General features: G+C 39.8%; 1 long non-coding RNA gene across 2 annotated transcripts; it reads left to right on the plus strand.

Annotated features, from left to right (window-relative positions):
• Window positions 1-20,052: 20,052 nt before the first annotated feature.
• Window positions 20,053-60,124, plus strand: LOC110345384 (uncharacterized). 2 transcript variants are annotated; one of them, XR_002388690.2, is made up of 6 exons: window positions 20,053-24,279; window positions 24,373-24,555; window positions 40,166-40,249; window positions 55,022-55,094; window positions 58,586-58,741; window positions 58,988-60,124. It is a non-coding gene; the product is annotated as an uncharacterized LOC110345384 (long non-coding RNA). The 2 variants fall into 2 exon arrangements; XR_002388689.2 differs by lacking the exons at window positions 20,053-24,279; window positions 24,373-24,555 and having other exon boundaries at window positions 36,543-40,249; window positions 58,988-60,120.
• The last annotated feature ends 824 nt before the right edge of the window (window positions 60,125-60,948 follow it).

Raw genomic sequence — 60,948 nt, forward strand, 5'->3', positions numbered from 1 at the left:
CTCAAAACAAAAAATTTTAAAATGGGGTGGGGGTGAGGCTCAGAGCAAAAGTCCTGGGTTGAATCCCTGGTGCCAGGAAGGGGGGGGGGGAGAGGAGAAGGGAAGGAAGAAAGGAAGGAAGGGAGGGAGGGAGGAAGGAAGGAAGAAAGGAAGGAAGGATGGAAGGAAGGAAGGGGCGAAAGAAAAGGAAAAGAAACATCAAGTAAGAATGTACAGAACAAAGCAAGTTTTCTGTGAAATTGCATGCTCAGGGTACACTGGCCACACCCAGGTAGGGAACTGAGTTCCATTTCCCAAAATCCCACTGACCATGTGACATAGGGAAGCCATTTAACCTTCATCTTACTTTTCCTGCTCATACAATGATCATTAATAAGACACATTTCTGAGCCAAGCCTGCCAATGCTGTTTAGAGAAGATGCCCAGGCTGCTAGCAGAGGCTTGGCCAGTGCTGTGTGACTGAAGCAGGGCAGAGCCTGCAACCACTCCCACATGGGCCAAGTGGTCCATGGGTGAGGAGAGGGCTCACTCATGGGAGAGGGGCTCTATCCTACAGCATCACATCCCCAGATGCAGACAGTCTCAAGAGGTATAGCAAGCATTCACTTGATAGTCTGGCCATTTCAGAGGAAAATGTGACACAATAATTTTGTTATAGAAATTGGAAATGAAATATTAAATGCCACTGCTTTTGCATGGACATTTTTATTAATTTTTATTTTTATTGGTCCATGTTTGCAGCACATAATGATTATATTCCATATGGTGAGTTGTACATGTACATAGCACATCTTAATTCTTTTCTCCTCCCTTCTCCTCTCCTCCCTCTCCTCTTCCATCTCTTGGTCTCCTTCCCCTTTGTAAAAGATCTATCTCCCTGTTTCCTATTATCTATCTTTTATTTTACTCTTTACTTATACTTTGGTTTCTCATATAAGAGAAACCATGTGATACACACACCAGCTTGTGTGTCTGATTTATTTAACTTAGCATTATGGTCTTAAGGTCCATCCATTTTCCTACAAATGATTCATTTATTCTTCTTTATAGCAGAGTAGTACTCCATTGTGTGTAAATACCACATTTTCTTTATCCATTTGCCTATTTATGGACATAATGCTCTTCCAAGATTTAGCTATTACAAATTGTGCTGCTATAAACATGGGTGTGCATGGGTCGTGATATTGTGATGTCTTTAACTCTTTCAAGAAGATACCTAGAAGGGGAATAGGTGAGTCACATGGAATTTCTACTTTTAAATTTTTGAAGAATCTCCACACTAATTTCCATAATAATTGTACTAGTATACATTCCTACCAGCAAGGTGGAAAGGTTTCTTTTTCTCCACTTTCTCTTCAGGATTTTTTATTATTTGATTTCTTGATGGTAACCATTCTTTCTGGAGTAAGATGGCATCTCATGGTTGTTTTACTTTGCATTTCTCTAATGCTCAGTGATGTTGAACATTTCTTCATGTATTTATTGGCTATCTGTATTTCTTCTGAGAAGTGTCTATTCATTTCAGTTGCCCATTTATTGATGGGTCTTTTATTTGGGGGCTAATTTTTTGTATTTTTTTATATATTCTAGATAATAGTCCTCGGTCTGAGGAGTAGCTGGCAAAAAATTTTCCCATTCTATAGGTTATGTCTGTACTCTGTTGGTTGTTTCCTTTGTTGTACAAATTTTTAAATTTGATATGATCCCATTTGTTGATTCTTAGTGCTATTTCATGGGCAACTGGGGTTGTGTTCAGAAAGTTCTTGCCTGTGACTGTCTTCAAGGGTTTTACCTATTTTATCTTTCAGCAAATTATGTGTTTGTGTTTTAACATTTAGATCTTTGATCCATTTTTGTTTTAGTTCAGTACATGGTGAGAGATATGGGTCTAGACTCAATCTTCTGTATGTGGTTAGGCAGTTTTCCCAACACCATTTGCTAAAGAGGATATATTTTCTCCAGTATATATTTTTGGTCCATTTGCCAAAGATGAGATAGCCAAATATGCCTGGGGTTGTTTCTGCATTCTCTATTCTGTTCTGACCCACATGTCTGTTTTTGTGTCAGTACCATGTCGTCTTTATCACTTTACCATTGTAATACAACTTGATATCCAGGATTGTGGTGCCTCCTATTTTGCTCTTATTGCCCAGGATTGCCTTTACTATTCTTGGTCTTTTCCATTCTATATGAATTTTAAGATTATTTTCTGTAGTTCGTCAAGGAATGGTATTGGTATTTTGATTGGGACTGCATTAAATCTGCATATCAGTTTTGCAGTATGGCCATTTTGACTATATCAGTTCTGTCTATCCAGAAACAGGGATATTTTTCCATTTTCTGCTGTCTTCTTTGGTCTCCTCTTTCAGAGTACCATAATGTGAATTGTAGATACCTTTCACTTCCTTATTTAGATTAATTCCTAAGTATTTAATTTTTATTCATGCTATTAGTGAATAGTATTGTTTTCCTAATTTCTTTCTCAGTGAGTTCATTATTGGTATACAGGAACATCACGGATTTTTATGTGTTGATTTTGTATCCTGCTACATTGCTGAATTTGGTTATTAATTCTAGGAGCCTTTTGGTGAAATTTTTTGGGTCTTGTATGTAGAGGATCATGTCACCTGCAAATAATTATAATTTGACTTCTTCCTTTCTTATATATATTTCTTTCATTTTTTTTCTCTGGCCTGATTACTCTGGCTAATGTTTGAAGGACTATGTTGAACATGGGTGGTGATAATGGATATCCTTGTCCTATTCCTGATTTTAGAGAGAAAGGTTTCTGTTTTTCCCCTTGTAATATGATGTTGGCAGAAGGTTGGTCATAAATGACTTTTAACAGATTGAGATAAGAACTCCATACCTATTTTCTTTAAGGACATTATCATAAATGGACATTGGATTTTGTCAAAGATTTTTTTCTGCATTTATTGAGATGACCACATGATTTTTTGTCTTGCTTCTGTTATTCTGATTTACTACATTTAGTGATTTATATATGATGAACCATCCTTGCATCCCTAGGATGAAGCCTACTTGGTCAGGGTGTATGATCTTTTTGATGATTTGTTACATGCTATTTGCTGGTATCATGTTGGGGATTTCTGCATCTATGTTCATTATAAAGACTGGCCTCCATCCCAGCACTGAGGAGGTCAGCCTTCTGGGCCGCCATATCATCACCCTCACCACTAAGAAGCAAAGCCAGCCCCAGAGCCTAGGAAGTGAGACCCTCAGTGCCAGCAGCACACACCCCTCCCCCACCCCCGTTGAAATTAGAAGACACATAAACAAGTCTCAAAACCAGACTTCCAGATCACCTAAAGCAACCCCAAAGGGAAACGTGATGGAACAATCTGATACTCAACTACCTGGACTCTCTGAACTGGCAACAAAAGAGGATCTGGAAAATATGAAATCAGAAATAATTTCTCAGATAACAGCAGAGATTGTGCCCATAGTGCAAGACATGATTAATAAATCCAGAAAGGACAAAGATAAAAAAATAGAGTGGCTGAGGAACATGATGGAATCCCAACATAGGAATCAAATGGAATCCATAAAACAGATGCAAACAGATTTCCAGGAGATTAAAAACTCCATTGAAAGGTTATGCAGCTGAATGAGCCAATGTGAGGACAGAATTTCAGATATAGAAGATAAGACTGCAATTAGTGACCAGGAAAAGAAAAATTTCTTTAAAATAGTATGGGACAATGAGAAATCAATCCAGCAGCTACTAGACAATGCAAAGAAGAATAACATAAGACTGATATGAGTCAATGAAGAAACAGGAAACATAAGACAGATTGGAGTCAATGAAGAAACAGGAGAGAGTGCAGATGACTTAAAAAATATGTTCACAGAAACGATGGCAGAAAACTTCCCAAGGAGGGTAAAAGAAGTTCACATACAGATAAGTGATGCATATAGGACTCCAACTAGCCTTGATCAAAAGAAAACTACACATAGGCATATAATCAACAGTTAAGATTCCTGAAAGCCAACAGAAGAACAAAATTCTATAACAGAGAAAAGAAACAAATCACATGCAAAGGAAAGCCCATCAGAATCACAGCAGACTTCTCAACACAAACTCTCAAGGCAAGAATATCTTGGACTGATTGATTTCAAGCACTAAAGGAAAACAGCCTCCAACCCAGATTGATGTACCCTGCAAAACTGTCTTTCAAAATTGATGGAGAAATAAGATACTTTCATGACAAACAGCACCTGAGGAACTTCATGAATACCAAACCAGCACTCCAAAAAATTTTAGACAATATCCTAGGAAAAGACAATGAGGATTGCAACCCCAGGAAGCTGAGCAGAATGAATCCATTGGGCACAACTAGAAATAAAATGCAAAGGGGGAGAATCCAACAAAAAGAAAAAGTGATGACAATAATAAGTCAATGTGTATCAGTTCTAACCATCAATGTGAATGGTCTCAATTCACCAATCAAAAGAAATAGACTGGCAGAATGGGTCAAGAAGCAAGATCCAACAATATGCTGCATACAAGAAACACACTTCATTCTAAAAGAAACCCATAGATTGAAAGTTAAAGGGTGGAAAACAATACTCAGTGTGACAGGAACCCAAAAAAAGGCAGGAGTAGCTATCCTCTTTGCAGTTCAAGTGGATTTCAAGCCAACATTGATTAAGAGAAACAAAGAAGGACACTACATCCTTGTAAAGGGAACAATCCAACAGGAAGAGATGACAATCATAAATATGTATGCACCAAACACTAGTGCCCCTAACTATATAAAACAAATACTAAAGGACATGAAAAATCAAATAATAACTAATACAATAGTAGTGGGGGACCTCAATACCCCACTGTCACAAATAGATAGATGAACTAGGCAAAAAATAAGCAATAAAATACTAGAACTCAATCAAACTTTGAATAAATGAACTTAACAGAAGTTCACAGAGTGCTCCACCGCAAAAAAATCAAAATACACATTCTTTTCACCTGCAAACAGGTCATTCTCCAAAATAGACCACATACTCACTCATAGAACATGTTTAAATAAGTGCAAAGGAATTGAAGTTATCCCGTGTATTATCAGATCATAGTGTGATGAAATTGGAGATCAACAGCAAAAGAAACCACAAGAATTTCATAAACACATGGAAATTGAACAACACATTTCTGAATAACCAATGGATCACAGAGGAAATTAAAGAAGAAACCAGACAGTTCCTACAATTACATGACAATGCCAATACAACATATCAGAAACTATGGGACACAATGAAAGCAGTCTTATGAGGGAAAATGATGGCAGTGAATACTCATATTAGGAAAACAGAGCAAGCCCCATTAAACAACCTGATGATGAACCTCAAGCTTCCCGAAAGAAGCACAGGACAAACCCAAAGTTCATACAAGGGAAGAAATTATAAAGATAATAGCAGAAATCAATGCAGTGGAGACTAAGAGAATGATACAAAAATCAATGAAGCCAAGAGTTGGTTCTTCGAAAGAATCAACAAAATTGACAAACCCTTAGTCAAACATCACAAAAAGGAAAGAAAAAGCCCAAATCCATGCCATTAGGAATGAAAAGGGTACAATTACAATGGACCCAGCAGAAATCCAGAGGATGATCAATACCTACTTCGAGAACCTATACGCTAATAAGATGGAAGACAAAGAAGAAATGGACAGATTCCTTGATAAGTATGAATTACCAAAGTTGAAAATAGAAGACCTAAAAATTCTTAGCAACTCAATATCAATCAATGAAATTGAAAACTTACCAACTAAGAAAAGCCTGGGCCCTGATGGCTTTACTGCTGAATTCTACAAGACATTTAGTGAGGAACTGCTGCCACTACTGTTTAAACTCTTCAATGAAATTGAAAGGGAAGCAATACTCCCAAATTCATTACTGGAAGCAAGCATCACCTTGATCCCCAAAGCAGAGAAAGACCCAACCAAAAAAGAGAACTATAGGCCAATCTCAGTAATGAACATATATGCAAAAATCCTTAAAAAGATACTGGCAAATAGAATGCAGACAATCATCAAGAAGATCATATACCTTGACCAAATGGGATTCATCCCAAGGATGCAGGGATGGCTCAAAATATCTAAATCAATAAATGTAATATATTATCCAAGGACAAAAACCATATCATTATCTCCATAGATGCAGAAAAAGCATTGGAGAAAATCCAACACACATTTATGATAAAAATACCTACAAAAAATTGAAATAGACAGTTTCTATCTCAAACCAATAAAAGCCATCTAAGAAAAACCAACAGCCAGTATGATTCTAAATGGTCAAAAACTGAAATCCTTCACATTAAAGTCAGGAACAAGACAAGGATATCCACTATCACCACTCCTGTTCAATATAATTTTGCAAACATTAGCCACAGCAATTAGAAAAGAGAAAGAAATAAAAGGAATAAAGATAGGAAATGAAGAAGTCAAATTGTCATTATTTGCAGATGACATGTTACTCTATGTAGAAGACCCCAAGACCTCCACCAAAAGTCTTTTAGACTTAATAACCAAATTCAGTAAAGTAGCTGGATACAAGATCAACACACAAAAATTACTAGCTTACTGAGACTGACTGAGAGAGAAATAGGGCAAACAATTCCTTTCACAATAGCATCCAAAAAACTGAAATACCTAGGAATCAATCTAACAAAAGAAATCAAAGACCTCTTTTCTGAAAACTATAGCACTCTGAAAATAGAGATTGAAGATGATATCAGAAAATGGAAAAATATCCCTTGCTCCTGGGTAGGAAGGATTAATGTAGTGAAAATGGCCATACTTCCAAAACTGCTATATAGATTCAATGCAAGCCGAATTGAAATCCCAGCAGTATGCTTCACGGACTTTGAGAAAAAAATTGAAAAACTCATTTGGAACAAGAAGACATCTAGAGTAGCAAAAGCAATTCTAGGCAACAGAGACATGTCAGGGGGTATCACAATCTCCAACTTGAAACTACGCTATAAAGCTACTGTGATAAAAACAGCACAGTACTGACAAATAAACAGGCCTGAGGACCAGTGAAACAGATTAGAAGATGCAGAAACAACTCCAGACACACTCAGCCACCTCATCTTTGACAAAGGAGCCAAAATCCCTTACTTAAGGAAAGATAGCCTCTTTATAAAATGGTGCTGGAAAAATTGGGTTTCAACTTGCCAAAGATTAAACTTAGACCTATATCTCTCACCATGCACTAAACTGAAATAAAAATGGATTAAAATCTAAATATTAAAGCAGAAATGCTGAATCACCTGAAACAGAGGTCAAGTAGAACTCTTGAAGACATTGGTGTAGGAAAAGATTTTATGGATAAAATCTCAGTTACCCGTGAACTAGCACAAACAATCAACAAGTGGGATCTCTTCTTATTAAAAAGCTTCTGCATAGCAAGAGAAACTACCAACAGTGTGAAGGGACAACCCACAATGTGGGGAAAAATTTTCACCTGCTGTCCCTCAGACAAAGGTCTACTATCTAGAAGCTATAAAGAACTTAAAAATTCAGACCTCTCAAATTTAAAGACCCAATCCAAAAATGGGCATCTGAAATGAACAGACATTTCTCAGACAAAGAAGTAGAAATAGCAAATAAACATGAAAAAATGTTCAACATCACTTATCATTCGAAAGATGCAAATGAAAACAATGCTGAGATTCCACCTCACCCCAGAATGAATGGCTCCTGTCACGAAATCAACCAATAACCAATGCTGACAGGGCTATAGGGAAAGAGGAGCCCTGCTCCACTGCTGGTGGGAGTGTAGACTGGTGCAACCACTGTGGAAATCAGTATGGAGATACCTCAAAGAACTAGGCCTGGAAGTCCCATTTGACCCAGCTATTTCCCTGCTGGGGATCTTCCCCAAAGATTTAAAAGAATCATACCACAGTGATATATGTGCACCCATGTTCAAAGCAGCACAATTTGTAATAGCTAAAACATGGAAGCAGTCCGATTGCACATCAACTGGAGACTGGATAAAGAAAATGTGGATTTTTTAATAAAATGAAGTACTACTCAGCCATAAAAAATGAGAAATTAGAGCCATTTATAGCTAAGTGGATGCACATTGAGGTGATACTCTTAAGTGAAATAAATAGGACACACATGTGTAAATACTGAATAGTTTCTCTAGTATGAGAAACTGAATATGTAAATAAGAACTAAAAGTTGTAATAGATAATGCGAAATAGGAAGAACAGGAGCAAAGTGGAAGGGGAATTGAGAGGGATGGGGACTGGAAAGAAGGGAATGGAATTAATATTGACAAAGTCTTTGTAAATAGGGAGGGATGGAAGGGTTGAAGGGAGGGCAGGAGGATGGGGAAAAATTAAGAACCAAGGAGATTATGTAAAGGTGCAAATTTCTAGTGATGAATGTCATTATATTGTATACCTAAAATGTACCAATAAAATTAATAAAAAAAGAGACTGGCCTCACAGACATCTTATCACATTAATATTCTTTATATTTTAAAAAGTTATATATACACTTCAAAGATTTTATTTAATTTATCCTAAAGTATTTTGACCTCACTGGCATTAGTGGAATATGATAATACCTAATTTGATAGCTAAGATCGGAATAGACTTTAAAATTAAATAATTTTCTAAATCACTATCAACTAATACATGCTACTGTCAATCCAATAGTATGTGTCAGTTTACAAATGGTTTCATTTTGACTATGATATAGAAAAGGCAATTCTTCTGTTATTTAGAAGAAACTAAGCTCCAAATCTTTAATGATTCTCAAATAAATTTTCTTATCTATTCCTTCAGGCTCATATTCTCAAGTTTTATTATGAATAAAGGTCATGGGGGTATCTTAGGAAGAACCAGTAACCTTTGGGCAAACAACTCTTTATGGTTATATTATAGACAGCTGAGTTAGGTAAAAATATTATGGGCAGTTATTTAGGGCTAGGTCCTCAAGAGAATCAGGACAAAAGTGAAGCACATCACAAATGCAGTTAGAGACATATCTATTGGAGACCAGGCCTCAAGGTAAACACAGGCTCACCAGACCTGTATACTTCCTCAAAGGACAAAAACGGGGCCTAATGAAGTCTAGATAGACATCAGCCACCCCCTTGGGTGACCAGAGACCTCTGGACCCACCATTTCCCAGGAGAAGTCTTTCTTCTTTCCATCCACACTTGTTTCATTACTCGTTTCCCAATTGGACCACTATTACGTAAGTGACTACACCTGCAACTTTATTGGATGTTCATGGCTGTGCCCTACATATGAGTTTTCCTCTATAAAACTCCCCTGTAGAGTAGAGACTCCAGATACCTGTTTGGGACCCCCCTGCCTCTCAGGAAGTATTCTTTCAATAAATATCTTCCTACTCTTAATTTCCATTGTTCCTAGAATTTGTTCTTTGATTTTCAGGGAACACAAGCTCAACATATCAGACATCTAACAGGTTGGGAAATATAATATTTCATATTTCTTCTCCAGTATTATTTCCTGTATCATTATAGAAAGTCCCACTGAGATTAATAATTAACAAGAGGTAAGAGTTTGCTTTTATTTCTTGACTGCTGAATTATATTAGGTAACCAAAGTTATCATTTTTGTTTGTTACTGCTCATGCCATTTGTAAATTGTTTTATGTCTTGAGTTCTTACACATTGCCTTTTCATGAAAATGATGGTGATGTTTCTTTAAAGAGATATTTTACTTTTGCAGACAAGGTTTTGTGTTTCTGTTCTATACTGATTGCTTGTTATCGTAGATAGTGCTAAGAAAAAGCAATGTTATATCATCATCTATCAGACATTACCAGTAACTACAAGTAAAAATAGATTTTTATGAAATTTAGTTTATATTTGAGAAATGTACCTGCCTATTAATAAATCACTGGACTCAATTTTCCAATTAAAAGAAGATAGGCTGGTAACTATTCTTTAGACTTGGGGCTGGGCATTTATCTCAGTGGTGCCAGCATCTGCCTTGCAAGTGCAAGATCCCAAGTTCAATCCCCAGTACAAAAAAAAAAAAAAGAAAAGACTTGGAAGACAGCTTTCTCTGAGCAGTCTGACCCAATCTTTATACTCTAGAGAAAATATTGAACCTGCTCTGCCTCAACTTCTTTTCTGGTCTGATTTTCTACTGGTGGGGAGGCAGTCTTAGTTCTTGAGATTCCCCATTCTTGACTGTCCAGACTGCAGGTGATGACTCAAGGGTAAGCTGTCTCAGTAACTCACCATGAGCATGAGAAGACATCCTTTCCTTAGCTCATTTCCAATCTTTCCTGCCACTTTATACTCTCTTTCATAGAAGTGTATAAAATTAGAGAAAGAAGGGTCTCTAAAATGCCCCAACGTTTTCCTCCTAAGGATCTTAAGTCCTTAGAAAATGAGCATTTTGCTAATGCTGAAGGCAGGGAAGTCATTTTGTATAAAGTCAGCTCAGGCTTTTACCTGTCCCTTATAGAATGCTAAAGCCAAACAGTGGTGAGTCTGCCAGCTAATAAATTATCCTTAGGGCAGCTGCCACCTTCTTAAAAGCAGAGAATGAGTTTCTCCAACTATCCTCTGGTGAATCCCCATTCTGGTTGAAACCCATGGTGGATGGAATATTGACTAGATGGGCAACTGGATTCCTTTCTGGAGACAGATCTCTGATTGCATGGAACTCGTGAAAATTAGAGCCAGTATTACTCTCTGGCAGATACCCAAAGGTCCTCCAGTGGAAGTGGGGTCCCCACAGCCCAACTGGGTAATCAGCAGAAAATCTCCACATATCTCTCAAACCTACCTGCACTCCTCAGTGAGGTGATAGGGAACTCTCAGTGATCATCAGGTGTCCCCTCAGAGTGACTTAATGATGCTGATAGGGCCCTTTCTTATGCCTCTGATAAGAGCTGAGCTTCAGGTTTGAACAATTCTCTCTCTGCAAATGAGGTAAACCCTTGGCCAGGCACCCACTGGAATTAACTGTAGAACTCTTTGGCTATTTTATCGCTAGACTGCAGCCCTCTAGGAGGCCTCAGGCAGAAATAGCTTATAAAAAACTCTGCCTTTCACAGACCAGCTAGCAGAGAAACAATTTACATTTGTGCTTTGCTAACTAGGAATAAAAGAAAGATTTCAGCTAGCTTTTCTCTTCTTCCAAGTGCATGTAGAAAACTGATAAGCCTACCTTGTGGTTGGGAGACAATGAATATAAGTTTAATCTGTGAGCTTCAGACTTAGAATGAATTTTAAACAATGTGTACCCTTGTCTTGCTGCTAGAGAAGGTTGCTTAAGTGACCAGGCAGATAACACAGGTGTCTTAGAGGCTTCTGCGTGCATGGGTGAAATTCCTCTGAGCCATTTGTCTGCTTCTGCCTGTCTCTACAGGTGATCTATTTTGCAGGGTAAAAAGTGCTGCTCTTTGATCTATTTGCCTCATTCTCTCTCAAAGAATTAGAAATAAGTGGTTTAGATCTCCTATTTATTTTATATTTTTATTTTTTTTTGTTCAATTCTTTTAGATATACAACACAATTACATTTCTCATTGGGAATTGTACCTTTACATAATGCATCTTGGTTCTTATTTTTTCCCCATTCCTACCCCTCCCTTCACCCCCTCCACCCTTCCCTATTTACAAAGACTTTATTTCCATTTTTTCCATTTCTCAGCATTTTTCCTTTCCCTTCTTTCCTTTCCCCTGCCCCTCCCATTACCCCTACCCCTTTGGACCTTTTCTTCCTATTTTACATTATCGATTATTCACTCTAATCATTGGTACATTTTAGGTATACGATATAATGACATTCATCATTGGAAATTTGCACCTTTACATAGCCTCTCTTGGTTCTTATTTTTCACCCTTGCCCAGCCCTCCCTTCAACCCCTCCAGTCCTCCATATTTACAAAGATTTTGTTCCTAATTTTCCATTTTCTCATATTAATCCCATTCCCTTCTATCCTTTCCCTTAGCCCTCCCACTTCCTTCCCCTTTGGCCCTTTTCTTCCTATTTCACATTACCTATTATACATTTTAGTCCTTATTTACACTTTCAGTTTCTCACACTGAAGAAACTATTCGGTATTTATTCATGTGTGTCCTATTTATTTCACTTAAGAGTATTGCCTCAATGTGCATCCACTTAGCTATAATTTCTCATTCTTTATAGCTGAGTAGTACTCCATTTTATAAAAACTCCACATTTTCTTTATCCAGTCTCCAGTTGATGGGCATTTGGGCTGTTTCCAAGTTTTAGCTATTACAAACTGTGTTGCTATGAACATGGGTGCACTTATATCACTGTGGTATGATTCTTTGAATTCTTTGGGGAAGATCCCCAGCAGGGGAATAGCGGGGTCAAATGGGACTTCCAGGCCTAGTTCTTTGAGGTATCTCCATACTGATTTCCATAGTGGTTGCACCAGTCTACACTCCCAACAGCAGTGGAGCAGGGCTCCTCTTTCCCCACAGCCCCACCAGCATTTGTTATTGGTTGATTTCATGATAGCAGCCATTCTTTCTGGAGTGAGGTGGAATCTCAGCATTGTTTTCATTTGCATCTCTCGAATGACCAGTGATGTTGAACATTTTTTCATGTATTTATTTGCTATTTGTACTTCTTTGTCTGAGAAATGTTTATTCATTTCAGATGCCCATTTTCAGATTGGGTCTTTAAATTTGGGAGGTCTGATCTTTTTAAGTTCTTTATAGATTCAAGATAGTAGACTTTTGTCTGAGGAAGAGCAGTTGAAGATTTTTTCCCACACTGTGGGTTGTCTCTTCACACTGCTAGTGGGTTTCTCTTGCTATGCAGAAGCCTTTTAATAAGAAGAGATCCCACTTGTTGATTGTTTGTGCTAGTTCACGGGCAACTGAGGTTTTGTTCATAAAATCTTTTCCTACACCGATGTCTTCAAGGGTTCTATCTAACCTCTGTTCCAACTGGTTCAGGGTTTCTATTTTAATATTTAGATCTGTAATCCATTTTGATTTTAGTTTAGTGCATGGTGAAAGATATAGGTCTAGTTTTAATCTTTGGCAAGTTGAAGCCCAATTTTTCCAGCACCATTTATTAAAGAGGCTATTTTTCCTCCAGTGAGGGTGTTTGGCTCCTTTATCAAAGATGAGATGGCTGAGTGTGTCTGGTGTTTTTTCTGCATCTTCTAATCTGTTCCACTGGTCCTCAGGCCTGTTTCTTTGCCAGTACCATGCTGTTTTTATCACAGTAGCTTTGTAGTATAGTTGCAGGTTGGGGATTGTGATACCCCCTGCCATGTCTCTGTTACCTAGAATTGCTTTTGCTATTCTGGGTCTCATCTTGTTCCAAATGAATTTTTGGATTGTTTTCTCAAGGTCCATGAAGTATACTGCTGGGATCTCTATTGGAATTGCATTGAATCTATATAGCAGTTTTGGAAGTATGGCCATTTTCACTATATTAATCCTTCCTACCCAGGAGCAGGGGATGTCTGTCCATTTTCTGATATCTTCTTCAATCTCTCTTTTCGGAGTGCTATAGTTTTCAGAGAAGAGGTCTTTGATTTCTTTTGTTAGGTTGATTCCTAGGTATTTCAGTTTTGGGGATGCTATTGTAAAAGAAATTATTTTCCCTATTTCTCTCTCAGTGAGTCTGTCATTTGTGTAGAGGAAAGCTATTGATTTTTGTGTGTTGACCTTGTAACCAGCTACTTGACTGAATTTGGTTATTAAGTCTAGAAGACTTTTGGTGGAGTTCTTGGGGTCTTCTATATAGAGTATCATGTCTTCTGCAAATAATGACAGTTTGACTTCTTCATTTCCTATCTTTATTCCTTTTATTTCTTTCTCTTTTCTAATTGCTGTGGTAATGTTTCCAGATCTATATTGAACAAGAGTGGTGATAGTGGACATCCTTGTTTTGTTTCTGATTTTAGTGTGAGGGATTTCAGTTTTTGACCATTTAGTATGATATTGGCTATTGGTTTTTCATAGATGGCTTCTATCAGTTTGAGGTAGAGACCATCTATTCCAATTTTTTTAGCATTTTTATCATAAATGTATGTTGGATTTTGTCCAATGCTTTTTCTGCATCTATGGAGATAATCATATAGTTTTTGTCCTGGCTTTATCAATATAGTGTATTACATTGTTTGATTTGCATATGTTGAACCATCCCTGCATCCCTGGGATGAATCCCACTTGATCAGGGTGTATGATCTTTCTTGATGATCTTCTGCATTCTATTTGCCATTATCTTATTAAGGATTTTTGCATCTATGTTCATTAGTGAGATTAGCCTATAGTTCTCCTTTTCAGTTGAGTCTTTCTCTGCTTTCGGGATCAAGGTGATGCTTGCTTCCAGGAATGAATTTGGGAGTATTGCTTCCCTTTCAATTTCATTGAAGAGTTTAAACAGTAGTGGCAGCAGTTCCTCTCTAAATGTCTTGTAGAATTCAGCAGTGAAGCCATCAGGGCCTGGGCTTTTCTTAGTTGATAAGTTTTTAATTATGTTTTCAATTTCACTAGTTGATATTGGGTTGTTCAGAATTTTTAGGTCTTCTTCTTTCAACTTTGGTAATTCATATGTATCTAGGAATCTGTCCATTTTCTTCTGTGTTGTCCATCTTATTGGCGTATAGGTTCTGGAAGTAGATATTGATGATCCTCTGGATTTCTGCTGGGTCTGCCCTAATTTCACCCTTTTCATTCCTCATTGCATGGATTTGGGCCTTTTCTTTCCTTTTTCTGATAAGGTTGGCTAAGGGTTTGTCAATTTTGTTGATTCTTTCAAAGAACCAACTCTTGGCTTCATTGATTTTTTGTATCGTTCTCTTAGTCTCCATTGCATTGATTTCTCCTCTGATATTTATAATTTCCTCCCTTATATGAGCTCTGGGGTTGTCCTGCTCTTCTTTTTCTAGAAGCTTGAGGTTCAGCTTCAGGTTGTTTGATTGAGCTCGTTCTGTTTTCCTAATATGCGTATTCACTGCTATGAATTTCCCTTGTAACACTGCTTTCATTGTGTGCCATAGATTCCAATATGTTGTATTGTCATTGTCATTTAATTGAAGGAACTGTCTGATTTCTTCTTTAATTTCCTCTGTGACCCATTGGTTATTCAGAAGTGTGTTGTTCAATTTCCACATATTTATGAAATTTTTTGAGTTTCTTTTGCTATGGATCTCCAATTTCATCGCACTATGGTCTGATAAGATACAGGGGATAACTTCAGTTCCTTTGCACTTACTTAAACATGTTCTATGTGTGAGTATGTGGTCTATTTTGTAGAATGACCCATGTGCAGCTGAGAAGAATGTGTATTCTGATTTTGTGGGGTGGAAGACTCTGTAAACATCTGTTAAGTTTATTTGTTCAAGAGTTTGATTGAGTTCTAGTATTTCATTACTTAGTTTTTGTCTAGTTGATGTATGTATTTATGACAGTGGGGTGTTGAGGTCCACCACTACAATTGTGTTAGTGCATAGATGACTTTTCCTGTCCGTTAGTATTTGTTTTATATAGTTGGGGGCAGTGGTGTTTGGTGCATAGATATTTATGATTGTCATCTCTTCCTCTTGGATTGTTCCCTTTACAAGGATGTAGTGTCCTTCTTCATCTCTCTTAATCAGTGTTGGTTTGAAATCTACTTGATCTGCCAAGAGGATAGCTACTCCTGCTTTTTTTTGGGTTCTCGTAGCATGAAGTATTGTTTCCATCCTTTAACTTTCAGTCTATGAGTTTCATTTTGAATTAAGTGTGTTTCTTGTATGCAGCATATTGTTAGATTTTGCTTCTTGACCCATTCTTCCAGTCTGTTTCTTTTGATTGGTGAATTGAGACCATTAACATTGATGATTATAAGTGAAATGTATTGACTTGTCATTGCCATGACTTTTTCTTTTTGTTGGGTTCTCCCCCTTTACATTTAATTTCTTGTCATGCCAGATGGGTTCATTCTGCTTTGCTTCCTGGGGTTGTGATCCTCAATATCTGTTCCTAGGATATTGTGTAAAATTCTTTGGAGTGCTGGTTTGGTATTCACAAAGTTCCTAAGGTGCTCTTTGTCATGAAAGTATCTTATTTCTCCATGAATTTTGAAAGATAGTTTTGCAGGGTACATCAATCTGGGTTGGAGGCTGTTTTCTTTTAGGGCTTGGAATATGTCACTCCAAGCTCTTCTTGCCTTGATGGTTTGTGTTGAGAAGTCTGCTGTGGTTCTGATGGGCTTTCCTTTGTATGTGATTTGTTTCTTTTCTCTAACTGCTTGCAGAACTTTGTTCTTCTGTTGAGTTTCTGGAATCTTAACAATTATATGACTGTGTGTATTTTTTTGATCAAGGCTATTTAGAGTCCTATATGCCTCACTTATCTGTATGTCAAGCTCTTTTCCCCTGCTTGAGAAGTTTTATACCATTACTTCTGTGAAGAGTTTTTTATGTCATCTGCACTTTCTCCTGTTTCTTCATTGACTCCGATCAGTCTTACGTTATTTTTCTTTGCATTGTCTAGCAGCTGCTGGATTGATTTTTCATGTTCCCTTATAATTTTGAAGCAATTTTTCTTTTCCTGGTCATTAATTGCAATCTTATCTTCTATATCTGAAATTCTGTCCTCACATTGGCTCATTCTGCTGTGTAGACTTCCAGTGGAGTTTTTCATGTCCTGGAAATCTATTTTCATCTGTTTTATGGATTCCATTTGTTTCCTGTGTTGGGATTCCATCATGTTCCTCAGCTCCTCTCTAGATTTATTAATCATGTCTTGCACTAGGAGCACAATTTCTCCTGTTATCTGAGAAATTATTTCTGATTTCATTTTTTCCAGATCCCCTTTTGTTGCCAGTTCAGTGGGTCCAGGTGGTTGAGTATCAGAGTGTTCCATCTCATTTCCCTTTGGGGTTGCTGTAGGTGATCTGGAAGTCTGGTTTTGAGACTTATTTACATGTTTTCTCATTTCGACTGGAGCGGGGGGGTGCTGTTGGTGCCTACACGGATTACCTCCTCTGTGCTGGGAGAGGTGGGACAGGGGCTGGGAGAAGCGGTAGGGATGGTGACCCAAAAGCCCTTTCCTCTGGGCTGGGAGCAGCGGGTTGGATGGTGGCCAGGAAGTCCCTTCCTCTGGACCAGGAGCAGTGGGACAGCAGCTCAGAAGCCCCTACCTCTGGGCCAGGAGCAGCAGGACTCAGTACCATGGTCTGGTGGTCCGGTGTCCTCTGCGTCTTTGTAGTGTGGAACCAGGTGGCTGTACAGAAGAGCGGGGGGGGGGGGTGTCCAGTGGATTGTTGCCGGGGCATGGGCTGATTTGGCGTGTTCCGCGCAACTCACGACCTCGGTAGGGCCTAGATCTCTTGATTATTGGTTAAGCTAGCAATGCTTCCTTCCTTAAAACATGATCATACAGCTAAAACCAGTTGTAATTTGTGCCTTTGAAAATACCTACGTGAGTAAGAACATGAGTTGCTTCAGAAGATAAGATCACTCACCAGTACAAGGGTGGACAGTCTGGCCACATCTTATCCTTCACTTTCTCCCCAGACAGCACCCATCTGTCCTGGAGTGGAATCTACTTGTGGGATGCCTTGAGGGCACAGAAATCAATTAGAAATTAAGTGGGACAACTATTCTTTCTTTTTGTATTTCAGACAATGGGGAACTCAAAAATCAAAACCACTTACTCCTTTGGAATGCATTCTTAAACACTGGCAAAAGTTCGACCCTCACATATTAAGGAAAAGCAGGTTAATATTCTTCTGCACCCATGCATGGCCTGCCTATCCTCTAGAGCCAAAATGGAATGCAGAGAGAAGTAATGATTATGATGCTATTTCACTAGAATCATATTGTAAGAGAGTGAAAATGGTCAGAATTACCTTATGTTCAGATTTTCTTTGCATTAAGAGACAATCTTTATTTGTGTTCAAAATGTAAATGTAAGCTGCAGGAAAACCAGACACCCCTGGCCCTTATCACTGAATCTGAGGTTTCCCACCCTTGCCTTTTGGACCCTGAGGGATGAGGTTTCTATGGCAACCCTAATCAAAGCCCCATGTACTATGAGTTTAAGGTTTTTCCCACTTACCCTTTAGAGTTTGAGGTCCCTCCCCCTTATCCTTTAGAATCTAAAGATGAAGCTTCTAAGATAGCCATAATTAAAGCCTGTGTGGGACTATATCCACCAGTAGCTAATCTTTTTCAAGCCCCTTGAGGACAATATTCCTTACAAGAAGCAAATAGCGAGTTCAGACATGCCCATGTCCATGCCCATGCCCACTTGTCTTTTTCTCTCAGTGACCTCAAACAGATAAAACAAGACCTAGGAAAGTTTTCAGACAACCCTGATAAGTGCATTAATGTTTTTAGGGGACTTACTCAAACCTATGAACTAGACTGGAAAAATGTAAAGTTACTCTTACATCAAACATTGACTGCTAATGAAAAACAAGTGGGATTACACACTGCCACTGCATTTGCAGATGAATATCATGCTGTTCATTTTAAAAGGCCAGAAAACAGGCAGCCTGGGGAGCAACCAGTTCCTACGGGAACACAAGCAGTCTCTATGCAAGATTCCTACTGGTCTACTAACCAGAAGATTGGACTAGAAGGCATTTTCAGATGTGTATTCTTGAAGGTCCAAGAAGGATGAGAATTAAGCCCTTCAATTATTTCAAATCATCAACTATTCAACAGGAGGAGAAAGAAAACTCCTCTGCCTTTTTAGATCACTTCCTGATTCAATTTTTTTTCTTTTTTTTTTGGTACTGGGGAGTGAACTCAGGACCTTGTGCTTGTGAGGCATGGTGCCACTGAGCTAAATCCCTGGCAAGGACAGATCATTCTTAAAGACAAGTTTATTACACAGTCAGACTCAAATATTAGGAGAAAATTTTAAAAGATGGCTTTTGCTCCAGATAGCTTGCTTGATACTTGGGTGAAAATTGCTTCTTCAGTGTTTCATAATCAAGAGAAGGAGGAGACCATGGGAAAGAAATAGAGGAACCAAGAGAAGGTGGCAGCCTTAGCAGCAGGTCTAAAAACAAATAGACTGAATCAGATTCTCAGGACTCCAAGAAGAACTCAATACCTACTAAAGCCACTAGCTACACTGCCAAAAGCCAGACCACCTTAGAAGAGATTGCAATGAGAAGCCACCTAGACCATGCTGTCATTGCAAAGGTGACCATTGGAAGTCCAATTGCCTTCTGAGGTGAAGGTCCCAGAGTTCAGGCCTATCTTACCAGCTAGTTGAACAAGATGGAGGGCCCTGGGGGACTCTTGGTCTTCTCTGTCTGGCTAGACTATCACATCCATGGAGAAGCTTCAAGTAATCATGACTATAGAGGAAAAAGAAATCACCTATTGCTAGACACTGGTGCATGTCTCTTAGTCCTCTTCAACCCTGGCCTTCCTTCCAGCTGCCATACATCAGTAAAAGAAGTCACTGGAGGGGAGGTAACTCAATATTTTCTCAACCCTTAAGCTGTAACTGGGATGGATTTCTCTTAACCCATTTCTTTTTAATTATGCCTGAAAGTCCAGTACCCCTTCTGGGAAGAGACATCTGTCTTGTTAAGTACTATAATCTACACGCACCCAGGTCAGGTACACTGCCTCCTTCTTGTGAAAACAGAAATAAATCCTGAAGTATGGGCAACTAAAGGTAAAATAGGAAGGGAAATGAACACTGCCCCAATATAGATACATCTCAAAGATCCTGTTATTTTTCCTCACTAGAGACAATACCCTCTAAGGCCTGAAGTTTTAAATGTATTATTGCCTGTAATTGACAACTTAAGAGCACAAGGTTTACTTAAAGTTTGTACTAGCCCATGCAACACTCCAATCTTGGAAGCTGAAAACCCCAATTCTGAATGGAGATTGGTACAGGACCTCAGATTGGCAATTGAGGCAGTAGTGTGAATCCGCCCAGTGGTACCTAACCCATACACTCTCCTTTCTCAGACTGTAGATGCTGCTTGGTTTTTGGTGTTAGATATAAAACATGCCTTCTCTTGTATTCTTTTACATTCAGACTCCCAGTTTCTTTTTGCTTTTGAAAATCCTCGTGACCAGGCCACTCACCTGACTTGGACTGTGCTTCCTCAAGGGTTTAGAGATAGCCCTCATCTTTTTGGATGGGTGATTTCCCACAACCTCATGTGTTTTGAATTTTCTCAAGGTCAGTCCTTCAATATGTAAAAGATATACTGTTATGTTTCCCCTCAGAACAGCTCTCTAGCAAAGGCACCCAAGCTCTACTAAATTTTCTAGCAGACATGGTTTAAAAAAATTCTAAATCTAAAACACAATTTTGCAACCTTGAGGTAAAATATTTAGGCCTCATCATGTCTAAGTGAACCTGAAAGCTAGGGGAAGAAAGAATTAAACCAGTACTTTCCTTCCCACAACCCAAGACCTTAGAACAGTTAAGAGAATTCCTAGGAATTACACGCTTTTTCACCTTTGGGTAGGTAGCAGGGTATGGTGAGATTGCATGACTTCTCAACCACCTTATAAAAGAAACCCAAAAGACAAATATCCATATTGTAACCTGGGAACCTGATTCCCAAACTGCATTCAGAAACTTAAACAAGTGCTTCTAAATGCCCTTGCACTGAGCTTACCAATAGGACACCATTTTAGTCTGTATGTTGACAAAAGGTGGGGCATGGCTTTGGAAGTGCTTACACAAGATTGAGGACCCGCTCAACAGATTGTAGGGTATCTAAGTCATAAATTAGACATTGTAGCAAAGGGATAGCCCACATGTCTTAGAGCTATAGCCTCAGTAGCTCTCCCAATACCAGAGATATCCAAGCTGATTTTAGTCAAATATTGTGATAGCCAACCCAGCTCCATTTTGAGCCTCACTCCCAGTTTGTACCTGTGCTTGGACAAAACACCCAAAACCACTGCATCCTATTTGGCAGTGGACTTGCTGCAGTTGCAGGATGTTTTGTAGCTCACCGTGTGTGTGTGTGTGTGTGTGTGTGTGTGTGTGTGTGTGTGTGTAACTTCCTTGTGTCCCCTCACCACCAACCTGGCATGGTTTTGCTTCTGTAAGATTCAGCTTGCTCTCCTCTGAGCCCTCCCCAACTGAAAGCATTATTTAAAAGGAGAAATCAAACCACTTCCCATTGCCAAGAGAACTTCCTGGTCAGCAGCCCCCCTTGGCTGCCAGCTTTAATAAACAGGCTCAAATCTGACACAGAGTGTGGTGCATCTCTGTTGTTCTAACTCACTCATCCATAGAAACTGGAGGCCCCAGCAAGATGGCCACAATGGGTGGACTAGCCTCACTGTGATCCCTCCTGTCTGTGCCAGCAAACTATAGGGGAGGCACCCCCTGAGACATTCCAGGGCCCTGTAGTCTAACTGTTGACCCTGAGGGGACTGCAGAGACACCTGAGATACCCTCCAAGTGTTCTGGAGCCCATCTGGTCTGGTCTCCAGGTAAGGATCCTTCTGGTTCTGGTGGGGAAAAACAGTCCTTGCTGAAGGTGTTCCCTGGGGCCCCTCCTAAAGTCAAGTCACTGACTGAGGTGGCCCTGTGGTCTGGTCTGGTCTGGTCTGGGTGCAAGTTAGCCAATCTGGTAAATGCCCAGGGATGGGTTTGGAATGTCTTTAACCTCTGAATGATTGTTGTATGAATGAATGAATCACTGGTAGTGGACAGTGTAAACAATAGACTGTTCCATCCATATTGCATGACAAAGAGGGGAATTCCTCCCTTGGAGTTACAGAATCTGAATGAGGTCATACAGTGGTTCCATGGACATATCTAAGAAAGGCCAAGTGGGTGCTCTTGTAGTGAGATAAATACAATCTAAAGTCTGGACGGTCCTTAAAGTGGCTGAGAGGCTCATGGCCAGTCAACCAACTGAGTGGTCCTCCCACAGAGGAACACCCTCTTCTTTTGTCTGTGGTGACATCATTCAAGTGTGCACCACATAAACACTAAGGCTTTTTTCTCTATGTCTGGATATCTTCTCTTTTAATCTGTTCTTGCAGCTCCTATTCTTGGGCATCTCCTGCCTGCCCTAAGTCTCTCTACTATGAGGTAGTCATCTTCACAACCTGTTACACCCCAGTCTGCATGCTTAGAAATTTTTCCTCAGGATTTTCTGGTGATTATGTAGTGAAATTGTCAAAGGACAAACTCCACACTTTTTGTGAGCTTGAGAGGCCCTCTTTTGGTATGGGCTGGCCCTCTGAGGGCTCCCTGGACCCTGCCTTTGTTAAAGCAGTTTGGAAGGTTGTTACTGGGTCACCAGGACACCCTGATCAGTTCCCTTACATTGATTCCTGGTTTACTCTAGTGCAGCACCCTCCTCCATGGCTAAAGTCTTGTGCTGCAAAGGCCTATTCAATGTTGCTTGTTTCCAAAAGCTGTTCTCTCCCTCATGGAAAGACTGAAACTGGTTCTGCAGCAGTCAGATGCTGAGGAAGTCCTCCCCCATCCACCTCCATATAATCCTGCTCACCCCCTCCTGTCCATCCTGACCCATCTGCCCCCAACTCCCTTGTTTCTTCCTCTACTTCCCCTGCTACCTCTCTCCCCATATGAGAGCATCTCGGGGCAAGAGGTCACCACCTCAGGAAGACGCAGTCCAGAGATTCTCTTGCCTTTGAGGGAGGCCCCTCCTCCCCATGGAGCAGGACCAGGAACCTGCCTGTTCCTGGTATATGTCCCCTTTTCCACTTCTGACCTCTACAACTGGAAAACCCAGAATCCACCATTCCCTGAGAAGCCCCAGGTTCTGATTTCCCTGATGGAGTCCATCTGTAGGACTCATTTACCGACCTGGGATGACTGTCTGCAGTTGTTATTGACCCTGCTCACGGCTGAGGAGTGGGACGGGATGAGGTTTGAGGCTAGGAAGCTTTTATTTGGAGGTGGTGTCCAGGGGAAGAGGCCCAGGAATTGCTAAAGCAAGGTTTCCTCTCAGAGTGGCCTGAGTGATCCAAATTCTTCAGGGGGGGAACAGGCGTTGATCATTTTTCATCAGAACTTGTTGAATGGGATTCAAGCAGTAGCTCAGAAACCCGCAAATCTGTCAAAAACCACTGAAATAATGCAGGGCCCAGAGGAGTCCCCTGCTTCCTCGAGAGACTCAGAGAGGGCTTCTGGGCTTACACCCCATTTGACTCCTCTGCTCCAAAGAACAATGGAGCTATAAATTTGGCTTCTGTTACTCAGTCTGCACCCAATATTAGGAGTAAATTACAAAAATTGGAGGGATTCCCAGAAATGAACACATCTCAGCTGTTAGAAGTAGCTCAAAATATTTTTGACAATAGGGATTCAGAAAAGCAAAAATTGGCCACAGCCACGGCTGAGCGGTCGGCAAAAAAGCAAGCAAAGATCTTGGCAGCAGACATCAGAGGGAACCCCGTGGGACCCAACCCTGGGAAGCCCACAGGGCAGGTGCCTAGAAAGCCAGGAGGACACCTGCACTGGGGAGAAATCAGTGTGCCTACTGCAAGGAGAAAGGGCACTGGAAAAATGAATGTCCCCACAGGGCCTCTACTAGGGTACTATCCCTTCCCATGTCCAAGGGAAGGGAAGATTTAGACTGAGGGGGCCAAGGCTCCTCTCTTGGTCCCTGGGAGCCCATGGTAAATGTTGAAGTAGGGGGCCAACAGGTCCTTTTCCTGGTAGACACTGGTGCCAAGTGGTCAGTGTTTAAAACTCCCCTGGGAAAGCTTTCATCACAAACTATTTCCATCCAGGGGGCCACAGGAGCAGTGCAAAACTTCCCACTCATGAGTGAGTGACTGGTGAGCTTGGAATCAAAACAAGTTACTCACTCTTTTCTGGTAATACTGGACTGGCCATTCCCCTTGCTGGGTCGAGACCTCTACAATACCTCATCTCTCAGATGGCTAGACAGGGGATCGCCCCTTACATTAAGAGATTGATGGACTTCGGGATATTAACTCCCTGCAAGTCTCCATGGAACACCTATTCCTGCTGGTACAGAAACTGGGGACATCAGATTACAGGCCGGTTCAGGACTTGAGAGAAGTCAACCAGTGAGTGGTAACTCTGCATCCTACTGTCCCCAACCCATATACCCTCCTGAGCTTGCTGTCTGCTGAGCACCAAGTGTATACTGTGCTAGATTTAAAAGATGCTTTTTTCAGTGCACCCCTTGCCCCAGCTAGCCAGCCTATCTTTGCTTCCAAGTGGACTGACCCAGTTTCCAGCAACTTCTGCCAGCTCACCTGGACCCGGCTGCCTCAGGATTCAAAAATGCACCCACCTTGTTTGGTGAGGCCTTCCAGAAAGACTTGGTAAGTTTTTGATCCCACCACCCTAACCTCACCCTGCTTCAATATGTAGATGATTTGTTATTAGCTGCTACTAGCTATTCAGTATGCCTGCAGGGAACACAAGAACTTCTTCAGCTACTAGAGGAGTTGGGCTATCACATCTTGGCCAAGAAGGCACAATTTTGTGCCCCTAAAATACCATGCCTGGGGTATGAAATCTCAGAAGGAAGAAGAGCTTTGTCCCAGGCCAGGAAAAAGACCATCCTCCAGATACCCACACCAACTACCAAAAAACAGGTAAGAGAATTCCTAGGTGCAGCTGGGTACTGTCACCTCTGGATACCTAGGGTGGCTGAATAGTGCCTCCATTCTGCCATGGGAGGAAATCAATCCCTAGGATAGGGAATATATGAAGAAAAAGCCTTCCAGAATCTGAAAAGAGCTCTTATATCAGCTCCAGCTCTGGCACTACCTGATGTTACTAAGCCTTTTCATCTATTCATCCATGAGGTAAGAGGGAGTACTAAGGGGGTCCTAATGAAGTCCTTGGGACCCTACTAGTGCCCTGTGGCCTATCTCTCAGATTAGATCCTGTGGCCTCAGGATGGCCTTCATGTCTTCAGGTGGTAGCTGCCACAGTTTTATTGGTCAAGGAGGCTGATAAGTTGACCCTCAGACAGACCTAACTTCCCCTCATTCAGTAGAGACTCTGTTCAGGGGGGATACTAACAAATGGATGTCAAATGCCCACCTCACTCAGTGTCAAAGCCTCTTATTCAACCAGCCTTGAATAGTCTTCTCAGCTGGAAAGGTTCTCAATCCAGCTACACTGATGCCAGATGATGACCCCAATATCCCAATTCATGACTGTGAGGAGGTGCTGGACCAGACTCAGGGGGCCAATCAGACTTAACAGAAACCCTTTGGCTGAGGTGGATGCCACCCTTTTCACAGATGGAAGCAACATGGTAGCAAGCGGGATGCAGAGGGTGGGGGCTGTAGTGACTACAACTGATCGAGTCATTTGGGCACAGCCTCTGCCGGAGGGGACCTCAGGCCAAAAGGCAAAATCGATTACCTTTGGTCCAGGCCTTGAGATGGGGAAAGGAAAAGAAGATAAATGTGTACACTGACAGTAGGTATGCCTTTGCTACTCTACATGTCCACGTGAGCATCTACAAGGAGAGAGGGCTTCTGACAGCTGCCTGAAAGACTGTCAAAAACAAAGAGATATTGTCTCTTCTAAAGGCGGTATGGCTTCCCAAGAAGGTGGCCGGCATTCATGTTCAGGGTCACCAAAAGGACAATATACCTGAGGCTAAGGAAAATCAACTTGTAGACTGTGCAGCCAGAGAGGCAGCCCTGAGGCCTGCTGAACATTTAGTCATCCTGCCTACCATGAGTCTTCCTCCCTCTTTGCTCCCAACTAGCCCCACTTACAATGAAGAGAAAGATAAAGAAGCAAGCCAGCTGCAAGCAAAGAGAGATCTCCAAGGCTGGTGGAAATGTTCAGATAGTCACATCTACCTTCCCCAGGCATTAGGACAACAGCTCATCCAGCAGCTGCATTCAGTCACACACCTGGGTGTTTGCGGCTGAATTCCAAGGTGGCTGAAATTCTAGCTTAAAGATACTGCTTTTCAAAGCTTCAGGAGCTGGCCTGCCAGGCCTCTCTTAGGTGCCCAACCTGTGTACAAGTAAATACCCACCAGGTCCCATCTGAACCCCTTGGTGTCAGATTCCAGGGTAGGAATCCTGGAGAACACTGGGAAGTGGATTTCACAGAGATCAAATCACTAGCAGGTGGCTATTGCTACCTCTGGGTTTTCATAGATAGCTTCTCAAGTTGAGCAGAGGTCTATGCTACTTGGCAGGAGACTACCACTGTGGTGGCAAAGAAACTTCTTCTTTGGGAATTAACTCCCAGATTTGGACTGCTGGTGTCCATTGCATCTGACAATGGCTCCACCTTTGTAGTCCCTATAACTCAGTTAGTCAGTAGGGCACTGGGTATAAATTGGAAACTGTGCCTACCAACCCCAAAGCTTGGGGCAAGTGGAAAGGATGAATCAGATCCTAAATCTACTCTGGCTAAATTGATGTTGGAAATTGGTGAAGGGCGGGTCAGCCTGCTGCCTTTGGCTGTATTTAGAGTTAGATACACCCCTTATAAAGCAGGTTTTACTCCTTAAGAAATTATGTTTGGAAGACCCCCTCCTCTGCTCCCCAAGGTCAAAAGTGAGGTACTAGGCTGGGGATTTGGCCCCATGGTTTCACCACCTGCTGCACAAGCACAAGGACCTGAATTTGATCCCTGGTACAAAAAAAAAGTGAGGTACTAGAAGAATTTCCTAACCAGTTCCTGTTAAAGTATCTCCAGTCTCTCCAACAGATACAGAAAACTGTTCACTCCCAGCTCCTGCCCAGCTGTACACATGCTACCCGTTCCAGCCCAGGGAAACTGTCTTCATCAAGGCTTTTCAGAGTGAGGGACTGACTCCAGCCTGGGGACCCTACATGGTCATCCTCATGATGCCCTTGGCTCTCAAGGTTGACATAATTTCAACATGTGTTCACCATTCTCACATCAAGGGAGTGAAACTCAGACCTGATCCTTTAAAGCTAAGGCTAGTCTGATCATGATTGTGACACTTGTTCTTATTGTCTTTGGGCTGACAAAGCTGAACTCTGGGGAAATGCAACTAGAATTGTACTCCTTTCTCCTCACCTCCTTTAGCTCAGGAGAGATTCTAGGTAGTGTTACTTTTGGTACTATCTGCCCCCGGCAACCTCTCCGGTTGCCCAAGGTTGATCTCTGTAAATTAGTTAGGAAAGACTGGGGAAGCTATTACTATCAGTTCATAAACCTGGGAAGCCATGACTTTTATGCATGTCCAGGATTCAATCTATTTGGACAGCAGGGTTGTGGCTCCTCAACCTCCTATAGATTGCTTCCAATAGTGGGGGACCAAATGTCACTGATGATATCATAGTTTGGAAACATGGGTGCTGAGTCATGATTCTGCTACAAAGGCCCCGGGACTCTAAATGGGCCATGGAATGGAATTGGGCCTTCCACTTCTGGCTCCCTGGAGGACTAATTGCAAACCCAGGGGAAATCATTACCTTTCAAACCCGGTTGTTAAGCCAAGCACCGAGACAGTCAATAAGACCCTTAATGAAGGTAAAGGCCTCACCTTGTTATCCCTCCCTCGAAGCATCTGCTCTTAGCTACTAATAAAGCAGACCCCCCATGCATACTGCCTCCCTCCATATTCTCCATGCTGGAAGCCATCCACACTATGTTAAACCTGACTCAACCAGACCTGGCTCAGGACTGTTGGCTCTGTCTAAAAGCAAAGCCTCCTTATTATGTGGGTGTGGGAGCATTGGGCCCAATCAAAGCCTTAAGTATTCCCTTAGCATGCACGTCTACAAAGCCCCCCTTGACAATTGGTGAGGTTTATGGAAATGCAACCTAACAACTTCTTCCTATGATATGAGTAACTCCCCTTTCCATGCTGTGTGTAGCCAAACCATGACTCTGGAGACCTTGAAGGCTTATTTTGCCCCTAATGGCACTTGGCTAGCTTGTACTTGGGACTCACTAGGTGTGTCAAAACTCCTGATGGAGATACCAGACCTGAAGTCTTGTGCATCCTGGTCCTAGTTCTCCCTCAAGTTTATGTGTACAGAGGAGTGCAGGGATGGGATTTCATAGCATCCCCAGGACTACCATACAGACAAAAGCGAGCAACTTCCAGAGTCATTCCAATTTTGTTGGGATTGGGGGTAACTGGTTCAGTGGCACTTGGAACTGCCATATTGGCTAGAGGAGAACTTGGACTCTTAGCTTTAACAGAGCAGGTAGACACTGACCTAGGAAGCCTTCAATATGCTGTTGAGACTCTTCACTCCCAAGTAGAGTCACTAGCTGAGATGGTCCTCCAGAATTGAAGGGGAATCAATCTAGTGTTCTTGTCACAAGGAGGATTATGTGCTGCTCTAGGGGAGGCATGTTGTTTCTATGCCAGCAAGTCTGATGTAATCCATGATACCTTTCAAAGGTCAATGAAAATGTATATAGACATCAGAAGGAGAGGGAAAGTAAAAACTCATGCTATCATAATCTATTCAATTGGAGCCCTTGGATAACTATCCTCATCACCAGACTTGCTGATCCCCTCATTCTGCTTTTCCCTGGGCTCTTGATTGGCCCCTGTATTCCTAATTGGATAATCAGTTTTTTAAAACAGCACATAGCTTCTGTTAAACTGATGTATATGAGATCCTACTACAATCCCTTGCATAATCCCCTGCCCAATCAAGAGGCTGTAATTTTAGTATATGTGCTGCCAAAGTGAGGACAAGAGGCTGTAATTGAGTCAACACTTTGACATTATGCTTAAAGGAGTTGGGCATGTGATAGCCAACCTGACTCCATTCTGAGCCTTAATGCCAGTTTGTACCTGTGCTTGGAGAAAGTGCTTGTGCTTGGACAAAGCACCCAAAACTGCTGCATCCTATTTGGCAGTAAACTTGCTGCAGTTGAAAGATGTTTTGTAGCTCACCTAGTGTGTGTGTGAAACTTCCTTGTGCCCCCTCCCCACTAACCTGCCCTGGTTCTTCTTCTATAAGATTCCACTTGCTCTCCCCTGAGCCCTCTCCAACTGAAAGCATGATTTAAAAGGAGAAATCAAACTGCTTCCCATTGCTGAGAGAACTTTCTGGGCAGCAGCAACCCCACTTGGGCACCAGCTTTAATAAACAGGCTCAAATCTGACACAGAGTGTGGTGCATCTCTATTGTTCTAACTCATGCATCCATAACAATATCTCACTGTATATACACCCCATAATGTGGCAGGACTTCTTTCATCTTAAGGAAGCCTATGGTTATCAGATAACCAACTTCTTAAATACCAGGTTTTACTTCTAGAAGGACCAGCCATTCATATAAAGACATGCTCCTCCCTAAACCCTGCCACTTTTCTACCAGAGAAAGAGGAAATTGAGGCTGACAGACATGATTGCAAACATCCATACGTACACAGCCAGAGAAGACCTGTTAGACACTCCCTTTACTGACCCTGATTTAGCCCTTTTCAGTGATGGCAGTTCCTTCATGGAAAATGGGACAAGAAAGGTAGGATATGTGGTAGTGAGTCTACATCAGACACTTGAAATTTCCTCACTTGCACCTGGGACTGGTGCTCAGCCAGCAAACTCATAGCTCTGACCAGAGCTTTACAACTCAGGGATGAAGGTCAATATTTATACTGATTCAAAGTATGCTTTCCTAGTATTGCATGCCCTCGCAGCAATATGGAAAGAAAAAAGTTATCTAACAGCCAATAGATCGCCCATAAAATATCATAAGGAGATAAACTTTTATCATCTGTCTTTATATCCTCCAAAGTAATGGTAATTCACTGGAGAGGACGCCAAAAAGGAACTGATGAAATATCTCAAGGTAATCAACTGGCTGATGCAGCTGCAAAAGAAGTTGCTCAAGGCCTGCCCCTTTGGGCTGCTCTGATCTAGGAAGGATCCCTTGATCATATTCAACCCAAATATTGTCAATCAGAAGTCAAATGGGCTCTCTCCGATGGATGCCAATTTCTTCCGTCAGGATGGATACAATCAGATGATGGTAAATTGCTTCTTTCTGGCACTAGCCAATGGAGAATTATTGTCTTTACATCAAATCTTTCACTTAGGGAGAGATAAGACCCACCAGATGACCTCACAGTTATTCATGGGAAAAGGACTCTCTCAATACAATAGATAGTTAAGACATGTGAGCTGTGCCAAAAGAATAATCCTCTCAACTGGACCACAGTCCCTCCAGGTATACAGAGACATGGTAAATACCCTGGAGAAGATTGGCAACTCGATTTTACTCATACGCCAAAGAGTAAGGGACCCCAGTATTTATTGGTCTGGGTAGATTCTTTCACAAACTGGGTTGGCCTTTCCTAGCAGAACAGAAAAAGCTCAAGAGGTGATAAAGGTTTTAGTTTCAGAAATTATCCCCAGATTTGGACTTCCTAAGATCTTAAAGAGTGATAAGGAGCCTTCTTTTAAAGCAACAGTCACAGGGTGTCTCTCAGGCACTGGACATTCTCTATCAGCTCCACTGTGCCTGGAGGCCACAATTATTGGGAAAAGTAGAAAAAACTAATGAGATCTTAAAGATACATCTTTGTAAAATGGCTCAGCAAACTCACCTACAATGGCCTCACTTACTACCATTAACTCTTATCAAAATAAGAAATACACCTCAAATTCTAGGCCTCAGTCCTTTTGAAATGATGGATGTCCTTTTCTCATTAATAATTTTCACTTCAATAGAGAAATAGATGCCTTATTAAAAGATGTTACTTCACTGGCTAAATTCCAACAGACTCTTCAACAGCTACTGGAAGCTCAGCCTAGAGAAAAAGGAATTCCAACCTGGAGAGTTAGTACTGGTAGTCTCTTCCCTCATCATCTCCTTCCCTAGGACCAACTTGGGAAGGAACATACACTATGATCCTGTCAACTCCATCAGATATCAAGGTAGCAGGCCTGGACTCCTGGATACACCACACCCAATTCAAGCCCTGGGAACCAGGGACTGTTGCTGAATGTAAACAACCATCTGAATACTACTGTGAACCTATAGAAGACTTAAAGTTCCTGTACAACAAAAAGGCCAAGATAAGTAAACTATGATGTTATTCTTTGCCCTTTTACCAATTACCTTACCACTTAAAGGAGAATACAAATCTTTCCTAGTATGGGCACAGGAATATCCAGGGTAATTAAAACAAACATCTTTTTTCCCCCCATTAAGTTTATTGGTACATTTTAGGTATAAAATACAGTTACATACATCATTGGGATCTTGTATCATTACATGAGTATCTTGGTTCTTATCTTTTTCCCTTTCTCCTGCCCTCCCCTCCCCCCCTCCACCCTTCCCTCTTTGCAAAGATTTTGTTTCCATTTTTTCCTTTTCTCATATTTTTTCTTTTCCCTTCTTTCCTTTCCCCACCCCTCCCACTTCCCCTGCTCCTTTAGACTTTTTCTTTCTATTACACAACATCAATTACACATTTTAAAATTACAATATCAAGATCTAGAAGACATTACCACAGATTTTACAGAATTTAAAAGGATATAGAGAGCATATTACAAAAATCTTTTTTTGACATAAATTTGACAACTTCTAAGAAGTACCTTGGAAGACAAATTAATGAAACTAACTCTGGAGGAAATATAAAATTTGAATAGCACCTATTAAAGAAAGTATATTCCTAGTTTGAAAACCTACCTATATGACAACAACAGGCTCATATACATTTTAACTGAAAAATTATATCAAACATTTAAAGCAGAAATAGGAAGGAACAATTCTCCCATCATTTTAGGAAATCAACACTGTGCTAATCCTAAAACTGGATAAAGATAATAGAAGAAAAAAGTATGAACATAGAAATTTGCTTAACAAAACAAACTATTAGAAGTCAGATCTGGCAGGATGTAGAAAGTGGTTTTATTATAGGGATGGCAGTGTTGGTTCAGCATTGGAAGATCCACCCCCAAAAGTCATCATTTTAACAGAGGAAAGGAAAAAGCCATATGATCCTGTCAGTAGTTGGAGAAAAAGTATTGGACTAAATTCTACAGATGTTCATGGTAAAAGCTATCAAGAGACTAGAAGTAGAACAGAACCTTCTCAACAGATTAAAGACATGTACTCCATACTTCCAGAGAGAACACCTTATGTGAATGGAGAAGATAGAATGCTTTCTCCCTAAGGTGGGGAACAAGGGCAGATATGCCTACTCTTCATCTGTCCATTAAACTTTGAAACATAAGCCTAAACCAAAATAGTCTCCCAATAAAATGACACAATTAGGATAGGATTGGCAAGATAGAAGCAAAATCTTTATATGTAGATGAAATGACCATCTACAGAGAAAACACTAAGAAATCTCTAGGAGCCCCAAGAACTTGTATTTGAATTTAGTGGGATTCAAAAACACAAGGTATATATAAAAATTCAGGTCTGTGTATACTTGCTATAAATGAAGAATTGGATACTGAATTTTAAAAGTTATGTAGAAGTACAAAGGACCTAGAAAAGTAAAAAGAAAAAAAGGGTTGGAAGATGTTTAGTACCTAATTTTAAGACTTCCTCTAAAGCTACAGTAATCAAGGCAGTGTTGGTGTAAGGAAAGACATATAGATCATTGGAATAAAACAGAGAATCTAGAAATAGAACCACACATATATGGTCCACTGAGTTTTGAAAGATTATTTAACATTAGCATTTTATAGAATAAAAACTCAATTCAAGAGCTGAGTAAAAGATAGTATTTTCAGCAGATGGCACTAGAACACCTGGTATCCATATATAAAAAATTAACCTCAACCCTTTATTTCCATACATAAAAATAACTTGAAGGGATCTATGAACCTAAATATGAAAGCCTAAAAGTATAAAACTTTAAGGAGAAATTATAATGGAAAATATTTATGAATTTAGGCTAGGCAAGAACTACCTAGGATACAAAAAACATGATGTATAAAAGAAAAAAATTGACAAATGAGATTCCATCAAAATTTAGAACTTTAAATGACATCATTAAAATGAAAAGTAGTCCTTAAACAGACCATATTTACAATGCATATAACCTATGACCAGAATATATGAAGAACTCTTACAGCTCATTGACAGACAACCCAATTAAAAAGTAGACAAAAGAAGATGATAAATAGCCAGTACAGCACAAGGAAAGATGTGCAACACTAGAATCAGAAAAATACTAATCAGTACAGTAACAAGATCATATTACACACTCATTAGGGAGATGAAGTTAAAAGTTTTAAAAGCCTTGTCATGACTTTTTCTTTTAGTTGGATTCTCCCCCTTTGCGTTTAATTTGTCATGCCCAATGGATTTATTCTGCTGGGCTTCCTGGGGTTGTGATCCTCATTGTCTTTTCCTAGGGTATTGTCAAAAATTTTTGGAGTGTTGGTTTGGTATTTATGAAGTTCCTAAGGTTCTCTTTATCATGAAAGTATCTTATTTCTCCATCAATTTTGAAAGAGAATTTTGCAGGGTACATCAATCTGGGTTGGGGGCTGCTTTCTTTAGGGGTTGAAATACATCACTCCAAGCTCTTCCTACCTTGAGGGTTTGTATTGAGAAGTCTGCTGTGATTCTGATGGGCTTTCCTGTGTGTGTGCTTTGTTGCTTTTCTCTCACTGCTTGTAGAATTTTGTTCTTCTGTTGGGTTTCTGGAATCTTACCAATTATATGCCTATGTGTAGATTTTTTTTTTATCAAGGCTAGTTGGAGTTCTATATGCCTCACTTATCTGTATGTCAAGTTCTTTTCCCTGCTTGGGAAGTTTTCTGCCATCACTTCTGTGAACAGTTTTTTTATGTCATCTGCACTCTCTCCTGTTTTTTTATTGACTCTGATCAGTCTTATGTTATTCTTCTTTGCATTGTCTAGTAGCTGCTGGATTGATTTCTCATGGTCCTTCACAATTTTGCAGCAATTTTTCTTTTCCTGGTCACTAATTGCAATCTTTTCTTCTATTTCTGAAATTCTGTCCTCACATTGGCTAATTCTGCTGTGTGACTTTCAATGGAGTTTTTAATCTCCTGGAAATCTGTTTGTATCTGTTTTATGGATTCCATTTGTTTCCTATATTGAGATTCCATCATGTTCCTCAGCTCCTCTATTTTTTTTTATCTGTGTCCTCTCTAGATTTATTAATCATGCCTTGCACTATGGGCATAATCTCTGCTGTTTTCTGAGAAATTATTTCTGATTTAATTTTTTCCAGATCCTCTTTTGTTGCCAGTTCAGGGAGATCAGGTGGTTGAGTATCAGATTGTTCCATCTCATTTCCCTTTGGGGTTGCTGTAGGTGATCTGGAAGTCTGTTTTTGAGGCCTGTTTACATGTCTTCTCATTTCCCCAGGGGTGGGGGGTGTGCTGATGGCACCTGCATGGCTCACCTCCTTTGCCCTAGGAGTGGTGGAATGGTAGTGGGGAGCCTCCTCCTGGGCGCTGGGATTGGCTCACCTCCTCTGATCTAGGAGCTATGGAATGGTGGCAGGGAGCCTCCTCCTGGGTGCTGGGATTGGCTCACCTCCTCTGCCCTAGGAGCAGTGGAATGGCCTACAACAAACATCTTGCTGGGTATATAGCCTGCTCCCTTTGTCAAGTACATCAGGACTTCCTTGGTGGGTATCCTGATTTCAAGGAGATGATTGGAATAAGCTACAAGAATGCATTGGTGAGACATGAAAAGTTTAATTGTTCATAACTTAGCCGACTACTATAAAGTAGCTGAATGGCCTATAAACTCTACCCTTAAGGGTCCTGTACATAATCAAGAATTTTCTTAAAATGCCACTGAAGCTTCTCTACAGACACTAGTAAAACCCCTATTAAGTAAAAATGAAGACCCTATAATGAGAGTCAAGAATCATAGATATCAAGATGGTTACTTTCAGATATGGGATTATTACATGTGATTAACTCCAGCTATACAGCAACTTAGTAGAAAGGCCCCCTTATGTTGGGAACCAAAAAAATCACTCCTATTCTCATTGGCCTAGCTCTACTAAATACTTGGGATAGACACTCCCTAAACAATGTATACACACTATAGTTTTATAGGTCAAAGGCTGGCTTACAACAGACTGGTTTAATTGTCCTGGAATTAGATAGGAAGTCCCCAGTGCACTCATTGGTTCCTGTAGAACCAATTTATGGCCCTGGCTACACACTGGATGGATAGGAAGATGCACACTGGGATTTGTATGATCATAAGGCAGTAGTGCAAATTTACCCTACCTATAACATCAATGGTCTAGAACTGTGTTTCACTGGTATGATCATTTGGCTTTTATCTTTGTTTCTTCCCTAGGATTAGAAGTTATGAAACACATCAAGGCCTTGACTAATTATACTTAATAAGCCTTAAATGACACCTCAACTGCTCTCTCTCTCTCTCTCTCTCTCTCTCAAATGAAGAAGTAAAATTAATCAGACAAGCCAATCTCCAAAATCAGATGGCATTAGACATACTAACAGCAGTGAAATGTGGTACCTTTGCAGTTGTAAAAGCTGAATGTTGTGTGTTCATTCCTGACACTTCTGCTAATATCTTGATGGCTATTCAAGATATTAAACAACTGGTTAAGGCCATGTCAGAGTCTGAGATTCCCTGGAACTTCTCCTTATCCTCCCTATGGAAGTCTATTACTGGCTCTTCCTGCTGGAAATATTTGTTAGTTTAGTCATAATAGTCTTGTTGATCTCATTGTTTGGCCCATGTATATTTAGCTGTTTCTTTGGCCTGAGTCCTCCAGACTTAGAGCTTTCTACCTACCCACAACAAGAATCCCTGATGCCAATCAAGGGCCTTTAGATAGGCCCTCTGGAAGGTATCTCTGGCTGCTGATCACAACTATGACCCCTTCCAGCCTGAAGTAGCTGGAATGGTCGTCACCCCTGACCCCCTCATGGCAGTTTGGAGTACTTCTTCAGAGGGGGGAATATTATAAACAGCTGAGTTAGGTAAAAATATTACATGCAGTTAGATAGGGCTACATCCCTGAGAGAATCAGACAAAGGTAAAACACATCACAACTGCAGCCAGAGACACATCTGTTGAAGACTGAGCCTCAAGATAAAGACAGGCTGACCAGACCTGTATACTTCCTCAAAGGAGAGACACTGGGCCTAATGAAGTCTAAATAAACATCAGTCACCTGACCAGAGACCTCTGGACCCACTATTTCTTAGCAAAAGTTTTTGTTTTTTCCATCCACACTTGTTAAATGACTTGTTTCCCAATGGGACCACTATTTCCTAAGTGACTATACTTGTAAACTTATTGGTTGATCATGGCTGTGGCCCACATTGTATCCATGTGGGTTTTGCTCTATAAAACTCCCCTATAGAGTGGAGACCTCAGCTACCTATTTGGGATCCCTCCTGCCTCTCAGGAACTATCCTCTCAATAAATATCTTCCTACTCTTAACCTCTATTGATCCTAGAATTCATTCTTTGATTTTTAGAGAACATAAGCTCAGCATATCAGACATCAAACAGGTTGGGAGATATAATATTTCATATTTCTTCTCTGGTACTATTTCCTAGATCAGTTAAGCTTTTCATCACCTTGTGAAAGTTTTCAAATGATACCATTCTGCCTACCTATGTGAAACCCTTATCATCTTTACAGTCAATTGTTAAAGACTTGGCTTAATTTTAATATTTTAAAATGTGTGAAAAACATTTTTTAATTAAGGGAAATATTTTGATTCACATGTTTCCTATGGAGAGAAGAGAACTGAAAAATATAATGTAGAGGTTTCCAAGCTCTGTTCATAAGGAACACTCATTTTTCTGAGATGAATCAATGCACTTTGCACTAAAATTATATGATGACAATTCATGCCTCACCAATGCACAAAATAGCAGTAAGTTTATGGATAAAATTTTCCTAAGACCATGTTTCTCTCCTATAGACTTCTAGAAAAAGAATTGTAATTTCTAGTTCCACTTGAAAAAACTTAATTGCAAAATCACACTAGGTTAAAAGAAAAATGAGACAAAAAGAAAACATCATAAGTAAATAATAAAAGACAGATTTGATGTAGGGTTATACTTATACAATAAAATTTCTGTAATTCAGTGAGGAAATAAGACCAACTCAACAGAAAAGATGGAAGACAACCACAGACATTGCCCATTTTGATGACACATGTCTGAAAGTTCCTGGGAGAGAATAAGAAGCTCCACACGGTGATGCTGATGCTTGGTTAGGTTCCTCAACCGCACGCAGTAGACCACCCACTGCATCCATTCAATTCTTTTTGCCCTAAATCCACATCCTCTAAGCAAACCTCTCATTGATCATTTGTTTCCTCAGGTCAACCCAAAATGGGATGAATTGAATTGTAAGTCATAAATGCATAAATAATTTCTAAGACTTATACTACATCAGTGTCCTATTAAAATTAACATTTTGAAATAAATGTTTACAGGCAACAAAATATCTTCATATGCACTACCTCTTGTGATAAGTAATCACATCTTTAGGCCTGAATAGCCCTGGAAAGACCAATAGAAATCAATTTTATGGACTTGCAAAGGCAGGAATCAATTACTATATTGGTTCCACAAAAGATGTAAAAATACTAAAACATAAAATATATGGGTGATAATACAATATATGACTTCATTGCAATTATATGGACAAGATACATGCAAGAATGTGGCAACATTTTTTTCATTTAAACTCTATACTGGAAGCATTTGACATGTCCACCAAGAATAAGACAAAGTGTGGCAGGGTCATTAAGTAGAATACAACACTGCAATAAAAATAAACCACTACAACATATAGCAATTAAGATGAACTTGGCAGACATAATGTTGATCAAAAGGAGTCAGCCACTAAAAAGTTCATTTATATATTCTCCTCAGACTGACAAAAATGAATCGGTTATAGGTCAGAGTAGTGGCTATCTTTAGGAAAGTATCTCTTTGGAGAGGAATATAAGACAGCCGACTGCAGTTTAGAAATACGGTTTTGATATGAGTGGCAGTTACATGGGTTAAATCTATATATAAATTTTTGTTGAGTTGTATCCATTAGATATGTATTTCACTGTATATAATTTATACCTCATAAAAGGATATTTTTGACAGTGGGGTTTTGAGGTCCCCCACTACTATTATATTACTACTTATTTGACTTTTTATGTCCATTAATATTTGTTTTATATAGTTGAGTGCACTAATATTTGGTGCCATATATATTTATGATTGTCATCTCTTCCTCTTAGATTGTTCTCTTTACAAGGATGTAGTGACCTTCTTTCTCTCTCTTAATTAGTCTTTTTTTGAATCCACTTTGTCTACAAATACAACTACCCCTGTTTTTTTTCAGTTACCTGTTGCATGGAATATTGTTTTCCACTGTAAAACTTTCAGTCTATGAATTTTTTAAATTAGGTGTGTTTCTTGTATGCAGCATATTGTTGGATCTTGCTTTCTTGATTCATTCTGCCAGTCTATATCTTTTGATTCGTGAATTGAGATCATTAACATTGATGATTATAACTGATATGTATTGACTTATCCTTGTCATAATCTTTTCCTGTTGTTGGATCCCCTCCACCTTTGCATTTAATTTCTTGCCTTGTCTGATGGTTTCATACTGTTGGTCTTCATGGAGTTGTGATCCTCATTGCCTTTTTCTATTATATTGTTTAGAATTATTTTTGGAGTGCTGGTTTGGTATTCATAAAGTTCCTTAGGTGTTCTTTGTCATGAAAATATCTTATTTCTCCATTGATTCTGAAAGATAGTTTTGCAGGATACATCAATCTGAGTTGAAGGTTGTTTTCTTTTAGGACTTGAAATATTTTACTCCAAGGTCTCCTTGACTTGAGGGTTTGTTTTGAGGAGTCCACTGTTTTTCTGATGGTCTTTCCTTTGTATGTGATTTGTTTCTTTTCTCTAATCATATCTTTCATTATGGTCACAATCTCTGTTGTTGTCTGAGAAAATATTTCTGATTTCATTTTTTCTAGAGCCTCTTTCATTACCTCCCTTGTTACCAGTTCAGGAAGTCCAGGTGATTGGCTTTCAGATTGTTCCATCTCTCTGCCACCTGGATTTGCTTTTGGTGATCTGGAAGTCTGGGTTTGCATCTTGTTTAGTTGTCTTCTCATTTCTATTTTGTTGTTGTTGTTGTTGTTGTTGTTTGGTTTAATTCCTGGATTGATGCTTGCATATTATTTACTGCAAGTATCTTTATTGGCAGTATTTAGAGCCCATAGGGAATGACTACTTCTCAGAGTTGCCTTCCTGGTCTTTGGGTTTTGAGTCTATAATGACCCTTAGGCAATCTCAGTCTCAGTGTACAACTGACTAGACCCATCACATCACCTTGGCCAAAGTAATACAATCAGCATCAACAATAGCATCAAACACGGCTTAGAAAATGACGAATTGTGGTAAGCATTTATCTTTCTCCCTCTACTGCATGAACTAGTCTTGAGGTTATATATCAAAGTCTAGGATCACCTGGAAATATATTTGCAGTAAATAAACCCTTCAGTATAGTGAATTTACCTTTTGGGAAGAAGACTTAGAAGAAGTTGGAGGGAATAGAGAACTAGAAGGAGAGGGAAAGGTTAGAAGTAGGACTAGAGGACACAGAAAGATCATGTAAACTTTGGGAAACTGGTGAAGATAGGAGGAAAAGAGAGAAAGAAGGAACAAAAGCAAGAACAAAACGAACAGCAACAGGGGAACTAGAAACTGCATTTAACCCCTTATAGAAAAAAGAACAATCAAGAAAAAACAAAACTGGAAAAACGGGGACAAGCAAGGATAGAACTGAAGAAGAGGAATGAAGGAGGAGAAAAGCAAAGAGAAAAAGAAAGAAAAAAAGAAGTCCCCTTCAAGGCATGTCTCTGCTGTCACTGGTAGACAATGTGGGCAGTAGTGCGCAGATCTGAGTCACTTATTCTTAGCAAGCCAGCTGTAGTCCACTGAGATTCAGGCTGGTTTCTGGTTGTGAAGCCAGAGTGAGCTTCCTGACCTCCTGTGGGCTTGAACCCTATACAATTCTGCTGCAGGTACTGGCCATTTCTCCCCCACAGCAAGTCTGTGTTCTGATAGGAGGTGTTGATCCCAACCACTCACCAACCACTGGAGCCCACTGGGTCTTTACTGCAGTGGCTATCTTCCCTCTCCCAGTGGGCTTCACTTCTCACAACAAGCCTGGGAGAGGCCCTCTCTCTGCTGCTCACCACTCTACTATCTTCCTCAGGTTAGAATAATGGTCTTTCTGCTCTCTGCTGTTGTCTAGATCTGGCTGTCATTGCTCTTGCTGTCATCCCACTGCTGATGGAAGGCAGACAAGCAGTCACAGTTGCTGAAGAATGGCACACAGGTAGGCCCCAGGGTAGCCGAAGACTGGCACACAGGCAGGCAGGTTTGGGGCAGTGGGCCCCCATAAAAGGATATTTTAATTTTAAAAGATTGCAATGTCTGGAATAAGGAGCTGTATGTGCCAGTGATAATTTGCCTAGTAAGTTTCAAGCAGGCATTCACTGGTGTGGGAGTACCCAAGCCAGAGCAACCAGTCAGTGGGTAACTGTATAGCAATGCTCTTCTAGGAAAGCTGCAAGACTCTGAAAAGAAGTGTCCCTCTTTGTGTATGCTGGGCAGGGGGGTTGCTATTGAGCTGTCAGTTACCCAAGCCCAGTCAGAAGCCCAGCCAGGAGGTGCCACACAAGGGAAGTGGAGCTGAAGAGCTGACCTCTGTCCTCTCCAAGAAGAATGGTCTGGAGGGATTTTCCAGCCTGTCACCTGCCAGCAAGTCAAAGCTCTGGAGGGAGGGGCTGCAGGGCCAGGGGCCCGCCTGGAGGGACTCAGACTGCTAGGAACCTGAGGGCAAAAAAAGGGCTAAGGGATAGGTTGGGATTTGGTGCCCCCTACAGGGCAAACTCATACCCAAGAAGATATTGCTCTCAGTGAGCAAACAGGTCACCCAGGTCTCCACTGGTGTTTGTTTTTTTGTTTGGTTTGGTTTGGTTTGGTTTGGTTTGGCCAGGGATCGAACTTGGGTCCTTCTGCTTACAAGGCAGGCAGGCAGGCAGGCAGGCGGCAGAACCACTGAGCTAAATCCCTGGCCCTTTTAATTTTTGTTTTGTTTTGTTTTGTTGGTACCAGGGATCAAACTCGGGACCTTTCACTTGCAAGGCAGGCGCCTGAACCACTGAGCTTAATCCCCGGCCCTCTGCTGGTGTTTGCTTGGACAGGGCAGCACTGCCAGGCACACACACCCTGGCTTCAGAGCGCCCCTCTGGACAATACAGCCTTCTTTTATTAAGAAGGTGGGTCTCAAGCCCTCAGCCCCAACAAACAGGCCCTGGGAAGAGTTTTCAATGTATCAGAAACCTCTAAGCACAAACAGCCTGATAAGATGTTGGGAGCAGTTCTACATCATTTTGGGGAAAAATCATTTCACAATTAGAATTATGATTAGGCTTAGTTTACCTGCCTACAGGCCAGCTTTGGCATGTTAAGACATAACTCCATTTTCACCCCTGGTCAGTTAAGACCTCAATAGTCTGGGGGCTGGGGATTTAGCTCAGTGGTTCTGCCACCTCCCTCGCAAGTGCAAGGTCCTGAGTTCGATCCCTGGCACCAAAACAAAAACAAAAACCCCTCAATAGCCTGGTGATACTGTGGTGTTCCAGGGCAAGATTATACCACCTGAAGACATCCTGGGGGGGAACACATAGTTCCTCATTGTTCTAGAATTTTTCGCCCCTGCTGCCCTCTGAGTCACCTGTTATATTTGTTACTCCTGATGTACTGAATAAAGGTGTGGCAAACTCAGAGTGTTTTGTCTTTGCTGCCCAGAGCAGCATTGATCAGGCCCAAAGCTCAGCTTCTGTAAGTCTCATTTCTGTCTATATTAATTAATTTGCCTTGTGCTGTCATGGCTCACAGGAGACTAGGACTTACTGCAGAGGGTCTAGTAATGTCCCCTTTCCCTGTTCTACAGTAAGACCCCATCGACTTTGGTAAAAAGGTGAAGAGCAAAAAAGAAAGGACTCACATCTCCCTTCCACTGAAGACCTGAAAAAACAAACCGGGCAAGAGCAGAGGGAGACAAGAGACTTTCTGTGAGAAGGAAGGCTGGGAATTAATGGGGACTCTACAATGTATACATAGAATTTCATGGAAAAGCAGGGAAATGAAGTTGACAGAATGGACTTGAGGGGTCAAGATGATAACAAAATTGCTTTCTTCATGTAGCTTTCCCTGATGCAATTCACCTGGTGAGCCAGTGCCATGGGCTTCAGCTTGCTGACAAATTCAGCCACCATATCCATGTTTATGTGTCCTTTCCTCTCAGTGACCTAAGACAGCGCAAACAAAATCTGGGAAAGTATTCAGATGACCCTGACAAGTACATTGAGGTCTTCACAGGACTTACTCAGACCTATGAATTAGACTGGAAAGATGTAATGTTGTTATTAAATCCAACATTGACTTCTAATGAGAGACAAGCAGCATTACAAGCTGCTATTACATTTGGGGATGAAAATCATATTGTTAATTTTAAAAGACCAGAAACAGGCAGCCTGGGGAGCAACCAGTTCCTACTGGAACATAAGCAGTCCCTACACAAGACCCCCATTTGGCTGCCAACCGGATGGGAGGTTGGGATAAAAGACATATTCAGGTGTGTGTCCTTAAAGGTCTAAGAAGGACAAAAAGTAAGCCCTTCCATTATTTTTAGGTTATCAACTATTTATCAGGAAAAAGATGAAGACCCCACTGCCTTCTTAGGTCTTTTACAAAAGACATTGGTAAAACATACATCCCTAGGTCCTGGTTCAATAGAAGGACCGATTATTCTTAAAGACAGGTTTATTACCCAGTCAGCCCCAGATATTAAAAAAATTACAAAAGGTGGCTTTTTCTTCAGACAGCTCACTTGATATTTTAGTAAAAATTGCTTCCTCAGTATTTTATAATCAAGAGCAGGAGGTGGCCAAGGGAAGGAAACAGAGGGACCAAGAGAAACCAGCAGCCTTAGCAACAGCTCTAAAAGAAAAAAAACCTGTCTGATTTTCAAGGCTCAAAAAAAAGCTCAATAACTAAACTCACCTGCTGCTACCTTAGGAAAAACTGAGATAAGAGCCCCCCCTGGGCCATGCCCTGATTGCAAAGGTGACCACTGGAGGTCAGACTGTCCCCCCGGGCAAAAGATCCAAGAACCAGAGCCATCCTAACAGCCAGTCCAATGGGGCACTCGCTGCCTTTTCCGTCTGGTCAAACTGTCATCCCCATAGAGAAGCTGAGTCATCTGGCACATGTCTCTGGGTCATTCCTTCTCTTTTTCATGTTTTAATTTTTATTTTAATGTGATACAAGTAGATATTAATAAAATATCAAAACAGTTCTATGGAAAAATAATTTTCATAACAAAAATAACTAGAGAATAATAATGGTAAATACACTGTGTTTCATGATCTTAAAAGAATACATTTTCAATTGTATTGAAAATACAATTATTGAAAATAATGTCTCTCAACTAATTTCCTAATAATTCTAAAAGTTTTACAAAAATATTTTAATTAATAACAAAGTATTTCACACGGTATAATTTTGAACAATTTCTTCCTATTTCACAATATCTATTACATATTTTGGTCCTTATTTATACTTTCAGTTTCTCACACCAGAGAGACAATGCAATATTTACATGTATGTGTCTGATTTATTTCATTTAAGAGTATGGACTCTAGGTGCATCCATTTACCTAGAAATGTCTCAAGTTTATCCTTTTTTATGGCTGAGTACTACTCCATTAAACAACAAAACACATCTTTTTTATCCTTTCATCTGTTGATGGGCATCTGGGTTGTTTCCAAGATTTAGCTATTAAAAACTCTGCCACTGTAAAAATGGGTGTGCATATGTCACTGTGGTACTATGCTTTTAATTCTTGTGGGAAGATATCTGGAAGGAAAATAGCTGGATCAAATGGAACCTCTAATCCTAGCTTTTTGAGGAGCCTACACACTGATTTCCAAAGTGGCTGCACCAGTCTACACTCTCACCAGCAGTGGAGAAGGGTTCTTTTTTCCTCACAGCTCCCCCAGCAATTGTTTTTATTTTTTTTTTGTATTAAATTCTTTTATTGGTACATTGTAGGTATACAACACAATTACATTTCTCATTGGGAATTGCACCTTTATATAATGCATCTTGGTTCTTATTTTTTCCCCATTCCTAGCCCTCCCTTCACGCCCTCCACCCTTCCCTATTTACAAAGACTTTATTTCCATTTTTTCCATTTCTCAGCATTTTCTCCTTTCCCTTCTTTCCTTTCCCCTGTGCCTCCCACTACCCCTACCCCTTTGGACCTTTTCTTCCTATTTTACATTATCGATTATTCATTCTAATCATTGATACATTTTAGGTATACAATATAATGACATTCATCATTGGAAATTTGCACCTTTACATAGTCTCTCTTGGTTCTTGTTTTTCACCTTTACCCAGCCCTCCCTTCAACCCCTCCAGCCCTCCCTATTTACAAAGATTTTGTTCCTATTTTTCCATTTTCTCATATTAATCCCATTCCCTTCTATCCTTTCCCTTAGCCCTCCCACTTCCTTCCCCTTTGCCCTTTTCTTCCTATTTCACATTACCTATTATACATTTAGTCCTTATTTACACTTTCAGTTTCTCACACCAGAGAAACTATTCGGTATTTACACATCTGTGTCCTATTTATTTCACTTAAGAGTATTGCCTCAATGTGCATCCACTTAGCTATAAATGTCTCTAATTTCTCATTTTTTATGGCTGAGTAGTACTCCATTTTATAAAAAAACCCTACATTTTCTTTATCCAGTCTCCAGTTGATGGGCATTTGGGCTGTTTCCAAGTTTTAGCTATTACAAACTGCACTGCTATGAACATGGGTGCACATATATCACTGTGGTATGATTCTTTGAATTCTTTGGGGAAGATCCCCAGCAGTGGAATAGTGGGGTCAAATGGGACTTCCAGTCCTAGTTCTTTGAGGTATCTCCATACTGATTTCCACAGTGGTTGCACCAGTCTACACTCCCACCAGCAGTGGAGCAGGGTTTCTCTTTCCCCACAGCCCTGCCAGCATTTGTTAATGGTTGATTTCATGATAGCAGCCATTCTTTCTGGAGTGAAGTGGAATCTCAGGGTTGTTTTCATTTGCATCTCTCGAATGACCAGAGATGTTGAACATTTTTTCATGTATTTATTTCCCAGCAATTGTTTTTATTTGATTATTTTATAGTAGCCATTCTTTCACCAGTGAGATGAAATGTCAGCATTGTTTCAATTAGTATCTCTCAAATGACCAGTGATCTTGAACATATTTTCATGTATTTATTTGTCATTTCAACTTCTTCATCTGAGAGGTATCGCAGATGCCCATTTTTGGATTGGGTTTCTAATTTTGGGCATTCTGATTTTTTTCAATTCTTTATGTATTCTAGATATTAGTCCTTTGTCTGAGGAACCACTGGCTAAAATTTTTCCCACTATGTGGGTTGTCTTTTTACTCTGTCACTGATTTCTTTTTGCTGTGTAAAAGCTTTTTAATAAGATGAGATCCCAGTTAATGCTTTGTATTATTTCTCATGCATTCTGGGATATGTTCATGAAGTTTTTTGCCTGCACCTATGTCCTCAAGTGTTCTACTTATTCTCTCCCAGAAGATTTACTATTTCTGTTTTAATATTTAGATCTTTGATCCATTTTGAATTTAGTTTAGTGAATGGTGAGAAACATGGGTCTAGTTTTAGTCTTTAGCATGTAGAAAGCCAGTTTTTCCAGCACCATTTATTCAAGAGGCTATCTTTCTTCCAGTGAAGGTGTTTGGCCACTTTGTCAAAGATAAGGTGGCTAAATGTGTTTGGAATTATTTCTGCATCTTCTAACCCATGCCATTAATCCTCAGTTCTGGTTTTGTTTTGTTTCATTTTTTTTTTGGCAGTACCATATGGTTTTTCTCACTGTAGCTCTATAGTTTAATTCAGGTCAGGGATTGTAATGCCCCCTGCCTTGCCTTTGTTGCCCAGAATTATTTTGGCTATGCTAGGTCTCTTCTGATTCCAAATGAATTTTAGGAATGATTTCTCTAGTTCCGTGATGTATTCTACTGGGAATTTGATATTGCATTAAATCTTTATAACAATTTTGAAAGCTAAAAAAAAGAAGAGCAGAACAAACCCAAAGCTCATACAAGGGAAGAAATTATAAAGATCAGAGTAGAAATCAATGAAATGGAGACTAAGAGAATGATACAAAAAATCAATGACGCCAAGAGTTTGTTCCTCAAAAGAATAAACAAAATTGACTAACCCATAGCCAACCTTATCAGAAGAAAAGAAAGAAAAGGCCCAAATCCATGCAATTAGGGGTGAAATTACAACAGACCCAGCAGAAATCCAGAGGATTATCAATATGTACTTTGAGAATCTATATGTCAATAAGATGGAAAACACGGAAGAAATGGACAGATTCCTAGATACACATGAACTACCAATGTCGAACAAAGAAGACCTAAAAATTCTAAACAATGCAATATCAATCAACAAAATTGAAAGCATAATTTAAAACTTACAAATGGGACCTGGGATTTAGCTCAGTGCTTCTGCTGACTGCCTAGGCAAGCACAAGATCCCAAATTTGATCCCTGGTACAAAAAAACCCCAGACTTACCAACAAAAAAAGCCTGGATCCTTCACTGTTGGATTCTACAAGACATTTAGAGAAGAACTATTGCTACCACTGTTTAAACTCTTCAATGATATTGAAAGAGAACCAATACTCCAAAATTCATTTCTGGAAGCAAGCATCACCTTGATCCCAAAAAGGAGAGAGAAACCTAACCAAAAAGGAGAACTATAGGCCAATCTCACTAATGAACATAGATGCAAAAATCCTTACTAAGATATGGGCAAAAAGAATGCAGAAGATCATCAAGAAGACCATACACCCTGACCAAGTGGGATTTATCCCAGGGATGCAGGGATCATTCAATAAAATCAAATAAATGTAATACACTATATTAATAGAGCCAAGGACAAAAACCTTAAGATCATCTCAATAGATGCAGAAAAAGCATTTCACAAAATCTAACATGCATTTATGATTTTAAAAAGCTACAAAAAATGGGATAGATGGTCTCTACCTCCATCTGATAAAAGCCATCTATGAAAAACCTACAGCCAATATCATGCTAAATACTTAAAAACTGAAATCCTTCACACTAAAATCATGAACAAGACAAGGATGTCCACTATCACCACTCCTGTTCAATATAGTTTTGGAAACATTAGCCACAGCAATTAGACAAGAGAAAGAAATGAAAGAAATAAAGATAAGGAAACAAAGAAGTCAAATTGTCATTATCAGCAGATGACAAGAAACTCGATACAGAAGTCCCCAAGAACTCCACCAAAAGTCTCCTAGACTTACTAGCCAAATTTAGTAGAGTAGCTGGATACAAGGTAAACACACAAAAATCAATAACTTTCCTGTATATGAACAACAGACTCACTGAGGGAGAAATGGGCCAAACAATTGCTTTCACAATAGCACCCAAAAAATTGAAATACCTGGGAATCAACTTAATGAAAGAAATCAAAGACCTCTACTCTGAAAACTATAGCACTCTGAAAAAAGAGATCAAAGACGATATCAGAAAATGGACAGACATCTCTTGCTCCTGGGTAGGAAGAATCAACATAGTGAAAATGGCCATACTTCCAAAACTGCTATATAGATTCAGTGCAATCCCAATTGAAATTCCAGCAGCATACTTCATGGATCTTGACAAAAAAAAACCTGAAAAATTCACTTGGTACAAGAAGAGATCCTGAATAGCAAAAGCAATTCTAGGCAATAAAGACAAAGCAGGGGAAATCACAATCCCAACTTGAAACTATACTACAAAGCTATTGTGATAAAACAGCGTGGTACTGGCAAAGATACAGACCTGAGGACCAGTGGAACAGATTAGAAGATGCAGAAACAAGGCCAGATACACTTAGACACCTCATCTTTGACAAAGAAGCCAAACAACCTCACTGGGGGGAAAGATAGCCTCTTTAATAAATGGTGCTGGAAAAATTGGGTTTCAACTTGCCAACAACTAAAGCTAGACCTATGTCTCTCACTGAGTACTAAACTAAAATTGAAATGGATTAAAGATCTAAATATTAAAACAGAAAAACTAAACAGTCTGGAGGAGATGTTAGGTAGAACTCTTGAAGACATTGGCATAGGAAAAGATTTCATGAACAAAATCCCAGTTGCATGTGAACTAGCACAAAGAATCAGCAAGTAGGATCTCATCTTATTAAAAGACTTCTGTACAGCAAGAGAAACCCCCAACAGTGTGAAGAGACAACCAACAATGTGGGAAAAAATTTTGCCGGCTGTTTCTCAGGCAAAGGGCTAGTATCTAGAATATATAAAGAACTTTAAAAAATCAGACCTCTCAAATTTAAAGACCCAACCCAAAAATGGGCATCTGAAATGAACAGACATTTCTCAGTCTCAAAAAAGTAGAAATACCAAATAAGCACATGAAAAAATGTTCAACATCACTGGTCATTCAAGAAATGCAAATGAAAACGATGCTGAGATGCCACTTCACCCCAGAAAGAATGGCTGCTATCATGAAATCAACCAATAACAAATGCTGGTGGGGTTGTGGGGAAAGGGCATCCCTGCTTCACTGCTGGTGGGAGTGTAGACTGGTGCAACCACTGTGGAAATCAGTATGGAGACACCTCAAAAACTAGGACTTGAGGTACCATTTTATCCAGCTATTTCCCTGCTGGGGATCTTCCCAAAAGAATTAAAAGAATCATACCACAGCAATATATGTGCACCCACGTTCATAGAGACACAGTTTGTAATAGCTAAAACATGGAAACAGCCCAATTGCCCACCAACTGGAGACTGGATAAAGAAAATGTAGTTTTGTTTATAAAATGGAGTACTACTCAGCCATAAAAAATGAAAAACTAGAGACATAGCTAAATGGGTGCACACTGAGGTGACAGTCTTAAGTGAAATAAATAGGACACACATGTAAATACCAAATAGTTTCTGTGGTGTAAGAAATTGAAAGTACAAATAATGATCAAAATGTATAATAGATAATGTGAAATAGAAAAAGGGCAAAGGGGAAGGAGACATGGGAGGGGTAGGAGAAAGGAAAGAGGGAAGTTGAATTAACATGAGAAAATGAGAAAATGAAAACAAAGTCTTTGTAAACAGAGATGGGTGGAAAGGTTGTAGGGAGGGCAGGGGAATGGGGAAAAAAAAAGAATTAAGATATATTATGTAAAGGTACAAATCTCCAATGATGAATGTCATTATATTGTATACCTAAAATGTACCAATAAAATTAATTTTTAAAAACAGAAACAACTCTTTGATTCATTGATTCTTTGTATTGTTTTCTTAGTCTCCATTGCATTAACTTCTGCTTTGATCTTTATAATTTCCTCCCTTGTATGAGCTTTGGGCTTACTTGTTCTTTTCTAGATGTTTGAGGTTCAACATAAGGTTTTTTATTTGAGGTTGTTCTGTTTTCCTGATGTGAGGATTTACTGCTATAAATTTCCCTTTTAAGGCTGCTTTCATTGTGTCCCAAAAGTACCATTTAATTTTTTCTTTCATTTCATCTGTGACCCATCGGTTGTTCAGGAGGGTGTTATTTAATTTCCATGTGTTTATGCTTTTTTGTAGTTTCTTTTGCTGTTAATTTTCAATTTCATTGCACTATGATCAGATAATATGTATGGGATAATTTCAATTCCTTTGCATTTACTTAAGCATGTTTTATGGGCTAGTATATGGTGTATTTTGGAGAACATTCCATATGGAGCTGAGAAGAATGTGATGTTGTGGGGTGGAACACTCTGTAGACATCCACTAAGTCCATTTGTTCATAGGTTTGGTTCAGCTCTGATATTTCTTTGTTAATTTTTGTCTACTAGATTTGTCTGTTTGGACAGTGGGGTATTGAGGTCCCCCACTACAATTGTATTAGTGCTTATTTGAATTTTCATGTCCATTAATATTTGTTTTACATAGTTGGGTGCACTGGTATTTAATGCATACATATTTATGGTTGTCATCTCTTCCTCTTGGATTGTTCCCTTTACAAGAATATAGTGACCTTCTTTGTCTCTCTTAATCAGTATTGGCTTAAAATACACTTTGTCTGCAAATAGAATAGCTATGCCTGCTTTTTTCTGGGTTCTGGTCACATGGAGTATAGTTTTTCAACCTTTGATTTTCAGTCTATGAATTTCTTTTTGAGTTAATTGTGTTTCTTATATGCAACATATTTTTGAATCTTTTTCTTGATCCATTCTGCTAGTCTCTCTCTTCTGATTGGTGAGTTGAGACCTTTTGCATTGATGGTTATAACTAAAATGTATTGGCTTATCCTTGTGATATTATTTTCCTGTTGTTGGTTCCTTGTCTTTTCTCTTTGTTTAATTGTTTGCCTTGCCTGATGGCTTCTTTCTTTTGGTGTTCTTAGAATTGTGGTCTTCATTATCTCTTTCTAACATATCCTTCAGGGCATTTTGTAGAGCTGGTTTAGTGGTTATGAATTTCTTCAGTTGTTCTTTGTCATGGAAGTATAATATTTTTCCACTGAATTTGAAACATAATTTTTCAGGGTACATCATTCTAGGTAGGAGGTTGTTTTAATTCAGAACCTGAAATATTTCACTCCACTCTTTGACTTAAGGGTTTGTGCTTAGAAGTTTGCTGTGATTCTGATGAGCTTTCTTTTATATGTGATTTTTTTCTTTGCTCTGACAGCTTTTAGTATTCAGTTCTTGTGCTGAATTTCTGGAATCTTGATAATTATATGCCTTGGTGTAGATTTATTTTGGTCATGGTTCATTGTTCATGGCTCTATATGCTTCACTTATTTGTGTGTCAAATTCTTTTTCTATGTTTTGAAATTTTTCTGCCATTACTCCTTTGAATGGGCTTTTTATGGCATTTGCAGTATCTCCAGCTTTCTCATTGACTCTAATCAATCTTATATTTTTCTTTGCATCATCTTACAGCTTTTGGATTGATTTTTCATGGTCCCTTGCCACTTTTAAGATATCTTTCTTTTTATGGTCATTAACTAAAATCTTGCCTTGTAGATCAGAAATTCTGTCCTCATCTTCATTCAATCTATTGCGTATACTTTAAATGGAATTTTTAATCTCCTGGATGTCTGTTTGAATCTATTTAATGGATTCAATTTCTTTATTATGTTGCGAATTCATGGTTTCTATCATTTTCCTAAGATCCTCTATTTTTTTATCTGTCTACTCCAGATTCATTGAGTATGTCCATCATTGTGATCATCATTTCTTTTTTTATTTGAGAGATTATTTTCTCTATAACCTCATGTAACTTTTTTATTTTACTTCTGCTATTATCATTTCCAAAATTTTAGGTGGGTGACTTCCAATTTCCTCAATCTTGTTGTCTCCTGGACTTGTCCTAGGTGGGCTGGAGGTCTGGCATTGCGTTTTGCTTCTCCATCTTGTCATTTTCTATTTGTTTTGTTTTCTGTGTTGATGTTTGTAAATTTCTTATGGTAGACAGCTTTATCACTAGTATTGAGGCTTCCCTAGGAAATAACCATTCCTCAGAGTTGTATTCTTGGCATATGTGGTTCTTGGTCTTTGTGTCTGTCCCAAAATCCTACCTTCTCAACTCATTAAGGATATGAAATTGCTATTGATTTGGCTCAGCACCAAGTCCTTTAGTACTGGACTATGATGATAGTCTTGACCCCAGACAACTGCAGTGTTGTCATCCAAGGGAGAACAATTGGCTATAACATCCTGGCTAAAGTAGTACAATTAGCAATACCAATAGCATCAAGTACAACCTAGAAACTGCCAAGTTGTGGTAACTATTAATTTGGTACCTTTAATCATAGGACCAAGATCTACAGTTATATAACACAAGCCTCCACAACTCCATAACCATACCAAGGAACTTGTATGCAATGTGTTTCCCCTTAGTGGAGTGTTTTTACCCTCTGGGGGAAAATTTAAGAGGAATAAGGGGTAAACCAGAGAGATAAATGAAGGGAGATGTAGTTGGGGCAAGGCTGAAGGACCACAGATTATCACCCAAGCCTTGGGAAACTGGAGAAGAGGGCAGGAGAGAATGCATGAAGGATAAAGCAAAAGATTATCAGAGTGAACCAGAAAGACAAGAAACAATTTTCACTCACAAGAAAATATCATAAGCTCAAGAGAGATAGTTGAAGAAAGAGAGAAAGAAGATGTGTACAACAAGATAAAAGTAAAGGTAAAAACTTAAACAATAAAGAAAAAACACAGAAAAAGGAAACAAAACCAACAAAGAAAGAAAACAATAAAATAAAACATAAAATTCCTCTGGAGTCTATAGTTCTGTGGCGGCATCCAAGACAGGGAGTGTCCCAAAACTGTGCTTTGTAACCCTGCCAAGTCTGCAGTATGATTGGTGCTAGATATGAAGTTTATCTTGTGGCACCTGGGGCCAGTATTCAGCCAGAAGCTTTTTTTTAATGTCTCTCCCCCCACCCCAAGCCTCTTTACTGTGGGTTGCTGTGGGACCCTCAGGCTGGGACAGCCCCGGGCTTTTCTCAGTCCTGAGTACAGTTGGCTCCACTTGGTCTTTGCACAGCCTCTTAAGTTTCACCCCACTGGTACTTCTCTAACCCGTTCCACTACTTGTCACAGGGCAGGGAATGAGGGTACTGTCACTGCTGTGAATACAGCCCAAGGCTGCTATGTTCTGCTTCAATCTCCTCTTCAATGGATTAGGTGCCAAACTGGGGCTTTTTAAATTCTGTGCCCAAATATGCACCTCTGCATCTTTCTCTCAAGCCACTGGTTGCCTTTCTTTTCCCTGCCTCCACTGTGCTGCAGTCCCTAACTTTGTGGTTGCTAGGCAGAGGGAAAAAGAAAAAAGGAAAGGCAAAGGAGCTGTCTGTCTGTCCCTTGGGGTGGGAGCAGATTATTTCTGGTCACTCCCCTCGGTGTTTGCCAGTAAAATTTTCTGCCAACAAGTAACATCTTTTGGGTAGAGGAAGGCAAAAGAGGCCAGAGACCTTTTTTCCCAAATCTATCCTATATGGCTTGAGTTAGCTACACCTTTTCAGTCCATCAGTTTCTTGGAGACTTCCAAGTATGGTGATTCTTGCACAGCACTGCCCATGCTGCTGGTACCCCTGTGGACTGATGCACTGTTTTATGAAATCCTGTGCTTATGTTTTATTTGATCTACTAATCTGTTATTTCAGATTGATTTTGACATCAGAATGTATGTCCCTCCCTTTCTTCCAATTACCTGTGTTTTTAGCTGATTTCTCTCTGAGGAGGTCCAGCATAGCTCCTCTTCCATTCAGCCATGTTGAATCTCCACAATCATTCTTTTTCAACCCTAACCTTCCTTCTGGCCATCATGCCTCAGTGAAAAAAGTCACTAGAAAAGAGGTAATTCACTATTTCTCACAACCCTTAGGCTATAACTGGGATGGCTTTCTCTTCACCCATTCCTTTTAATTATGCTCAAAAGTCCAGCTCCGCTCCTGGGGAGGAGATATTTTATCTTTTTAAATAATGTAGTTTTTCCCAAGTCACAGTCTTACAATATGTAGACAATATATTGTTATGCATCCCCTCAGAAGAGCTCTCTAACCAGGGCAACCATGTTCTAAATTTTCTAGCAAACAGAGGTTATAAGATTTCTAAATCTGACATACCTTTGCAGCCTTGAGGTAAAATATTTGGGCCTTTTCATATCTAAGAGAACGCAAAGATTGGGGAAGAGAAAATTAAACCAATACTTTCCTTCCTGCAGCCCAAGTCTCTAAAACAGCTAGGGTATTCCTAGGAATTACAGGCTTTTGTCACCTTGGGATAACAGAGTATAGTGAGATTACACAACCTATCAGCTTATAAAACACTCCAAAAGACAGATACCCATATTTTAATCAGGGAACCTGAGTCCCAAACTGCATTCCAGAAGCTTAAACAAGTGCTCCTAAATGCCCCAGCACTGAGCCTACTGACAGGATGCTGTTTCAATTTGTATGGGGCACTGAAGCTGACTTTCAACAAAGATCTCAGTGTATATAAACACCTCACAATGTAACAGACTTCTTTCTTCCAAAGAGAGCCTTTGGTGATCAGACAAAACTGTCAGCCTAGGAATTGTCTTAAAAAACTGTCTGCTTTCACAGAGTAAATTTTTTTATTCCTTCTGAAATCTCTATTAATTGACCTTTAAAAGTTATTAATAGCTACAAAAATTCAACTTCACCAAATACATCTGAGTGCAATCTAGTTTATAGTTTGTTCAATTTGTTACAAAATGTACAGCTGTTTTGTTTGAGAGCAACAATTTTTCTCTTCATTTTTTTTTTGGCTTTTAGATGTTTAAAATGTTTTTCCATAACTTAAGATGGTTCATACCTAAGTGACATTAGAGCTAAAGACATGCTTCCACCTAGGTTTCCAGCTGATCAAAATGATACCAAAACTAGTTTTACAAATACAATACATATTTTTGCCTGTGTGCAACAACTTGAGAGTTTTTCATTGGTATAAAATAATGTTAATATTTTTAGTAGACCATTAAGAAAAACCCTTTGTGCTTTCTGTTCACTCTTTAGAAATAAAAATGGAAACTACTTATGTTAAAACAAAAATAATATTGCTTCTTGGCCTTGTGTAAGAAAAGTGTAAAAAAAATGGCAGCTGGGCATGGTGGTGCAGGCCTGTAATCTCAGCACTTGGGAGGCTGAGGCAGGAGGATTGCCACGAGTCTGTCTGTAGTATTCTAATATATTGAGGATGCTGAACACAGATCAGCTTGTAGGTACAAAGGCAGATGCATGACTGTAATCTAAAAGAAAGGAGTTTAGGGTACATGAAACATGTCTCAAAGCTAAAGAATATTTATTTTTGAATTTTGAATATATATATATATTGAATATATATATATATTGAATATATATTTTTGAATTTTGAATATTCTCAATCTGAGATCTTCCTTTGCCTTCATTTCCTGTAAAGTGTAGGTAATACCTGTCATGTGCCTTCTGCAGGTTAATCCTTCATGAAGCAGTTACCGTGGGAGCATACTTGAAAACAGTTCCTGTACAGCCATTGAGTACTAAGGTAATGATAGGTTTTCAGACTTGTCCCTGAGTAGGCCCTGCTGAACCACAGTCTTTAACAGGCTTCTTGCTTGACCCGACAGCAGTCTGTCCTCGATTCTGCAATTAGATGAGAATTGCAATTTCCTTCTACCTCTATGAGATCCATGGAAAATTGATATTTGTCTAACTTATTTTAAAAGTTGATTGCATTTGGAGGAAATGAAGGTAATCAATGTGCCATGTTTATAATCAAATCTAAGCTTTCAGACTTGAGAGCCAGGGTGTAAAACTCAAGAAAGTTTACTCAAGTTACCTTGCTAGAATTGGATTCTCTATAAGCAAACTATAGACAACATATACTTGTATATACAGAGTTTAAGTAGCAACTTTGAAAAGCATTTATTTTTCACAGTCAGGCTTGTATGATCCACTCCATGCCTCAAAAGAAGTAAACGATTTCTACTCTTTATTTCTGATCTCGATGTTTAATGTTTCTTTATGGATGTAAGTTTAAATAATTTGATCTGAATAAATTTTCACATAATTAATTATTCATGTATAAAAAAAAATAAAATAATGTTAATAGTTATAATCTATTTCTCACAACTATCTAAAATTTGTTAATTGTTATAATCTAGTTCTCATAGGTCATCTAAAATTTGTTAAGACAATGAAATGGGGACCCCTTAGGCTTAGGAAAACTGCTGGACAGGACCCCTCTTGGCAATTATAGGAGCAGCAACCTAAAAATGCCTTAATCCAGCCTTTGTTCACTAAGGAGAACCAATGTTTTTCATGGCCCTATGGGAGGGCCCAATGAACATTGCTAAACATTATTGTAATACATTTATATTGGTTGTCATCAAAAGCTAAAGCTTTCTGTGGGTAAAACACTAAGGTTTTCTTATTAAAAGTGCTCTTAGTATGAAACTAAATGACGAGACAAAGGTTTCCATATAATTATACCATTCATTATTGCTAATCTCATGGTGTATTAAATGTATTCATGCCTTCCAGGTGTACAGATCTTCTAATATATAAAACTAAGACTGTTTCTGTTGATAGCCTTCTTTACTCAGATATCTACCTTTCTTTTGTGCTCCAAATACTTGTGATAAAAGGTATATGTCGAACCAACATGAGACCTCCAGTCAAATGATAGTTTAAAAAATAAAAACTTATGTGATGTGTATGTTATATATGTGTGATTACACTTAGAGATGCTCAAACACTGAGCAGTCCAGACAATGTCACATGCTTCTTCAATGAGATCCTATTAAAAGATACCAAATTAGGTAGGAGCTTCTTTTTTTTTTTTTTGGTACCGGAGATCGAACTCGGGTCCTTGCGCTTGCGCAGCAGGCGGCGAAACCACGGAGCTAAGTCCCCGGCCCCCAGGAGCTTCTTTATATATTACATAGAGGTGGATAACTTAAAAAGCTACTCTAAGGGATGTAGCTCAGTGGCACAGCACCTGCCTGGCAAGCATGAGGTCCTGAGTTTGGTCCCTGATACAAAAAAAAAAGAAAGAAAGAGAAAAAGCCATTCTATTCTAAGAGAGACATTGGCATAAGAAAAGACTTTATGAGCAAAACCTCAGTAGCACAGGAACTAGCACAAAGAACCAATACCTGGGATCTCATCTTATTAAAAAGCTTTTGCTCTGCAGGAGAAACCACCAACAGAGCTAAGAGACAACCTACAATTTGGGAAAAAATTTTTAGCAGCTGCACCTCCTCAGACAAAGGTCTACTATCTAGAATATATAAAGAACTGAAAAAAACCAGACACTCCCAATTCAAAGACCCAATTCAAAAATGGGCATCTGAAATGAACAGACATTTCTCAGACAAAGAAGTCAAAGCAGCAAATAAACATATGAAAAAATGTTCAACATCACTGGTCATTCGAGAGATGCAGATGAAAACAACACTGAGATTCCACCTCACCCCACAAAGAATGGCTGCTACCAAGAAATCAACCAATAACAAATGCTGGCAGGGTGTGGAGAGAAAGGAACCCTTCTCCACTGTTTGTGGGAGTGTAGACTGGTGCAAACACTGGAAATCAGTATGGAGATACCTCAAAGAACTAGGGTTAAGGGTCCCATTTGACCCAGCCCTTCCCCTGCTGGGTATCTTCCCAAAAGAATTAAAAGAATCATACCACAGTGATATATGTGCACTCATGTTTATAGTGGCACAGTTCGTGATAGCTAAAGCTTGGAAACAGCCCAAGTGCCCATCAACTGGAAACTGGATAAATTTTTTATAGAATGAAGTACCACTCAGCCATAAAGAATGAGACACTAGAGACATTTATAGCTAAATGGATGCATATTGAGGTCATACTCTAAAGTAAAATAAATAGGACACATGGGTAAGTACTGTATAGTTTCTGTGGTGTGAGAAACTGAAAGTGTAAATAAGGACTAAAATGATTAAAATGAATAATTGATAATTCGAAATAGGAAGAAAAGTTCCAAAGGAGGGGAAGTGGGAGGGGAAGGGGAAAGGAAAGAAAAGAAAGGAAAAATTATGAGAAAAGGAAAAAATGGAAACAAAGTATTTGTAAATAGGGAAGGGTGGAGGGGGTGAAGGGTGCACAGGTAATGGGGAAAAAATAAGAACCAAGATACATCATGTACAGGTACAAGCACCTAATGACAAATGTAAACAAATTGTATACCTAAAATGTACCAATAAAAGAATTTAAGCCAAAAAAAGATAATATAATTGTTATGCTAAAATACTATGTTTTCTCTATAAACTTAATGCTACCATACTGGTATAACTGATCACTTCTGGATGTTCAACAACTAAAGTTTAGAGACCAGAGCTGAAAAGGTAACTGGGCTAATTAAACAGCCAATATTTTGGCCCTGGCCTTCCAAGGTCAACAAGGACCCAGGACATGAGAGAACCTTTTCTACAAGATCCTACACCTTTGGTGAGTCAACGAAACTCCTGATCAGGGAGATTACTAGACCTAGGCCCCAGAGGACAAGAACTAACAATTGTACAGTGTGTCAAAAGAAGGTCGCCAGACAGGGGAAAGGGAACGTCCCATGCTTTAACAGGAAGCAACATGGTCAAGCAAGACCATGACCAATCTTGGCAGCAGACACTAACAGCGACACTAATGTGGTTCCAAAAGTAATGCCTGTGGAAGCTCAACCAACCTTGATAGGCAGCCAGAGGTTATTTTATGGGTCAAAAACTGGTTTACCGTTTAGATGGGAAAAAACTGGTTTATGGGTCAAAAACCGGTTTACAGTCTAGACTGGAAGCTCCCATTGCACTCATTGATCCTGTGAAACCAATTTGTGGCCTTGCCACCCCTGGATGGATAGAGAGATGCACGCTGAGATGTGCATGGTTACAAGACAGGTGTGTCAAAATATTAACAAACCTACAAACTTACTACAAACTTACTCTGTCTACAAAATCAATGGTTTAAAAATGTTTCACTGGTATGATCACTTGGCTTCTGTCTTTGTTCTTTCCCTAGGATAATAGGATGTCATGCAACACATTGAGGCCTTGACTAACTATACTCAGCAGGCCTTAACTGACACCTCAGTTGGACTCTTTCTCCTAAATAAAGAAGTAAAACAAGCTGTCCTCTAAAATCAGATGGCATCACTCATCCCAACAGCAGCACAAGGTGATACCTGTGCAATTGTAAAAGCTGGATGTTGTGTGTATATTCCTAATACTGTTCAAGAAATTAAACAACAGGTTAAAGCTGTGTCAGATTCTAAAATTCCCTAGACCTTCTCCTGATTCTCTTTGTAAAAGGCTATTATTGGCTCTTCCTGGTAAAAACATTTGTTGGTCATATTCATAATAGTCTTGTTGATCTTATTCTTTGACCCATGTATACTTGTTTCCTTGGTCTTGTCTCCTCCAGACTTAAAGCTATCCACATGCCCACATCAAGAATGCCTGAAACCTATCAATGGCCTTTACATATAGACCTTCTGGAGAGAGGGTACCCTGGAGAGAGTCTGGACAAAGGTGAAACACATCACAACTGTGGCCAGAGACACATCTGCAGGAGGCCAGTCCTCAAGTTAAACACAAGATGACCAGGCCTGCTCACTTCTTAAAAAGCCTAATGAAGTCTAGATAGACATCAGTCACCCACATGGGTGACCAGAGACCTGTGGACCCATTACTTCCTAGAAGAAGTCTTTGTTCTTTCCATCCACACTTGTTATGTGACTTATTTTCCAATTGGATCACTGTTACCTAAGTGACTATACTTGTAATCTTATTGGGTGATCATAGCTGTAACCCACATTGTACCCACATGGGTTTTGCTCTATAAAACTTCCCTATAAAGCGAGGCCCCTGAGCTACCCATTCAGGACCCCTCCTGCCTCTCAGGAGCCATCCTCTCAATAAATATCTTCCTACTCTTAGCCTCTGTTGTTCATAAAATTCATTCTTCAATTTTTAGAGAACATGAGCTTGGTGTGTCAGACATCTAACAGGTTGGGAGATATAATATTTTGATATTTCATCTCCTATATCAATAAGGCATTACTTCTGGGCTCTTTGAGGGCTTTTCTGAAAGAGCTCAGCATCAAATTAGCGGGCTGAGTAAAAAGGACCCACTCTCTTCCAGTGTGAGCAGACACCATGCACCTGCCTGAGGGCTGCTAGGACAAAATTGCAAATGACAAATGCGTTTGTGAGGCCTTCTCCTGACCTGTCCTCTGGACCTGGGACCTCCCTCTTTTCCTGCCCTTGGACATCAGAACTCCAGGGTCTCAGGCAGGAGAGACCAGGACTTGTGCTTGTGGCTCCCCATGTGTTCAGGCCTTCAGCTTCTAACTGAAAGTTACACTGTGAGCTCCCCTGCTTCTCCAGCCTCAGCCAGCCATGAAACCAGCTTCCCTGCTTCTCTGGCTTGCAAAGGGCGTATGGTGGGACTTGTCAGCCTCTGTAACCACAAGAGCCAATTTCCCTAATGAATTTCCTCTCTCCCTCTTTGTGTGTGTGTGTGTGTGTGTGTGTATGTGGATCCTAAATACATTTTAAGCAATATATATAATACATATAATATAATATATAATGATATATAACATATAATGTATGTATCATTTAATTTAATATGTTACTAATATATTATATGTGGTAGTTATTAACTAATGGTCAACTTGAATGCGGATGTCCAGCTGAACTGAGTCAGTGTGGTTCTGAGTGTGGAAGACCCACCTGTAGATTGTTGCCAACGGCATAAAAGGAGAACAGGAGGGAAGATTCTATGCTGTTGATTTTCCTGGAGAAGTTCTCCATGGCTGGTTTTACTGACACGAACTCAGCTGTTCTTATCGGAGGGGGAGCTCAGCCAGAATGGCTGCTGTTCTTTTCGGGGGAGCTCTGGTCTTTGCCTTGAGTGTCGCTTCCTGGCTCCAGTACAGATCCCTCACCCTTCTGGCACAGATCCTTTTGCCCATGAGTGCAGACTTTCTAGGTTCCACTACTAGCCTTTGGGCCTTCCCAGTGCAGATCCTTGATATGGACTTGCATAAGACATTGCTGTGGACTCTAGGCCTTGGGCTGGACTTGTGGGAGCATTGCTGTGGGATTTAGGCCTTCAGCTGGATTCTTCAGGTCTCCAGCATGGGGAAAGATCTCTTGTACTCTTCTGCATCTTTGGGTGAAGTTTATAAAATAATCCTATAGATTATGTGTATTAAATCTGTATTAAATCTATTCCCTTGCAAACCCTGACTACAACATTATATTATATATCTAAAATGTGGAAGTGGCTTTGAAACTGAGCAATGGACAATGGCTAGCAGAGTTGAAAATGAATGCTAGCAAAAGCCTATATTTAGAGCATTAAGGGCAATTCTGGTG

The sequence above is a fragment of the Heterocephalus glaber genome, unplaced genomic scaffold (assembly GCF_053883595.1).
Source record: "Heterocephalus glaber isolate CG9 unplaced genomic scaffold, H.glaber_assembly_v1.0 deba00000546, whole genome shotgun sequence".
Lineage (NCBI taxonomy): Eukaryota > Metazoa > Chordata > Mammalia > Rodentia > Bathyergidae > Heterocephalus > Heterocephalus glaber.